At 43.2% G+C, this 72,089-nt stretch overlaps 3 protein-coding genes and 2 long non-coding RNA genes across 5 annotated transcripts; all 5 read left to right on the top strand.

Moving 5' to 3' along the window:
* Positions 1-2,296: 2,296 nt before the first annotated feature.
* On the top strand, positions 2,297-2,694 carry LOC103654399 (uncharacterized). The gene is made up of 3 exons (XR_002268859.1): positions 2,297-2,371; positions 2,465-2,595; positions 2,665-2,694. It is a non-coding gene; the product is annotated as an uncharacterized lncRNA (long non-coding RNA).
* A 21,234-nt stretch (positions 2,695-23,928) lies between these two features.
* LOC100282604 (uncharacterized) lies at positions 23,929-25,928 on the top strand. The gene is made up of 3 exons (NM_001155512.2): positions 23,929-24,338; positions 24,451-24,644; positions 25,192-25,928. Exons 1-3 carry the CDS (start codon positions 24,045-24,047, stop codon positions 25,595-25,597), a joined length of 894 nt encoding a protein of 297 aa, NP_001148984.2. The 5' UTR covers positions 23,929-24,044; the 3' UTR covers positions 25,598-25,928.
* A 6,452-nt stretch (positions 25,929-32,380) lies between these two features.
* Positions 32,381-33,013, top strand: LOC109946036 (uncharacterized). Its single transcript, XM_020552598.1, has 2 exons — positions 32,381-32,581; positions 32,786-33,013. Exons 1-2 carry the CDS (start codon positions 32,381-32,383, stop codon positions 33,011-33,013), a joined length of 429 nt encoding a protein of 142 aa, XP_020408187.1.
* A 10,534-nt stretch (positions 33,014-43,547) lies between these two features.
* On the top strand, positions 43,548-44,886 carry LOC103655818 (26S proteasome non-ATPase regulatory subunit 14 homolog). The gene is made up of 3 exons (XM_008682509.3): positions 43,548-44,211; positions 44,390-44,557; positions 44,686-44,886. The coding sequence occupies exons 1-3, from the start codon at positions 44,143-44,145 to the stop codon at positions 44,884-44,886; spliced, it is 438 nt and encodes a 145-aa protein (XP_008680731.3). The 5' UTR covers positions 43,548-44,142.
* A 1,702-nt stretch (positions 44,887-46,588) lies between these two features.
* LOC109945609 (uncharacterized) lies at positions 46,589-47,117 on the top strand. The gene is made up of 3 exons (XR_002268858.1): positions 46,589-46,717; positions 46,812-46,871; positions 47,029-47,117. It is a non-coding gene; the product is annotated as an uncharacterized lncRNA (long non-coding RNA).
* The last annotated feature ends 24,972 nt before the right edge of the window (positions 47,118-72,089 follow it).

Below are 72,089 nucleotides of genomic sequence, written 5' to 3'. Positions count from 1 at the left end.
GCATATCAGTGACCGGACCCTAACCTGGATGACAGGAGCAGGACGGCTTATGGCTGCGGTCTGGGCGCCTCCGCGCCTGGCTGCCTAGCTCAGCCTGGAGATGTCGCGGCGCCGCTGGAGATGTTGCGGCGTGGACGTTGGAGGCTTGGGCGCTTGGCTCGGCGGCTGGAGATGTCGGCGTCGACGGCGTGGACGTTGGAGGCTGGATCCTTGGAGGCTTGGGCGCTTGGCTGCCGCCTGGAGCCCTGGAGTCGCTGGAGAGTGGAGATGTCGCGCGGCGCCGCCTGGAGGCTGGAGTCTGGAGATGGAGCGTGACCGCGTGTGCGGCGTGAGCGTGACCGCGTGACCGTGACGTCCGTGAGTCCGTGACTGCCGCCTGGACTCTAGAGATGGAGCCGCCTGGAGATGGACCGTGGCCCGTGGCGTGGGTGGGCCTGGCCGCCTGGGCCAGCCAGCTGCCAGCATGTGATTATTTGTGAACAGTGGGCCGCGGCAGCCGTCGTAATATTCGGGTACGGGTTGTTCGGGTACCGGTTGGTGCTACCCGAATTACCCAGAATAATTTCGGGTTTCACAATTTACTACCCGAATTTCCCAAACAAATTTCGGGTACCCGACATTACGGGTTCGGGTTCGGGTATTTCGGGTTCGGGTAACGGGTTTTTTGCCCAGTCCTATATTGACTGGTGTCAACTAGTTTACACGGATTTGTGTGATGTTGCCGCACGTTGGCATAAAAGGAACAAAACAAACATCACAGCAACAATATATGGATGCTCACTCATTGTTCTGGTAAGTTTTTTTTGTTTAATGTGCCTATATATGATATGCAAATAGTTGTTATGTACTAATTTTATATACTTGTGCATTCCTTTTTTCAGATTTACTACCTTGATCACCTACATCACCCTGCATCTCCTATTAACAAATATGGTACTCCACGCATTAAGTTTTTTGACAATGAGACCATAAAAGAGTTGACTCGTGGTGACAGGCGCCCCCCCCCCCCCCGTAAAACTGGTGAACCATTCGGATATGCAGAGGTTAGACATAAACAACTTTTTGTCCTGTTATGCAGATGTTAAAATATTATTACTGCTAACTGTTCTATATTACTTTATACAGTTTCGTAGCTGTTCAGAAATGTGTTACGTCATTGCTCCAGAACGGCCTGCTTCTGCCGTTTTCAACATATATGTGCCACGTATCAAGAATTTGATTGGCAACAAGTTGCAATGTTTGCCCTCCCAGCAGCGTCCAATGTTTCAATCATTGTTTGATGCTCATGACAAAGAGGTGGATAAATACTGTGATTCCATTCAGCTGAGCCATCAGATGATTGTTTCGAAGCAGATTGAACTCTCTGAAACATTTGGTGAAATGATCGATGAAGTTCTGAGAGCTGCAACGCAGCGCGATTCACAGCCAGAAGGTTTTAGTATTTATGTTTATTTTTTTAAACTAATCAAGTTCACGAATTATTTCCTGGAAAATAATATATACTTATACGATCTCAACTAATTTATTATATGAAGTTTTGTATATACAAATTATATATTAATTTATACTCATACAAGCAGCAACATATTTTTTCAGTGTATTTCATTTTTTGAAAACTGTATTTTATTTATGCATCCTGATAGTATACTGATGTAGTTTGCAAATGTGTATGTTTAACCATTTTTTTATAACGATACATTTATATTGCAGTTATATTTCAGTAACAACTACTATATTATTATATGTTCCAAATGTAGATAACCCCCCACTACCTCAATGCCTCCAACAAATGATCCAGTATCCACACTAACTGTTCCAACACTTGATAAACAGCAACATGATCAGGAAAGCCATGTTCCTACTGATCATATCAAAGTATCAGATGATGTAAGTTTTCTCATACAAACTATATATACAATGCATATATTCTATTCTGCATACAAGTTACTGTTTACTCAAATGTCAGTTGTTTCCATTATAGATTGTCAGTGGGAACGTCTGCAAAAAAGATGAAGTTATGGATGCCCCTATTTTTGACAAGACTCCAAAATCTAATGTTTGACTTCCTTATATCACAATTATTATTATTTTATTTACAATGTATGCAAGTAACATTAATATATATGCATGCTTTATTTTTTTTAAATCCCCAGGCTCCCACAACAGACAAGCCTGCTGCTCCTAAGTTAACACTAGATATAAATAGTGTAAGTATTTACACCTTCATCATATTATGCTAATATTAATTATACCATATGTTTCATTACGTTTATATTAATAAATTTATTGGTTACAGGAAGGACAAAAATCTGTTACACATGATACTCCTGTATCTGGTGCACCTCTGTTCGATAAAACCCCACTGACAGATGTAAGACATGTTGTCATTTTCATATTTTTCTTATTTATACACTAAGACATACATATTTATGCAACTGTCTACTAACATTTATTCATATATTAGGCAACTACTGACCTGGTTGCAAAGGATAGTTCCTGTAAAGCTGCAGTCGCTGAACATCCCCACGTGTCACGTGAAGACTGTGCTCGCAACCTGCTTAAGTTCATTTTGTCAGGAAAACTAGATCCGAGCATGTATGTATTAGTTATTCAAATTCCAATTAAGTATAATTAGAAGAATTGTAATCAAAGTTTTTCCCCCAGGTCTATCATTAATTTTGGAGGATTTGGAGGGTATGTCCTTGATGTTATCCAGTCGTTTGGTCCCAATAAATGTCTTGAGAATACTTTCATGCAGGGATTTATCGACTGTATTCGTCAGGATGATGTATTATACAATCCAGATTCTGTAATCAACACTCTAATACTGAATGTCAATGTTGGGGTAATTTTTTCTCCACAACTTTGTATCTTATTGCAACACTTACTGTATAAATATATAATACTAATCAATTTATTTTCTTTGTCCAGACCGTTTTGAATATCGAGGAGTTTGAACAACACAGTTCAAATCCACAGCCCTTCACAACATCACTTCTTAAAGAACATCTTGAACCGACCCTTCCTTCAGATGATGTTCTGAACCAGATTAAATTGGTGAGTTCTAATCAGTTTCATTTGTACAAATGTTAGAATGTTCTTTTGGTCACTAGTTTTATGTTGTATTAGTTTTAATTTTTCATATGCATAGTATAAATCATTCATAAATTTACATATATATTTAACAGATCCTGGTTCCTATGCTTCGCCGAAGCCACTGGACCCTTTATGCAATCAATTTTGAACGTCGTCGAATAGACATCTTAGATTCAAATCCTTATATATGGTACATTGCTTGGAGGCACTACATGGAAACAAATCCATAATGATCAAATGATGATAAATGGAACGAAGATACCTTGGTCCAGATTAATAATGAGAAGACTTAGCATTGCCTTACATGAAGCTCGACCTGAGTCAACTGTACCAAAGTTTGGCAACTACAAGATTGGGCTCCTTCCCAATTGTCCAACCATGACATCAGGGTCAAATGATTGTGGTTTTTTTGTCGCAAACTTCCTCCGCTACTACGATTTTGATGATGACGACTTATCAGAATTTTATACTCCGGTATGTCACTAAATTAGTCTTCTAATCTTGCATATATTACTCCTTCATATTTTATTCTACCATTAATTTGATATTATGGCTATTTCAGGATGAACCATTGGACCAACGTGCCTTTGTTCTGCATTACCTTACCTTTCATCGCAACAACATGGTTGCCCCCCTTCCTGCAGAACTGCTGCCTTTCAAGTATTCTTCAAGGAGACGCCGCTGTTTGAAAGCCAAGACTTAGATAGCATAGCTGAACATGATTCCCTGTGGGATCCACAAAACTGGTTATGTTACTTGTTAAGTCACTTATGTCAGGCCTCTGATCATGTGTTTCATACTCCGTTTGCCACTTATGTTCAATGTGTCTAATGTCTATGCTACTTCGCATCAGTTTTTATCTGAAGTGTGTCAAACATAATTGTTACCAGAATGACTATTTATGTTATCTGTTAACAAATTCTATGTTGTTTTCATCTCCAGTTTGTGAGTTGGTTAATCGTTTTGCTTCCAATGTTTGGCTTATTTGTATTATCATATTGTTTCAATATTCAAGTTTTATGCATAATATATACTTCCTTGTTTTATATACACTAGGTTCATCTTTTATACATTTTTCACGCTAATAATGCTAATTGTAACAAGTGTTTACGCTAATTACGCTAATTTTGTTGTATTTGAAGTGTGAAACCGACGTATGCACTCCCATTTGATTAGTATTGTTAAGTGTATACAGTTTTATATACCATTAATGTCCAGACCTTCCGATTGCTAAACGTTCAATGCCAATTTGTTGTACATATTCAGTTACATAATTTGTGTAATTGTCTATATTTACGCAACATGTTATAGTTTTATATCTACGCATTATATAACCCTTTCATGCAAACTATTGAATTTCCAACAAAATAAAGCATAAGTCATTGTGATATTACAAGTTTCTACTAAATCGACCACTCTTTAGTCACACTTCAAATTATTCGCCCAAATCCATATGCTCATCGGCTTCTTCATTTTCCACTTCTTCATCAATACGATGTTTTTTTGCAGTCGATGTTTCATTCCACTGTGGAGCAGTTGTTTTATTGTTTAGTCTTGAACCGGCTGGCCGTCCTCTCTTTCGATTAGACAGTTTTGCTAGCCTTGCTCTGTTCTCTTCCACAGACAGACATGTTCTGCTGTTATGCCCATCTGCTATTCCACACAAATGGCATCTCCTATTCTTCTTTTTCTCTCCTTTCGCACCTAGTCTCATAATCCTATCTTCTGAATTTTTGATTGTCCGGCCATTTGGTCTTGCACGATCCGGCATATTCAGATTTATAACATCCACATTAAAATTCAACCTCTGCATAATAATAGACGTTACTATTTAGTATACGCATATTTACATATATTTATACCAATCAGTAAAATCATTTATCAATGCTCACCTTTTTAGCTTCTGAGGATGCAGCAATATGTTCCATTTGTTCATGTGCTACGTGACACGGAGAACTTGTATCACCAACCTCATGTGAAATTCTCATGTTGTCCTCCATTAGAGCCCAACACAAATACATCAACATTTACATGCAGCATAAATATATATTTTCATTTTAGACAAATAAACAAAATTATTTTAATATGTACCTGGTTACCAGTTGTTATTATTGTTAACGCATGTTCACATCCAGACCTGGTGTTATGCGAATCCTACAAAATATTATTTGCTTATTACATTGATATTATATATTTATTATGTACAATACTTCATGCAAGCTTATATATATATCTTTTACATACCTTATTATGACATGTAATTGTATTGTCATCTTCCATCCCATTGCCAGCATTATTTTTATTCAACTCTTCTTCCTGGTACAAAATAACATGTTACTATGCATAATTTATGTTACAAATAGTATAACACTAAAACATCTGCAATATTATTACCTTGTCTTCCTCATTATCACTAACATCTGTTGACTCATTACATCCAATATCTGGCTCCAATCGGCTTAGAACGACATCGAGCTCATCCAACACATCCATCGCCTTATCGTACCCTGCTTTTGACATACACGCCTGGCGAACTACTTTCATTGTTTTCGTTAACAACATTTTCTGTCTGTATGATTTAGTAACTCCAATCTTCCCCCTGAAGCTCTTATCAATTCTTTCAAACGGAACATCTTTTCTTGATGAGACAGTGTACCTTTGCAATATATACTTTGAAGGTATCTTTTCAACTTGAAGATGCATGAAGGCTCTTAAAAGATGAACACACAATAGACCTGAAACCATGAAAACAAACCATTATTTCATAAATATACATTGATTTGTACTACAATCATCAAATTATCTAGTATGCAAATTTTTTATGCTAACCAACATAATACGTACAAACCTGTATGTTCCCACTGTTTGCACTCGCATGTATACTCCCCAGCTTCTATGTCTACTGTTATCTTGAATTGATGTTGTCCCCACACAATTTTATTAGACCGTTTTGTATGCTGTACGATCCATTCATTATCACATCCGTCTGGGTCCTTTAATATTTTGTATGCAGTGGCGTATTTCATTGATTCCTCAAATCTATTCATAACAGCTCTGGTGTATGCTCTAGAGACTCTCACTTCGAACCTATATAATGTTTCTGTTGTCCTTGGTGCCTATAACACATTATTATCATAATTAAACAAATTATTTACATAAATGTATGCAAACCGTTATTGCTAACAAGCACGACATACCTTGCTCACCAATGCCTCCTTTGATTCTTTCATTTTCCTGCTGTGCAACATTTTCATCATTTGTTTAGCGAACTCATGCAGTGGGGTGTTCGCATCTACATGTGATTGCTTCACTAATCTGTTCATGCTCTCACTTCGTTGTGTAGATACCATTACCCCACAGAAGTCATTTTTAAAAAATGCAGGTATCCATTCTTTTCTTATTTCATATAATTTGTGTAGAGTCATATCTTCATGAAGATTGAACTCCTCTAGCATCATTTCCCAGGCACATTCAAACTCATGAGGAATTAATAGATGATGTATAATAGACTGGAGTGTTGTTTTAAAATCCTTAACAGCAAACCTGGCATATATCTCATTTAGGAATGGCATAAATCTGTTCTGTACATGCCATAAGCACAGTCTGTGAACTGTTTTTGGAAATATAGTTCTCAGAGCAATTGGCATTGCAGGATCTTGATCTGCAATTGCTCACAGATTATTCAGTTATTTTCACAATAAATTAATTCACTGTTTTGCATAACAAATTTATATATCACATACCTGTAAGCATAACTCTTGGACCCTCGCATCCCATACATGTTTTGAATGAATTGAAAGCCCATTCAAAAGTATGTACAGTTTCGTCTCCCAACAAAACAAATCCAAACACTGTACACTGCAGATGGCTGTTAGCTCCAACAAACATGCCCAGTGGTTTATCATATATATTTGTCTTGTGTGTTGTATCAAATGTAACAGCATCACCATAATCTGCGTATTCCCCCTGCATACTTGCATGTGACCAAAAAATACTAACTATTTTCCCATCATCGTCTAGCTGGAAATCACAAAAAAATTGTGGATTCTGTTTCTTGCATTCTCTAAAGAAAGCCAAAAGTTTGGCTACATCATTTGAGCAATTTTCTCTTCTCCTGGCTGCCCTCCTACATTTGTTTGCACAAAAAATTATTACACACACATTTACTATAGTAATATTCAAGGCTATTGATATATACACATGTAACAAAAAAGTATTGCTTACATGTTTTTCAGATCTTGAGCAGTTACCGGTACGTTCTCCGTCCCATCATGCATTTCTGATATAAAATCAACTATGCAATGCTGCGGCACTCGGCTATCATGCATTGCATCCACAAAATTTATGAACTCAGCATCCCTAATTTTGTTGCAACGTAAATGTTGTTTCTCTGCTTCGTCAGTTATGAACTCATGGTTATGCTCCAAGTTTACCAGTTCAATTTTTGTAGCTACAACCATTTTGTTTTCATCATCATATATATTTTTTAATTTTATTCCAGCTTTGCATTGTGTACGCCCCGATGATCTATTCCTCATCCTAGGTGTATCATTTGATTTTGCTGCACTTTTACCTTCACGTGAACAATTTATCCACTTACTGAATGTCTTCTCTCTGTATTTCTTCAGTGTAAATCCAACTTCATATGCATACCTTTTATAGAATTTATATGCATCATCAACATCCTTGAAAGTCATCCCTACCGTTGGCACTATAGTTGGATCAATGTTTTTTGCCTGCTATTTCATTGTCATTGTTGTTTGTACCATGCAATATGTTCACAACAATATAATCAATCAATAATCAAATACAGCGATTGGACTTACATGTGAACGCAGTATCTGTGGTGTATCCATCTCCCTGGAGCTAATATTGGACATAGGAGGTCGAACCCTTTGTTCTCCTTCTTCCCCTATGCTCATCTCGGCGATCTCAGGACCCATTAGAGCAGGCGGTGGTGTCACCAGTGAGTTACCACCAACTCCTCCCTCTGTCTCTGGATCAAGACGAACGTCATCTCCTTCCATCGCCGGCGACCCTCCAGAGCCGGCCATCTCCAACACCGATTAGTTATGCAGGCTTAGTGGTCTTTTTTTCCGAATGAAAGTAAATCTCGGATACTATAAAAGTAACCGCATCCACGTTTACAGGGTCTCCCCATTATTTCCGAAACCGTCCCGATATTATGGCGACGTCTTTGTCAAACTAAAATTCATAATATAAAATTTACGCACAATGACACAATGTTTTACGCCAATCGGTATATACTGTTTATGCATCTATTATGCCGTTTCGGTTTTATGCCATATCTTTCATCATCTTATGCTTCATTTTTTTACCTTCCGCACATTACTTACCATGCAAGATCCATAATTTACGCGCCCACGTATCCCAGTAATCACGTTTGCATGTGGCATCTATTCCCTTTAATTCCGCGCAATTCCCTTACCATCAAAACAACCGCGTCACGGCGCCGTCTGTCCTGCATGCCGCCTCTCAGCCCCACGTTAAAACACAGGCGCGCCTGTTCCATCGACCAGACCTCGGGAACCGACCTAGGCTTCCTTTAATATCCGAAGCCCAGGGCTCCCGTTATACCTGCCCTATATATATATATCGTATTGTTATCTAGATTAAATTAAAACTGAAAATACTAACACCTTCACATATTATTAGACGAGATTAATCTATATCATCGATTCTTTACAAAGTAAAGAAAAAAATTGGTACACGGCCTCTTGAATTATGCCAACCCTTTGAAAATCTATACGCACATGCATGGCCACATCATGGGCGCGCCATATCCAGCGCTCCATGCTAACTGATTGGCCCATTCATTCGTAGTACACGGCTTGTAGCTGGAATGCTGGATGTCTCCGCCGTTTGTTTAATTTGGGGCCGGGATCCCTTCCAGATTTGGATACGGCGTTACGTACGCAGATCGATACGTTGTGGTCGGCTGGTGCTGTTTGAAGTAACCCAACGGTCTCAGCCTTTTACGCTACTCGGTCAGTCAGGTCCATGTCCAAGCGAGGTGCACGTGTAGTTACCCTGTGCGGGCTAGTTCGTTTGGGCACCGTCGTCGTCGCCAGCGGTCACGACTCGAAACCACAGGCACAGGAAGGGGTGCGAGTCACGCGATGGCACATGCGCGGATCGGAGGACCCGGCCGCCGACAAGCATGTGCAGTGCCGCAGGTAGCCGTCACAGGCCGGCCCCCTTGACCCGACCCCCAGCGGTGACCTGAGGAGACCTCGCAGCTCGCACCACACCGGAGTATCGGACGGTCTTTTTTTTTCTTTCTTTTTTTATCCTTTTCGGCTTTCATTTTCATATATATATCATTTCCAGTTTTAATTCAAGTTCTTTAGTTCGGCGCTGTTACTATTGGCGCAGACCTATCACATATCGGCACCAAAAGCTTTGGTTGTGGCACCTCGTGCCCCGTTGCATTTTGACGTGGCGTGTGGGGTCGGCGCCATAGATTTTGGCGCCAATCCCTTAATACCTGTTAGCGCAAAATCTACGCGTTTCACCATTTTTCTTCCTCTTCATTCCCGTCTTCACGCTCCACCGTCTCCATCTGCTCGCTCCGTCGTGCCGCCTCCACCACCCCCAGGCCCACGTCGGCGAACACCGTCCCAGGACCGAACGCCCTAGCGCCGTCGGTCCCGGCGCCCATGGCAGGCGGCCCACAATCTCGCCGGCGCGCCACTCCTGTGCGCCGCCGCCGAGGCCCACGCCGACGTCCCCGGCGCCCCTCACCACCGTCGCCCCCCCCCCCCCCCCCCCCCCCCCCCCCCCCCTCGTGCACCGCTGACGCCCACGTCACTGCAAGCTCATCGCCGCCCCTCTTCGGGGCCGCGTGCTGCCATCGCCGTCGACCACCGCCGACCTTCGTCGCCAGCGTCAGGTGATGTTGCATTCCTCTTTCAATTTTTGAAGTTGTGAACAGTGAATCATTGCTTGATAGAAATACATTGGGGCTCCTCTTCGCTCGATTTAGTTGTTGATTTTGGTAAATCGCTGGAGTTGGTCTCATCAGTCTTGCTGTGCCTCAGACTCAGCCCTCAGGACCGGGCCAGGCGCCCACGTCCATTCATGGACCGCTAGCTGCATGCACTGCCTTGCTGCCGCAGCGCGCATGCATGCATCTGCATGCTTGGATTGCGTGCTTCCGGCGGCCGGCCGCCCCGGCACATCTCCGCCGCACATGGGACCATATGGTTTCTACTTTCTTTCTAATCCGCTTGGTCCAGTACGTGTGCGCTGGGCACTAGCAGCTGGGTACTGGCCTACTAGGTAGGCGACTAGCAAACGGCCCCCTTATTCTTTTTAATTTTGTTTGCTTAACGTAGAATCGATTCCTTTGTAAACACTTTTATTTTTCATTTCCCGCGTCTAATAAAATCTATATATATCTTTTGCCGCCATCGTAAGGAAACACAGAATCGGTAGCACGGCAGTATCGCCCGTCAACTGGGGCATTCCGGGCATGTTTGGAAACAATGAGATTGAGGTGGGGGTGTTGTTAAAATCATTTTAGGGCAATGATCTTAGATAGGATTAGAGGGGCTAAAATCACTTGCTACTCAAATTTTAATAACCCTTATGATTCGTCTAATAAATTGGTAGTTGATTTTAGCTAGGTTGGAGCAGCTAATAATTAATGATTATATAAGGGTATAGCTAAAAATTAACTGCTATATTAGTTGATCCATTCTTAACCACCTAGCTAATTTTAGCTACCAACAATTAGTTTTAGAGGTTTGTAACATGACTTTATTAGGTGGCTAGCAGTTAGCTTTAGAGGTTTGGAACATGACAGAAAACAACCATGTCATAAGCCTCCTCGTCGAATCAGGCCTAACCCTTGCCACTCACGTCCTTCTCCTCGGCGGCCTAGTCCCCGCTTCTGTCCATTTGACTCTATTCTTCCCCACGCCACCTAAACTAGTCTACCTTGATGCCCTGTTTCTGCCGCCGAGTCCTAGCTAGCTCTCCACTCGAGACATTGCCTGACCCAGCTTCTTTTCTGGTGCTCTTGTCCTCTAAGGATATCGATATTTGACAAGGTACACGTGGCTTTCTTTTGATTATATAGTTTTCTTCTGTCAACTTATGCCTTGTATTGATATGAGTTTTTTACGGTTTTGCTTGATTTTGCCATGTAATTTTCTTGCCCCCCATGAATTTCGGTGATGTATCTGCCACTGATTTGGATAGCATGCAAATAGAGAATTACGGGCCGTTATCGCTAGACGCGCAACGCAGCGGAAGAAGAACGTGTCGATATAGTGGAAGTAGTCGAACGTTCACTCGTCCTCCTCAAATTTGTTGCTGATGAACACCGCGACAACAATAACAGCGTATTCACGATATCCACTCGTGTGGAACCGAAAGAAAGGCTGTCGTTACGTGGTGTGCTAGCACCGTGTGCGTGCATCGACAGAAACATCATTTGTGTTTTATAATGAGACTGTATTTAATACTTATAATTATTGTTGGGACTATGCTTCGTCGCCGAAGGTCTGGTAGGAAGAAACAGCTTCGGCTGACGCTGTCCGCATGTGATGACCGAAGGTTCCTCTTCATGAAGCTTCGGAATTACAAACCGACATAAAAGTAGAATGACCTTTTAGTCCATAAATGTTTGAGTCGTTGTTGTAATCCCTTATGAGGGGCGTAATTGTAATTCCTCACAGGCTGTGTCCCGTGTCTATAAATAGTGAACAATATTCCTTTACTGGGGACGGATTCCTGTAATAGTGATCACCATTTGGGAACCAACCTTTTGCCAAGGCAGAGGTATTACTGTATTCAATGTTTAAATATATTAAATAGATATAATAGAAAAGTAATGTTGTTCGTTTATAATTTATTCACCCTTGACGCTTCATATTTTATATTACTTTATTCAATCTGTTAGAATTCAATTACGAAAATTTAACCTTCGTAATCATATTGTCTTTAACCTTCGTCCAAAGTTCATTAATCCTTAAGGGAATAATGCTTCGTTGGACGAAGGGCATTAACATTTAACATTTTATGTTGCCTTGTTCTTGATTCATAGCATTTGAGAACAAGTCCCCAACATTGGCGCCCACCTCCGGTCAACTCACTTCCACTTTTTGAGCTGATGGTTTCGATTAACGATCAAGTTGGAGCTGCTTCGGCCCCGAAGCTGGTGCTCCCGATAACAGGTGGTTCGTGTTCAGAACCAGCCAACAAAAAGCAGAAGAAGGAGGCACAGAGAAGAGTACAGCATGTTGGAGTGCAGGGACCCTTCATCAAGTCAAGATGGTCCCACATTCCAATCACCTTCTCCCAAGAGGATCTTCAGCTCAAGGATTTTCCTCATAACGATGCTATGGTTATTTCTTGCGTTATCAAAGGGTTTCTGGTCCACAATGTCTTGGTTGATACAGGCAGTGCAGCTGATATTATATTTGCTAAAGCCTTCAGACAAATGCAAGAGCCAGAAGATAAGATTCATGATGCTACGCACCCTCTCTGTGGCTTCGGAGGAAGACAGATTGTAGCACTGGGCAAAATCACCATGCCAGTGACCTTCGGATTCATCAACAACACTAGAACTGAACAAGTTGTGTTTGACATTGTTGACATGGAATACCCTTACAATGCAATTATTGGTCGTGGCACCCTCAATGCTTTCGAAGCAATTCTTCATCCTGCTTACCTTTGCATGAAGATACCTTCGGATCAAGGATCCATTGCTATTCATGGAAGTCAGGAAGCTGCCAGAAGGGCCGAGGGAAACTGGACTGACTCAAAAGCAATCCATAATATAGATGGAGCTGAAGTTTGTGAACAATACAAATTCAGAAGGGAGAAAGCAGCTTCGGCAGATCAGCCGAAGCCCATGCTCTTATGTGAGGACATAGCAGAGCAGAAGGTGTTGTTGGGCTCCCATTTATCCGAAGAACAGGAGAAAACCTTGATAAGGTTTTTATTCAACAACAAAGATGTTTTTGCATGGTTAGCCAATGATCTTTGCGGAGTTAACAGGGATGTTATTGAACACTCGCTCAATGTTGACCCATCCTTTAGACCCAGAAAGCAGAGGCTTCGGAAAATGTCTGAAGACAAGGCCGAAGGAGCTCGGAACGAAGTCAAAAGACTCCTCAGTGCAGGAGTTATCAGAGAAGTAAAGTACCCAGAATGGCTAGCTAACGCTGTTATGGTAAAAAAGGCCAATGGCAAATGGCGAATGTGTATCGACTTTACGGATCTCAACAAGGCCTGTCCGAAGGACGAATCCCCATTGCCAAGGATAGACTCCTTAGTTGATGCAGCAGCTTCGTCAGAGCTTATGAGTCTTCTAGATTGTTATTCAGGCTATCATCAAATTTGGATGAAGAAGGAGGATGAGCCGAAGACCAGTTTCATAACCCCCAGTGGAACATATTGTTACCTTCGGATGCCCGAGGGGCTCAAGAACGCTGGAGGAAGTTTCAGCCGAATGACTGCGAAGGTTCTTCAGTCTCAGATAGGTAGAAATGTGCTAACTTATGTTGATGATATCATTGTAAAAAGCACGAAACAAGAAAATCACATTGCTGATTTGCAGGAGACCTTCGCCAGTTTTAGACAAGCCGGTCTAAAGTTGAATCCAGAGAAATGTGTCTTCAGAGTAAAGAAGGGGAAATTTCTTGGATGCTTGGTTTCAACAAAGGGAATTGAAGCTAATCCAAGTAAAATTGAAGCTATACTTCGAATGGAGCCACCAAGTACAAAAAAGGGGGCCCAAAGACTGACGGGGAGGCTGGCATCTCTCAATAGATTCATATCCAGATCAGCAGAGAGAAATTTACCATTCTTCGAAGTGCTGAAATCAGCCGAAGTCTTTCAATGGGGACCAAGCCAACAAAAAGCCTTCGAGGAACTGAAGCAATATTTGATAGATTTAACAACATTAACTCCACCAACACCAGGGGCTCCTTTGTTATTATATGTGGCAGCTTCGCACTCAGCGGTAAGTGCAGCACTTGTCCAGGAGAAGCTTGATGGCCAAGTCAAGAAGCAGGTCCCAGTATATTTTGTATCTGAGGTTCTTAGTTTATCGAAGAAAAACTATACAAAATTGGAGAAGGTGTTATATGCTGTTTTGATGGCATCCAGGAAGCTTCGGCATTACTTTCAAGCATACAATATTGTTGTTCCTTCTTCGCAAACCGTTGAAGGATATTATGAGAAATAGAGAAGCTACTGGACGGATTGGAAAATGGGCTGCAGAGCTCAATGAATTTTGCATTGATTATGTGCATAGATCTTCGATCCAGTCTCAAGCGTTGGCAGATTTCATTGCTGACTGGACGCCAGGGGCTCAGGATGAAGAAACAAATAAAGATGCCGAAGTATGGACAGTGTTTTGCGATGGGTCTTGGGGAACCTTCGGAGCAGGAGCAGCCGCTGTGTTGGTCTCACCATCCAAAGTTAAAACTTGTTATGCGACAAGACTCGATTTTAGTTGTACAAACAATATTACTGAGTACGAAGCCCTGCTTTTGGGTCTTCAGAAGTTAAAAGCAATGGGAATCAGAAGGGCCATTCTTAAAACTGATTCCCAGGTTGTTTCGGGTCATATCGACAAGAGTTGTAAGGCTAAAGATCCGAAGCTTGAAAAATATCTAGACACGGTCCGAAGGATTGAAGCTTCCTTCGAAGGATTTTCTGTCAAAAATATCCCTCGAGGACAAAATGAGCATGCTGATTTGCTAGCTAAGTCAGCAGCACAGGGGCTGCCCTTACCTTCGGATGTGTTCTTCGAAACAATAAAAGCACCTTCAGTAGAACTTCTTGAAAGAGCAGTCCTCAATATATCTCCTGTTTATAGTGAAGACTGGAGAACTGAGATCATCTCTTATCTTCAGGGTAACTTCCTTTCAGATGACGAAACTTATAACAAGAGGATAGAGGCAAGAGCTCGTCCATATGTCATGATAGAAGGGGAGTTGTACAAGCATGGAGTTTGTGCTCCATTACTCAAGTGTTTATCTAGAGCCGAAGGCATAGAATTGATGAAAGAAATACATGCAGGCTTGTGTGGATCTCATATTGGATCTAGGCCGTTACTTGGAAAAGTTTTCCGTCAAGGGTTTTATTGGCCGAAGGCAGCTTCGGATGCAACGGAATTAGTTCAAAAGTGCGAAGGTTGTCAGAAATGTGCAAGAGATCAAAAACAACCTTCGTCTCTAACTCAGCTGATACAACCCATCTGGCCATTGCAAAGGTGGGGCCTCGACTTGTTAGGCCCGTTACCACCGGCCCAAGGAAACTTAAGATATGTTGTAGTGGCTGTGGAATATTTTTCTAAATGGATTGAGGCAAAGCCTTTAGCCACAATAACTTCGGCCATCATTCAAAAGTTTTTCTGGCAGAATATTGTTTGTCGTTTCGGAGTACCAAAGGCCATCACTGTAGATAATGGAACACAGTTCGACTCCGAAGCTTTCAGAAAATTCTGTGATCAAATTGGCACGAAGATCCATTTTGCATCAGTCAGGCATCCGGAGTCAAATGGACTTGTTGAAAGAGCCAATGGCATCATAATGACAGGAATAATGAAGTTAATCTTCAATCAACCCAGGGGAAAGTGGCCAGATCAATTAATCAAAGTGGTATGGAGCCACAACACAACAACATCAAGGTCAACAGGCTTTACTCCATTCAAATTATTGTTTGGTGATGAAGCAATAACTCCGGAGGAAGCTAAAACTGGATCAATAAGAGTAGTAGCTTCGGCAGAATCAGATTCTGAAGCTGATCATTCTGTGGAAAAAGATGCTATAGAAGTGATTAGGCTTCAAGCTGTGGAGAACATCAATAAATATCAAGCCGAAACAATCAAATGGCGTGATAGAAAGGTTCGGCTAAAGAATATTGAGCCAGGACATTTGGTACTTCGGAGAGTGGCTAACCCAGATACAGTGGGCAAGTTGCAGTTGAAATGGGAGGGACCTTTTTTGGTAGTATCTTCGTCAAGACCCGGTTCATACAGATTGAAGGATATGGACGACAACGACATTCCTAGATCTTGGAATGCGGATGAGCTTCGGCGATATTATGTATAACTCGATGTAATTTTTTATATTTTTTATTTTTCTTTCATGGCACCCTTTTCCTTTCTGAAGGGGGAGAAAGGTTTTTAATGGGGCCATCACATGTAATTTCCTTTTTTAGCTCTATAAGAGCAAAATCCCTCAAAGATGTAAATGTAAAAACTGAGAACGCACCATCGAGTGCCGAAAAGAAACAGGGAAGAAGCTCGAAAGCCGTCCCTAAGGGGATGCGGAGCACGACGAAGCTACTAAAGAAGTCGCTCCAAAGGGAGCACAGTGTAAGTTTTCTGCTCAGAAGTCGTTCCAAAGGGAATGCAGAGCTTACAGCGAAAAGTCAACGCTGATTCCGCCGAAAGTAAAAGGCGAAGAAGCTCCTAAGGGAGGCTTACAGCGAAAAGTCAACGCTGATTCCGCTGAAGTAAAAGGCGAAGAAGCTCCTAAGGGAGGCTTACAGCGAAAAGTCAGCGTTGATATGTGATTGTTTCTAAGGAAATAACTGTTGTGATTATGGCTTCGGATATGTGTTTGGACATTCATTTGCACACCACATTACATCATAACATTTGCATTCATAAACATTCATCCAGGCATATGTAGGATAACCATCGTCATAGCATAAGTGGTTGCTTCGGCAAAAAGGAAAAAACTGTCTTTTGTACTTCGTTGTGTATGAAAAGAAGAGCTTCGACAAAAAGAAAAAGCTGTTTTTTATGCTTTGCTGTGTACGAAAAGAAGGGAAGGTGTTTTTTCGCCTTCGTCTCAAAAAGATAATTTCGTCCACATCAAAGCACCTCATACATTAATGGAAGGGTAAGAGCATATTACAAGGTATGAACAAAATTCATTAAGAACTGTTTAGCCATATTTACAACAGTTATTTCAAAAGTTTCTTGAGTTTTTCTACAGTCTACTTCCACTGATCTTCATGGGGCCTCAGCTTTGGCCTCGTACTCTAAGCATCGGTCTCGGCTTCGTCATCCTACATGAATTAAGTTGTTGAGAGTCAAAACCAAGTTTGAAGGAAAAGGTAAGCACAAGGTATGATTTCTTACTGGCTCAAGATGACTCCGAGCTTCGTCTCCAACCTTTTCTCGCCCGCCTTTTGTCCATATCATCTTTACAAACCTATTAGAAATGCTTCGGGCGAGGTCAGGAATATCATCTAAAATTGATGGTGATAGAGTGAAATTGGGCCTATTAACAATTTTTCCATGGTCGCAGCCAGCTTTCAGAAAAGCTGCAGCAGTGCCCCGAGAAGCTACCCAGGCATAGAAGTCACCGTGCCCGGCTATAACTTCGTCAAGCTCATCAATTTCACCCTCAATATGTTCGAAGGTTTTTGGTAAATCTTCAGTTGACGGGGTGAACTTCCCACTGCTAGCCCCGACTGAGTGGAAGATTTTTCTCAGTCGTTGGATACATTTATTGCTAAACTCCAAATATTTGTCTTGAAGGCTTGCCAATAATTTTTTCAAATCTGAATTTTCTTGGACTTCGGATTCAAGTTTCGCATTAAGTTCTTGCTTTTCTTGTTCAAACTGTTCAGATTGGCAGAGAAGCTTCGTATTCAATTCTGCTATTTTAGCTTCGGCTTCTACCAATAAGCCTTCAGTTGTCTGAAGCTCGAAGTTTTTCTTTTCAATAGTAGCTTATTGCTCTTTTAATTTGCTCTCTAAATTTTCAATTATAACCTCGTGTTTTTTGTCTTCCAAATCCTGCTGCAGTTTCAAAGCTTTACTCAACAGCATACTCTGCACATAAACAACCTTCGTTAGAAATGTCTTCGTTATTAAAAACAATAAAAGTCAAGGGAAAAGTAGTTCACCTTGAAATTGGAATAAAATAAACTACCAACGATATGTTGTCGTCGGTAGCGGCTAATATCTGTTTCTAGCTTCGGAAAACCGATACTATTTGATAGAGTACCGATAATCTTAGCTCCAGTTTGATCCCGGATACAGTCTAATTTTTCATCGTCAATACCCCCGAAGAGGAGTGCTCCTGGTCTATTTCAGTTTTTGACAGTTCTTGTCCAATTAAATTTTGAAACATGAAGGCTTCGTCCTCTGAAGTTTCGTCAGAGATTTCCTTTTCTTTCCCAGACACTGCGGCCATGGTCTCTTCGGCGGCAGTCACAGCTTCTTCTGTGGCCATGTTTAGCAGTATTTTGTCGATATGTTCGATTGTTGTTTCCAAGTTCAAATCTTCGGTTGAGGTAGCTTCGGTAGCCGCGATCTCCGAAGGTGCGACTTCAATATTTGTTATTTCCTCAGCCGCTGGTATCTTCCGAGCTGAGGCTCTCGGTGGTGTCTTGTCAATAACTTCTGTCACTGTGATGATTCTTTGTCTCTTTGTTTTAGTTGTTTCCTTCGTTTTTTCGGGCTCCTTTTCCTTCTGAAAAAACTTTGTCAGTTGAGGCCCTAATGGACTTAGCTTCACAGGCAGGGATTTAGTCATTACCTTCAAAATCTCTTCCACGTCAGTGGCAGAGCGTGATGCGAGAGTCTCTTCTTCGTCAGATACTTTTCGCTTCGGAGATGATACTTTTCTCTTCTTCGGAAATTTCTTCTCTTTTGGTGGTTCTTTCTCATCTTCATTTAAAGCTTCGGCTACCCTTTTCCTTTTCCGGCCTTCGACACCTTTATTCAGTTGTTCGTAGTCAGGGTATTCAAAACCCAAGGCGTCCAGCACTCGATTCAGTCTTCGCTTCGGACGGGTACCGAAGGCCGCAGTCATCAACTGATCTTCTTTTTTGGAGTAATTACCGAGTATTTCATTGCACATTATCTCAATTGTGTCTAGCCACTCTTGGCAAGGTGTTTTAAAGTATTTCTTAAACTTGTAATAGTAAGGTAACCGTACAAGTTCCCCTTTTTTCTTCTCCTCCTTTAGCTTCGGCATTTCCCATTCTTTTAAAGTAGGAAAAACCCTGAAAGCCAAGAACTCTTGAACCAGGTCTCTTGTGCCGATATGCTCTGAAATAATTTTAAACTCAGCCAGTGCAGCCCAAGTGGGACCTTCTAATGACATTTGGCATCGCGGTCTTGTTTCTCCGAAGATCAATTCAAGAGGGCTTTGTACCAGCTTCTCTTTGTCTTCGTCAACTTTCACATAAAACCATTCCGACTTCCAGCCTGCCGGCCATTTGCTTCGGTAGCTGATTACAGGAAACTTTGTGGTTTTCCGATAAGCAAAATTATAGCAACCAAAGTTATCATGCAATCCATCTTTTCTAGCCTTCGTCTGGTAGTGCAGCTCATGAACTCGACAAAAGCTGTCGGCAAACGGCTCCACCGCCTGGCTTCGGAGGGCCCAGATATAAACACTAAGCCTAACGATAGCGTTAGGAGTCAGCTGATGAAAGTAGATCCCAAACTTGTTCAATACATCTGCAATAATCCCATGGAGGGGGAATCTCAACCCAGCCTTTAGAAAGCTCTTGAAAATGACTATTTCATCTTTCTCCGGCTTCGGGGTAGTTTCTTCCCCCCCGAAGCGAAGTAGCTTCTTCTGACTCTCACTGAAATAGCCCGACTTCACCATCTTGGAGAGATCAGCCTTAGAGACAGACGACTTTCCGAAGTCCAAGTGGCTGGGCTTACTTGGCATGGCAATATGATAATCATCTTCGGAATCAGTTTCCTCAATGTCTCCTTCTTCCGCTTCGGCAGGTGCCTGCTCTGTTTCAGCAGTGGGGATTTCTTCCGAGATTACCAGTCCCGATCGTTGCATCGCTTCGGAGATGGGAACAGTCTCCGATCCTTCAGCTTCGCCTCCTTCACGCTCAACCCTAGCGGTAGAACGCACTCTAGCCATTTAATTCTGGATTTTTTGGGAATTAAATACTTTTCTTCCGAAGTTTTTCTTCTTCTGACGAAGTAGGCTTCAAGCTGGAGCTTCGTTTGGTTTCGAAAGTCAAGCTTCAGCTATGGTTAAAAATTTTGGCAGCAAAACAGTGCAAATAGCAATGAATGCTGTGGTAACTTCACACATACCCGTCTGTTTATATAGTGATGCAGGTAAGAAGGTGAATCGGCAGGATTTTTACACCAGGCGAACAACTGCTTGCACCCGCTGCGCGGTGGACCGCAGAGACCAAATAGTAACTCTGCAAGGTGGGACCGCTACGCGCTCGGAAACTGAATCGTTTCTCGACAACGAGCTCAGGGAAGGTGTTTTTTGGACCTTCGGCTTCCCGAAGCCTAAGATACTTTTTTCACAGATCAAGCTCGTTACGAAAAACGATCTAGCACCGCGAAGGGGCTACTGTTGGGACTATGCTTCGTCGTCGAAGGTCTGGTAGGAAGAAACAGCTTCGGCTGAAGCTGTCCGCATGTGATGACCGAAGGTTTCTCTTCATGAAGCTTTGGAATTACAAACCGACATAAAAGTAGAATGACCTTTTAGTCCATAAATGTTTGAGTCGTTGTTGTAATCCCTTATGAGGGGCGTAATTGTAATTCCTCACAGGCTGTGTCCCGTGTCTATAAATAGTGAACAATATTCCTTTACTGGGGACGGATTCCTGTAATAGTGATCGCACCATTTGGGAACCAACCTTTTGCCAAGGCAGAGGTATTACTGTATTCAATGTTTAAATATATTAAATAGATATAATAGAAAAGTAATGTTGTTCGTTTATAATTTATTCACCCTTGACGCTTCATATTTTATATTACTTTATTCAATCTGTTAGAATTTAATTACGAAAATTTAACCTTCGTAATCATATTGTCTTTAACCTTCGTCCAAAGTTCATTAATCCTTAAGGGAATAATGCTTCGTTGGACGAAGGGTATTAACATTTAACATTTTATGTTGCCTTGTTCTTGATTCATAGCATTTGAGAACAAGTCCCCAACAATTATAATTTAAACATTTGGTATGAGGGACTAATAAACTTTACTTGGGTGAAACCAAGCATGTGTTTTTTTATCGTTGCTAATGTGGATCCTTGCTAACGTGTTTTTATCTAAAGACTCGTTATTCTCTTATATATATATCATGATTGCCTTATGGACGCATATTTAACATCTGATGGTGATCAGATCCAGCTGGTACGTGTCGGCCAGCCTGATCCAGCCAATCAAATAGTGTCCTATAATCTCCCTCTTGGGTCGGCGGAACATTGGGCCCGTGATTTCTTTAATTCTAGCTAGGTCGATCAGTCGATCCTAAATTTCCTATGGACACAGCCACAATGCTATCAACTCGACCACAAGCCCGGCAATGCGTGCTCGTGTGTGTCGGTAGCATGCAATGCGTGCATGGCGCCGGGCTCGCAGATTCGGATTCGGGGCCCGATCGAGCGAGAGACTGATGACCCGGACGGCTCCTGATTGCGATGGTGCTTGCTGTACCTGCGCACACCCATGTGACCGCCATTGACGCCTGACAGCTATCTGATGCATGTCTGATGCCAGCCATGCACAGTGCCCATGTCTCTTGGCGATTGCCAATCAATCAAGAACCAGTAGCCTGCCAGGGATCACACGGCGCTGGAACGGAGAGCCTTGACAGTCTCGAGACCGTCTGATCGACCCCGTGATGATTAAGATGAAAAACTGGTAGTACTTCCCATTGCCGATCTTTTTTACTTGAGTTTCAGTAATTGGCTATTACTTTTTATTGCGGTAATCTACTTCATTCGTTTTAAAATATAATTATTTCTAGCCATCTTTTTATGTCCAAATTCAAATGAATATAGACGTGCATACAAAATACATTCAAGTTAATTAATGAATGTATATTTAGCCTAAAATAAATCATATTTTTGGAAGGAAGTGAGTAGTTTATATAATTTTTAAATGCCTAATATTTAAGATTGTAGCTAAATTATATTTATGTCTATGACTAGCCTATTCGTTTTTTATTTTTTTCTTATGCAGTGATCGATGACACTTGTTATAGCTTGTTGTTGTCGTCGTCATCGTCGTCGTTGTTGTTCATGCTGCTGTTGTTACGACTTCAAGAAATCTCCTCAATTGCTAGAGATATAACCACAACCGAAAAAGAGCAGCCGAGCAAAGAGAACTCTGATCAAATCATCAGCTACTCCCTCCGTCTCAAAATATAATTTGTTTTAGGCTAAAGATATGCATTCATTAACCAACATACAAACGTAGCTTGTATGTATGTCTACATTCATTATCAGTTATTTGAATGTGGACAAAAAAAGAGAGGTAGAAAGAACTATATTCTTTACGAAGGGAGTATTTGTAGCCGATGGGAGTACCTCGACTATTCGGCTCTAGTACTCACATTGAGGGCTTGTTTGGAAGCAATATGATCGGAGGGGATTGAGTGACCTAAAATAGTCGAGGTATTTGTTTGTATCTAACATGAGTCCCGAAGATTGTGCACGGGTGGTTTGTATGTGGTATCAACATATTTGGTATCAAATCCTCCTCGGGTTCTATGTAATTTCTACTTTGGACAAGTGCTCCTTCCTCGATAGTTGCAACTCTATTTTTTTGCATTTGAAGTTCTTCCTTATTTACATGTATATGATTTTAAGTGAATAATCAATATAATGATCTAAGCGAAGGCGAGCGCTTATATTTGGACTTCTAAGCTTATCCATATGAATTTTTGAAAGGAGGATTAAGAAGCTGGATTTCTAAGCGAAGGAGAGCACTTATATTTAGACTTAATTTGAAAAAGGGGGAAAATCTCTTCATCAAAGATAACATCACGAGATATATCAACATGTCTAGTATGACACTCGTAACCTTTATGAAGACCACCATAACATAAGAAAACACATTGCTTTGATCTAAATTTAAGTTCCTGAGCATTATAAGGGCGAAGATTGGGCCAACATGTACACCTAAATTAAGGTGCACAATGAGGAGTAATCTAGTTTTCGCCTATATAGATGCTTTAAGGGAGTAGAATTTTAGATTAGTTTATTAGAAATGATATTAATCGAATATGGAGCAGCAAGAAAGGCTTCATCGTCCTAATTGCCTAGACTCAAGCGGCACGGATATATGCATGAGAGGGAAGGGCCAAACCAACTTCAACTATGAAACAATGTATGTGACCGACAACACCGATTATTGATGTGCATGAGAACAATGACATAGATGCCAAACTTAGTAAGGAATGAGTTAAGCTTTTGACATCCGCTTCCGCCTCATTATACGACAAGTCTTATAATTAAACTGTCACTACATGACAGAGTTCAAAACTCATAAAGTTTCTATAAAAAGTTATAATTTAAACTTAATAAGCTACATCCAAGTGAATTTACTATAATCAGCGATAAACTTTACATAATAATATTTTTTGACCTGGATTGCTCCATGATGGGACGGCATGGCGTCGCAAGTTGTGATTCGTCCAGCAATCAGGCCGTCCTCCCCTGCACTTGATTTCGCTTCCACTGGGCCAACCTGACCTGACGCGGGCAAAAGACAAGATCGCGCCTCGCGGGCTCGTCGGCATCCATGTGACGGTGCACGATGCACCGCAGCTAATAATCTAGCTGTGCCATCGATCGATCACACTCACCAGCTCTGCAACACCATCAGCACGCACTGTAGCTAGTTAGTGCCCTTCAATACACTGTAACTAACCCCTATGCTTAAATTAATAGCTTTAGCTAGTTAGTCTATTTATTTGGCTTTAATTCGTACCGGTTTCTATTAGTTCTACCGTGTTTTTATCTCTATAAATTATAATTACAGTAATCCGGACAGTTCCAGTTATCCACGCTCTAGCCTGCCAGCTCTCCTTCGTCCTTCCCTATAAATAAAGTACTCAAGCAATCCTCGAGCCTCAGGCCCAAGCAAAGCATCCAGCGGAGCCACACCACACCACCCTTGGTCCGGCACTAGCACTAGCTATCCAGTGGAGACGAAGATGGCGACGGCGCGGTGGCTGCAGGTTGCCGCCATGGCGGTGGCGCTGCTGGCGGAGTGGGCGACGGCGGCGGCGCCTCGGAAGCCCGTGGACGTGCCGTTCCAGAAGAACTACGTGCCGACGTGGGCGCAGGACCACATCCACTACATCGACGGCGGGCGGGAGGTGCAGCTGTACCTGGACAAGTCCACCGGCACGGGCTTCCAGACGCGGGGCTCCTACCTCTTCGGCCACTTCAGCATGCACATGAAGCTCGTCGGCGGCGACTCCGCGGGCACCGTCACGGCCTTCTACGTACGTTACATACGAGCTCCTCTCCTGCCTCCTATCTCTACCACCTCGCTCTTGCCGGCTTGTATGTAACAACGTATCTGACTGGTGGCCGGCCGGCTCGCTCTATCTGCAGCTGTCGTCGCAGAACTCGGAGCACGACGAGATCGACTTCGAGTTCCTGGGCAACCGGACGGGGCAGCCCTACATCCTGCAGACCAACGTGTTCACCGGCGGCAAGGGCGACCGCGAGCAGCGGATCTACCTCTGGTTCGACCCCACCAAGGAGTACCACTCCTACTCCGTCCTCTGGAACCTCTACATGATCGCGTAAGCACCCGCATCATATATCCATCGCATTGCTTTTGCGTCCGTCACACACACATCATCACTCTGCATCTGCAATGCAATGCAATCCCCCCGCTGCTCCGTCCTCTGGAACCTCACATGAACCAGGTAGGATTCCCTAAAATTTACCGCGGTAAAAGCTCACTGCTCTGCTCACCGGCGCCGGGGAGGGTACAACGGCAGCGGCACTACAGTCCAGTACTGAAAAAGTGGGACGATGGTTTGAATGAATCCATGCATGCAGTCGTAAAGGCAGACAGCGCGTGCCTCCATGTCCATGTGCAGCAGAGCCAGCCTATGCCCTGCCGCCTGCCCCTGCACAGTACACTACGTACACGCTTGTCTGAACCCTGCACACCACCACCATGGCCGGCCACGGGAGGGCCCGCCCAATAATCTCTTCCTCCTCGTACACCGTGCAGCACCATCGCGCGCGTATCCTACACTACACTTTAATTCCGGCCTCCACTCCAGCCCACGGCAACGGCACTAACTAATCTGAGGATCTATCTCCCCGCCGCTCCGCCAGGTTCTTCGTGGACGACGTGCCGATCCGGGTGTTCAAGAACACGAGCGCCGACCTGGGCGTGCGGTACCCGTTCAGCCAGCCGATGAAGCTCTACTCCAGCCTGTGGAACGCCGACGACTGGGCGACCCGCGGCGGGCGCGAGAAGACGGACTGGTCCAACGCGCCCTTCGTCGCCTCCTACCGCGGCTTCCACGTCGACGGCTGCGAGGCCTCCGCGGAGGCGCGCTTCTGCGCCACCCAGGGCGCGCGCTGGTGGGACCAGCCGGAGTTCAGGGACCTCGACGCCGCGCAGTACCGCCGCCTGGCCGAGGTCAGGCGCCGCTACACCATCTACAACTACTGCACCGATCGCGACCGCTACGGCGCCGCCGTGCCGCCCGAGTGCGCCCGCGACCGCGACGTCTGATGATGATGCGTTGGGCCGGCAAGCTGCTTGATCGAGAGCAGCCTGTAATGTATGTATGGTATGGTATTGTTGTGTGTCAGGTTCGTCGTCGTGGGTCTGCAGAGACACAGAGAGAGTCCGATCCGGCGCGTACGTGTGCCCGCGTGGGCACATGCATACGTACATGCTTGTGTTGTACTGTACGCTCGTATCTCCTCACACCGAAATGAATTGCGATTAAGTATCGAAATTTCGGCAGCTTATCCATCATGTAATGAGTTCCTCTGCAGTACTTAAAACTCTCATCGTCTCTTGTCTGTATATCTATACAACTTCTTGCTCGAAGTAGTCCAATATTTCCGTGTGCATTAGATTAGCATCTAGTGGTATGAGAGTTTTACGTTCATAGAAGGTTACTGCAGACGCGAACTGCTTGTCTACTTCCACCCATCCTATCTCTCGTGTCATCTCTTTTACTTTTTAAACAGTGTACTCCACAATCTTATTATGCTATATAAATATTAAAAAAAGAAATCTAGGTACAATTTGATGCACATATAAAACTAATCAAAACTGAACCGATAGTGATGTTTCATAGAAAATTACCACCAACGGCAGCGCTTGCCTACTCTATAGTAGGGGTCATAACTGTAGGAGATAGATAGATATCCCATGGGTAATCGTCACATGGACATGTTCCATAGGCCGCTTAATTAAACATACCCTCGATAAGTTGTTCACCAAGTTGTGTTATTGGGCCGAAGTTCAGGAGAAGCAGGTACTATCGGGAGGATGACACGCTCCGCCAGAAGTAACACGCCCCGCATGCAACCGGATAGCGGATCATTCAACGTCAAACTCGAAGGGAAGCAACCATGCACCGGAAAAGAGTCGGCACGCAAGAATAGCGAAAGTAGATAGGCCCAGATAAATTTTCACGATATGTAAATAGATATCTCCCCTGCCGGCTATATAAGGCCGCGGAGGTACCCTACAAAAATATCCCCCTCTCTCTCACCATCGCGCCCACTAGTAGACCAATAGGAGTTTTCATCCACCACCATCCACGACTCGCCTGTAATCTGTGAACTCCAAGCAAACTCAATACTCAGCACCACATATGATGTATGGTATTACGCATTCAGCCGACCTGAACCTATATAATTCCCTTGTATTTCGACGTGCTCCTGCACGTACCATCAAGTTGCGATTATCATCGCCGTCCTACCAAAAACATTGCGTGGGTTACCCTGTAGCGTGCAGTCTGGACTAAAAATCAATAATAGCGAACTCTAAATTTTACACTATGAAATTTAATGATTAGATCAAATTAGGATCGAGCTCATTTCTATTCACTTTTGAACTAAAGTTAGTTAGAGGCTCAAACGAATTGTGAATAAATATTTGGATCGTGATCCATACCACCTCTACTCTATATAGTAACCTAGACTCCGGAACAGAGCTGCTCCACCCTGAAGTTTTAGAGCAGAGCTGCTCTAGAATGGAACATAGCCATGACAAACACCCCCTTAAAAACTTAAATAAAGTTACTTAACTGTTGTTGCATCTCTTCTTGTGACAATATAAATGTCAGTGTTTAGGAAACCGGGGGTCCTAACCAACTAGTAAATTTGTGTTGCATGCCCCTGCCCAGATGGGTGATGCAAGAAGACACACAAGATTTATCCTGGTTCGGGCAAGAGAAGACCCTACTTCTAGCGGGGGAGGAAAACTTGTATTATCTTGCACCTAAGTGCTCATAGTAGGGGTACAAGCGAGTCAAGAGGGAATGAGTCCTAAATCTCTGAGTATGATTGAGGTGAGTGCCAATATTGGGGTCATGTGAGTTGTGAGTCATGAAGTCGTGAGCCCCCCTCCCCCCATAGAAGGCCCCAGGCTCCTCCTTTTATAGTCGCAAGGAGGAGACCTAGGGGTACAAGGGTGTTTGCGTTGTTGTTGTGATCAGAGGAGACGTGCCCGAGACCTGTAGCAGCGTGGCCTGCGGGATGGATCTCGTCCTTGTGTCCGAGCCCTGTAGCGGCATGGCCGGTGAGATGGCCCTCGTCCTTGTGTCGTCTTTTGGTCATGAGAAGGATGCCCAATCCCTGTAGCTTGTTCTCTTGACGGGGTAGAGAGCCGAGGCCGGGCTCGGGAGCATGGGCATGTGCCTGAGCCCTAGCTCGTATAAGCGCGCAGAAGTATCGAGTTGGAGTAGTTGAAATAGTGCTTGGCATGGTCTTCTGCGAGATTCGTGGGAGAGTAGGTGGCATTTAATGCGTGTGTGCTGGGACAGTTGGCCGAGGCAGAGATTTCTCTCGAGGTCGAGGCCTTGATCGGACGTTACTGTCGGGGGCCTTCGTCTTCCGATGGTTCTCAAAAACATGGACTAGCCATTGACCATAAGTGGTGGGCATGTAGCCGATAGCTACATGCCCACCACCTATCATCCTATCCGGTTGTCTGTGCCAGCCGCTTGTCGCCTCTGTAGCACTGTATATTGTCGAAATGACTCCATATATCACTTGATTGCCCTACTGCAGTGGCGGTGTCATCGGCAAGTTGTTTTTTATTTAGTCTACAAGCTAATTGAGTTAGTATTGCTATTACCTAATAAATGTTTTTTTTTCTAATTACAGACTGGATTTTCTATTGGTGATTTGGTATTATTAAAAAGTTTTTTCAATATGCACGTTATTTTGTAATAGTCATGATATTACAACTTAACTTTCACGATATTACCAAAAAACTACTTTTATTTTAATATTTTTTGTTGGTGATTTCTCCATTGAAGATGGCCCCACCTAGATTTTGGTCATTTGTTCGCCACTGTGTGCAGTACTGTAGTTCTATCTTTTTTCTTCACTACTCCGAACAATTCGTCACATTTGCGATTAATTGCTACTACGTACTATTTCAGTTCTTAAATATTTATCGTTAACTAGTTTATTTTTAAAATAAACCGCGATAAATAAAAAAAGAGGTGGTATACAATCTGTACTACTCTATATGAACCTATTGTAGGCGTCCACACACCACGGTTCTGCCATCCCACCCTCGTCCCCCTTGTGTTGCCCACCTCCGCGACGCAATCCCCGCCGCCGCCCTCGCTCACCCTTGTGTTGCTCACCCCCGCGAGGCCGTGACGCGACGCAATCCCTGTCGCTTGCCCACCGCCGTGACGTAATCCCCGCCGCCGCCCTCGCTCACCCTTGTGTTGCCCACCCCCGCGAGGCCGCGACGCGACGCAATCCCCGCCGCTTGCCCAAAGCCGCGACGCAATCCCCGCCGCTTGCCCAAAGGAGGCATCAGCGTCCCCCTCACTCGCGCCCTCGTCATCAGCGTCGGGCGTACATTCTAGGGATCTCACCATCATCATCGGCCTCCGCCCCCCGTGATTTGCGTCCCCGCCCCGCTCTCCTAAGCTCCGACGGGCGCCATTCTAGGGATCTCGCGATCCTCGCCCTTCCATCGACGCCATTTCCAGGGATGGATGTCCCCACCCCCACGATCCACACCCTTGCCCGCATCTCCCCTTCCATCCGCCACGCCCGCATTTGGCTCCGCATCTCCCCTTCCATTGGCCTCCAGCGCGAACCCCTTGGTGGCCGCCTCCAGCTGCGCGAATGTGAACTCTCCAGGGGGTCCTTCAACGATGACAGTCCGCTCGGCTTCCGCGTCATCACACGCGACAGCTGCCACCGGAATAGGATGCGCGCCCGCGACCCGTACGGGCTCCCGCCCACCACAGCACCCCCGACGACGATGTTGTGGTTGTTCTAAGCAGCGCCAGTGCTCGCCGCGACAGCGCTGATGTTGGGCTGCATCGAGGCAGTACACGAGGGAGCAGAGCACCACGAAGCCGCCCATTGCTGTGGCTGCCTGAACCAGGTGAGTCTCCTCTAAATTATTTTATGCTTTTTGAATGGATTGATCGGAGGTAGGCATGTGGAGGTTGCGACGGAGACCGAGCTGGTGGTGGGAAAAAAATGGACTGACCAATCCTCAGTGCTTCATCCTCGACGACAACGACGGCGTGCACAACCTCCGAACAGAGCTCGGTCACCTGACTGATCACCCCACCAGAAGATTCAGCGCACCATTCTACAGTCCTCGGTGCGGCGGCGCGGCCCCTGCCCGCCCCGGCCCCCGCGCGGCCCCTCCCCCCTCCCTCCCCGCGGCGGCGCCCCCGCTCGGCCCCCGCTCGGCCCCTCGGCGTGGCGGCTCGGCCCCCTGCCCGCTCGCCCGCGGCGGCGCTCGGCCCGCCCGCTCGGCCCCTCCCCGCGGCGGCGCTCGGCGCCCGCCCTCGGCCCCGTCCCCGGCCTCCCTCCCCGGCGGCGCTCGGCCCCTTCCCCCTCCCTCCCCGGCGGCCTCGCCCGCCCGGCCTCCCTCGGCGCGGTGGCGCTCGGCCCCCGCTCGGCCCTCTCCGTGGCGGCGCTCGGCTCCCCGCCCCCGGCTCGCCCGCCCGGCCCCCGGCGGCGCTCGGCCTCGCCCCCTGCCCGTCCCCGGCCCCTGCGCGCGGCCCCGCCCCTCGGCTCGGCCGACCGTGGTGGCCCGGCGCCCTCCCGCGGCGCGGCGAGCCCCGCTCGCCCGCGCGCCCCCGTCCCTGGCCGGTTCAACCGCCCTGGCCCCAGCTCGGCCGCCCGTTCCCGTCCCGGCCTCGCCCGACCGTATCTTCGCTCGCCCGCGCTCGCGGTGATTATTCGTTAATTAGCGTGTTGCGTCGCGCGCTTCGCCGCGCGACGGATTTGTCTAAATTCAGATTCTATCTTGTGTGCGTCGTGCGCTTCGTCGCGCGACGATCCATTTTTTGTTTCAGGTTGTTTAAGGTGTAACGCCGTGTGTGTATTCACGCGACGTTCCACTTTGGACTCAGTTTAGTCGACGTATGCCGTCGTGCGCTTCGTCGCGCGACGTTTAACGTCTCCTCGTATCTAAGGCGAAGTGTCTCGTTGCGTGCTCGGTCGCGCGACGAGTCGTTAACTTTTTAATTTGTTTTAGAGAGCTTTGTCGTGCGTCTCGCCACGCGACCATTCTTTTTATTTATCTCCACCTGCTTATAATAATTAGACATGAAACATGACTTTACTTTACGCTAAACATAGTGTCTACATTAAATTTCCTTCCATTAAGCGAGTGGTTAATTTATAATCATGTAACGTGATCGTTTCTCGACTGTCTTTTCCTCTTTCTCTCTTAACCGTACTCGCGAACCCGCGTAGAACGTCTGTTTACTTATTGCATTCTATTGTATGGTGTACTGTTCTTTTGTATTAAATGTGTGGATGTATGTATGTTTGCAATCGCATAGAGAACGATCCGGCTGAAGAGCCCGAGGAACTCGCAGGAGAAGCCCCTGAGCAGCAGTCGGTTGGTGGAGGCAAGTGTCCCTTGACCTATCTCTGTCCTATTCATTCTTTAATTCACCTCCCGCTTTACATATTTATACCTAAGGTTTGACTAGCTTTTGTTATCCCTATCCTTGCTTACCTATTTGGGTTGGATTATTACTGTTTAGCTTTATGCTATTGCTCAACTCTAATCAATGAACATGATGAGATTATCTATGATACGCTGTTTTCCCTTCTCTTATGATGATGTTGTACTTGTGACCTTCAAGGGGGCTCGAGCGGTTTCTCGAGTGCCTTTCCGTAAGGACCTGTTCTATGGATGACCGCCCGGGAAAACAGTGCAACCATGAGGGTGGAATGGGATGCCCTTAGCTGAATAATTAGAGGATCCGGGGTGTAGTTCACTTAGCCGTCGTGCCGTCAATGGGGCTCGGTGTATGCGGCTCGCTCTGCCAAGGTTGATTTGTCCCTTGGGGAGGAGTGCGGTACATTTAGGAAACCTAACGGGTGCCTACAGCCCCGGGGAATCTTTGTAAAGGCTACGTAGTGATGCCCTGCTAGGCCACCTAGGTTGTGGTCAATGGGGAGTAGCTCTCTCCGGGCAGAATGGGAATCACGACTTGTGGGTAAAGTGCACAACCTCTGCAGAGTGTTTGAAAACTGATATATCAGCCGTGCTCGCGGTTATGAGCGGCCAAGGGAGCTCCAGTGATTAGTGGTACTTGATCAGAGATACTTTGGTACAGGTGGCAATGAGATTGATGGTTTTAGTTATGACTATGGTGCTGGTAAGTGGTATTCTTTCCGTTTGGAAAGGGTACGTCGGGTTAATAACTTGAGTTAATGCTAAAACTTGGCTTTCTACTAGTAAGTAATAATCTGACCAACTAAAAGCAACTGCTTGACTTATCCCCACATAAAGCTAGTCCACTACAGCCAAACAGGATACTTGCTGAGTATGTTGATGTGTACTCACCCTTGCTCTACACACCAAACCCCCCCATCCCCAGGTTGTCAGCATTGCAACCACTGCTCAGGCGAAGATGAAGCTGTGGAAGGAGACTTCCAGGAGTTCCAAGACTACGACGAGTTCTAGGCGTGGGTTAGCGGCAACCCCCAGTCGGCTGCCTGTGAAGGCCGCGTTTATCTACGTTTCTTTTCCGCACTTTGATTTATTGTAAGAACTATATGGACGTCTCAGACGTATGATGTAATCAACTATTTTTCCCTTTTAATACTATTTTGAGCACTGTGTGATGATGTCCATATTATGTAACTGCTGTGTACGTGAATAACTGATCCTGGCACGTACATGGTTCGCATTCGGTTTGCCTTTTAAAACCGGGTGTGACAAGGAGCGTGCGCATGGATCCCCAGCATGTCGAGCGATACCCGCCCCTAGCCCACGCTCCCAGCCAGCTCCCTAGACACACGCACGCAGGCGGCGGTGGTGCCCATGGCTTCGTGGCTGTTGCTCCCCTTCTCCTCCTTCCCGTGGCCTACCCCGCCCCCACCCGACTCCTCCTCTTGTCGCGGCAGCGACAACGATGGTGGTGGAGACAGCGGCTATTGGAGGCTGACCGTCGTCGTAGCCTTCGCAGGCGCGCAAGTCGGCTGCGCTCTTCGTCGCCGCTTCGCCGACCTCCTCCGCTCACCGGTACCGTGCCTTGCCTCGCCTCACCTTCCATTTGGTTGTAACTTGGGATGCATACCATGATAGTGTTTACTTAGTCTGTTCCCAACCAAACAGGCTTCGATCTGTTGTTGACTGAGCTCTCAAGCTCATTGTTGATTGGATGGAGATTTTTGTGTGTGTGTGCTCGATCAAATACTTAATGTCAAGTGAACCTTGCTACTCTAGGAGGTGCGACATCTTGATGCCTTGACGAAAATGGGTAGCTTTTGGTTTGAAGGATCAGAATTGTTTACAACATTCCACATTCTTGCCGCGATAGGGCATGTGTTCTCTGCACCTTATGTTTGCAGCTCTGCTCTGTTCAGTGGGAATGGGTCAGGGGGTAGATACATTAGTAACGAGAAGTTGTTGTCCAGACAACCTCGTGGAATCAATTCCAAGAAGAGGCTCTAGACTAATGTCCTTCTTGCTCTTAATGTCCTGTAAGTCAGTGGACAATTTGAGTTTATGTGATAGTAGCCCCAATCCTTTGGTACATTTGTTGCTTAACACCCTTCCTTTTGCTCTCAACGAAGGGCTTATGTCGCTCAGGTAGCATCACAAGGAAAGCTATCATCATCCGTGTCGGTACATTGCCTGAGCCACCGTTTGATCATTTGGGAGGAAGTTATCTTGCCATTCTTGCTCAATTCCGGTCTCTGGTCTGGATTCAATTCGATGGTTAGTCGCTGCGTGATCCGTGGATTCATTCCTCGAGAGGGTCGTCTTCGCTTTCACGCCCCCGCCTCCATCAGAACCCTACGCCGCCTCCTCAAAATGAACAAACCCTACCTTCCTAGCCAGCCTAGCCACACACCCTCATGTCCCCTCCCTTGGCCTGACGCCACCACCATCCTATTCACACTCGCCCACCGCTCGTCTCGCTAGGTAACTCTTTGTGCCTCCACATCCGTGTCTCGCTCATCGATCTACTGGTGCTGGTACTATAGAATATCTGTACACTTTCTGGTTTTGTGAACGACCTCTTGACACTTGAGGGCTATAAGCTGCAAATTCATGAGAACTTAGATGTAAGTACTCCTTTGGATAATTTTTCTCTGATTTCTGAACAGGTTTTTGTAACAGTGAAAATTTATTGCTGCCTACAGCGTGGAGTGTATGTGTCCTGTTTGAGTTTCGCCAGCTTGTAGAAGGCACATTTCTGTCCCTACGTTTTATTTTTCACCAATGGCGAAACTTGTGTAGCCGTTTGTAAATATTTACTTGTTTTTTAGCGAACATGCATTTTAGAGAGACCAACTTGAATGTGCGGAGCAGTCGATCACATAGTATTTTCATAATGGTATAGAATTCTAAATTCCTAAGCAATTTTGTAATTGCAGCTATTCTAAGACCATTTTTGTAGTTGAATGGAAGCGATAACTGAATCAAGAATGTTCTATTTATATCGGTCTCAGGTAATTGTGAGCAGCAGTAGAGACTAAGCAGTTCTGTAATTGCATTTGTTCTAAGACCATTTTCTGTAGTTGCATGGAAGCGATAACTGAATCAAGAATGCTCTATTTATATCGATCTCAGGTAATTCTGAATTCCTAAGCAGTTCTGTAATTGCAGTTGTTCTTAGACCATTTTATGTAGTTGAATGGAAGCGATATCTGAATCAAAAATGTTCTAAGACCATTTTCTGTAATTGCAGCTATTCTAAGACCACTGCTATTTTGTAGTAAAGTAAACAAACAACACTATAGTATTGTGGCAGTTGTTGTCTGTTTGGGACTAGGAGTTGTCGGGTTATGCAAGGCATTGTATAGTGGTTTGTCCATACCATGGGTTTCTCCAAGGAATTTTTTTTCAGGGTCTGGGAGAGTATACTAAGTAGGAGATCTGCGAAATTTTGGCAACAATTGCTTTCTTAATGTCATCCTCCAGGTAAATATTGACTCTGTAATTGTACTAACATCCAGCTAGATGAATGCTAAATAAGACAACCTTTCCTTGGCACGCACTTGCCAGTTGTGATGGTTTTATTTCCTTTATAGAAAATTTGTTTGCAACCGATGGCTTGCTACATAAAGAAAAGCTTGTAAAAATGCCTCTTCTTCTTGCTCCAAGCCCTCTCTTGGAATGTAATATTTTTACTATGGACTATTGAACTTCTTTTCATTTTCAAGATCCCCACTATGAACTTCTTATGACAACAGTAGATTCAGTGTCCAATGCAAGTATTGTCCTTTTACTACAAACAATTTCAGGGGGGTCTATTGATAATTTTAGAGCTGTATGTGAACCCCTAGACAGTACATGGGCTTATAAGTTCAAATATCATGTGGGGTCCTCAGCTGTATATGCAACATAATGCATCCACCGGTGGTGGAAGCCTATAATTTTTTTGACAGTGTTTTCTCCTATGCTTCGATTTTCTTAGGAATTGATGGGTCGTTGTTATTTGCGTTGCTTCGATTCTTTGCTCCACATATTAAGTTCTTGCTTCTATATAAAACCACTGAATGTGACTTATTTTATCTTTTTCGCTTTATTCTTGTGACATTAGTCATTTCATGCAAAATATATTTGTATGGCACTCTATTCTTGATGTCCGTCATTTGGTTATAAATGTTTTTTGTTACATGCTCACAAATTGTTATTATTGTACTTCAGCTTTGCATGTTGCAGACTTGAGCATAGTTCGAGATGAAAGAAATGTGTTGAATCCACATGGAGTAATGCATGCTTTGAGTTTGTATGTTAGTCACTTCAATTTGACCCGACAATAGGTATAATATTTATTTCGATATCTTGTTTTCATATTTAGTACCTTATAGGTATATACCATTGCTGGCAGCCCGACATATCTGGCACCTGAGGTTCTACTACAAAAGGTAGATGTATGGGCTGCCGGGGTGCTTCTGCATGTTATGTTGATGGGCACTCTTCCGTTCCAAGGAAAATCTGTCGAAGCTATCTTTGATGCTATAAAGACCGCTGAACTTGACTTTCACAATAGTCAGTGGGCATCCATGTCACTGCTTGCTTGTGATCTCATTGGCCTAATGCCGAAGATGTTCTTCGTAAGTTCAAGCACCCTTGTAACTTGGGGAAAATATCCTATGCAATCACTTATCCTGGTGCAAGCATGCAATCAAGCGATCTGGTGCATCCGATCTAGATCTAATGGTAACTGTTATTTTACATTTAACCCCTTCCACCTAAAATCTAGTGTCTATTTTATATTTAACCACTTCCATATGAAACCGTTGGATCTAGACTGGATGCTCTGGATAGTTTGATTGCATGCTTGCACCAAAATGAGTGATTGATTGCACAGGATATGTCCTCTGTAACTTGCTTTATATATATATATATATATATATATATATATATATATATATATATATATATATATATATATATATATATATATATATAACGGGAGCCCTGGGCTTCCAATAGTTAAAGGAAGCCCAGACCGACCAACCTTACAAACTGGTTCAACCCAGCGCGCCCAACCAGCCTATCGGGTGCGCCACCTGCCCCAACGTCTGTTAGCGCAAAAAAGGAATGCATGCATGAGTCAAACACGATCCAATGCATGCACGTAAATTTAAGAAAAATATGTGTGGTGATTTCTATTTTTAAATGCTTTATTTTTTCCATAAATTTAGGATCGCTGCAACAGCCATGCAGCTAAACATGTAAGGACCATTTTATGATATATACTGAGACTAAATATGCTACACTGTGTAGATAATTATGCAATTCGGTATACTGCGTACAAATCTGTTACCAGCTGCATGCGCATGAATTTATGATGAAAATAATGTGCAATGAAAGAAAATGAATTGAATGCATAGAAACAAAAAATCGTATTTAATGTTTAATTTGCTTCATAAATATAGTATCCCTCCAACAACCATGTAGCTAAACACATTACAACTAGTTTATGATTTATACTTATACTAATTATACTACACGGTGTATGTATTTATGCAATTCGGTACACTGCGTAAAAAATCTACCATGTTGTTCACTGGTGGACGCATCTCCATGTTGGAGCGTAAAAACTTTAAGTTTTAAGTATAAAATCTCTCAATTATAAGCGTAAATACCTGGCCAATGTGAGAGGTTGGTAGCTCTGAATGGTTGTTATTATGATCTTATTTTTATGGCAGATTCGAAAAATATGGCAGCCGCATGCATGCAGTTTTTATTTTTATACAGATCCAAAAATTATGGCAAAATGCATGCATGAGTCAAACACGTTCCCTTGCATGCGCGTAAATTTAGGAAAGATATATGTGACGGTTTCTATTTTAAATGCTTTATTTACTTCATAAATTTAGGATCGTTGCAACAGACATACAACTAAACTCGTAATGACAATTTTATGATATATACTGATACTAATTATGCTACACTGTGTAGATAATTATGCAATTCGGTATACTGCGTAAAAATCTGCTACTAGCTGCATGCACACGAATTTATGATGGAAAGAATATGCAATGAAAGGAAATAAATTGCAAGCATAGAAACAAAAAATCGCATTTAATGTTTTATTTCCTTCATAAATATCGGATCCCTCCAACAGCCATGCAGCTAAACGCATTAGAACTAGTTTATGATGTATACTGAAAAAAATTATACTACACGGTGTAGGTATTTATGCAATTCCTTACACTGCGTAAAAAATCTGGCATGTTGTTCACTGGTGGACGCATCTCCGGGTGGAGCGTAAAAACCTTAAGTTTTGAGCATAAAATCTCTCAATTATAAGCGTAAATACCGAGTCAATGAGAGGTTGATAGATTTAGTAAGTTGTTATTACGATCCTATTTTTATGATAGATCTGAAAAACATGGCAGCCGCATGCATGCGGTTTCTATTTTTATACAGATCCAAAAATTATGACAAAAATCGTGGGAGTTTCCATTGCATGCGCGTAAATTACGAACAACATAAATCAAAGAATTGCCTTTCCAATGTGCATGCAGTAAACTGATATACGAACTCTGTTCAAGCATAAAATCATACAGTTTTTAGCGTAAATAATACATGTGGTAGGCATAAAACACAATAATCGAAAAGAAAACTGCGCCGGATCGGAGGATGTCACGCGCGATCATCGCTGCGCGCATCTCGCGCCTTCCGTGACGCCGCTCGCTCGAACATCGCGCCTCATGCGTCGCCGTCGCTACTCGCACGTCGACGGGTGTCGCTTGTTCGCCGGCCTTGGAAGTGCCGCCTCCTCGGGGCTTCGGGGACGCCGCTTGCCCGCACAAGGGCCCCGCTGTCGCTCGCCCTCTGGATCGGGGAACCGCCGCCACTACTCCGAATCGAGGAACCTCCGCCACCGCGCGTCGAGGTAATGGAGTTGCGGCCACCGGCCTGGGAACCGCCGCCACCGCACAAGGGCACTGTCGTCGCTCGCCCTCTGGATCGGGGGCCGCCGCCGCCGGCCTGGGAACCGCCGCCACCGCATGTTGAGGTCGGGGAGCCGCGGCCACCGCAGCCACCGGCCGGGGGTCCACCGCCGCGCGCGCTATCGGGCAACCGCCGTTGCTAATGAATCGAGATGGGGCGTGAAAAACTGATCCCTAGCACTACGACTTTTCTTTTATAGACGTCTAGATATGGTCTGGCTCGACCGGATTGCACTGTCTGGCCTGGGCTTCCTTTAGTTATTGGAAGCCCAGAGCTCCTAATATACAATATATATATATATATATATATATATATACACACACTAGCTGAGTGCCCGTGCGTTGCAACGGGAACATATACTACTACGGTAACTTATGTACAAATATGTCTTATACTGTTAAGAGAAAATATTACAACGGTGATCCTAGTGATAAGATGAAGAGGTAGAAAATTCAAGCTATGGCTTTCAATGTAGGGCACCCCTAGGTCTTATTCTACACTGATTGCCCGCAGAAAGCTGAATTCTCTAACCTATGGGATACTAACAAAACTGCAGCTCCCATGATTCATCGGGAGATAGTCAGGTTTGGTTACTGCGAGTCTTCATCTTCAAAATCCTCAAGTGACAACTCTGAAGAGCGAGATGAATATGGTATAGTTGAGCATTGGCGACAACAATAACACAGGTGAGGATCTATCTCAGAGCCCAAGAGGAGTCGGCTGTTCAGCCTACCCAACGGGTTGTTGACGCCAAGCAGGAACAGTCTCCGTACATGAAGAGGATGAATCCGTGTGTGGCTTTCTAACTTGACCTACCTAGCTCCCATCCCCATGCATGTATAAACGAGATAAACGAGCTCTGTGATTTTATAGATGGAAAATTTTCACCGTGGTTGATGTTTGGCGATTGCTAGCTCGCTGAGGCTGCAATCCTCTGTAAATATATCACTGTTGTCATTGTTTCTGTACATCGATGACACCGTAATTGATTTGATTTAGTTTTTTTTCCTATGGCCGTGGGTAGTGCTGGTTAAGAAATACTTATAATCGCTTTAGATTAAAGCCAGTTATTCAGACTACAAAATATAGAAAACAATAATACTTATGATCGCTTTAGATTAAAGTCAGTTATTTAGACTACAAAATGTAGAATACAATAGAAGCCGTTGTGGATTAAAGCCAAACAAAACGCTTAACTAACACATATTTATACATAAGTTATCATAGTATTATATGTTTCCGTTGCAACGTACAGACATTCATCTAGTGGTAAACTAATCTATACTACTCTATTAAGATAGTAGCGTCAGCGTCCACACCCTGTTGCCCCTGCCTGCCCCGCACCCTCCCACGCGCGCGCATGGAAGCAGCCCTCCAGCCCCTGCCGTGCCCCTCCCCCCACGACCGCACAGGCACCGTCCCCACGCCGCCCCCGCCCCAGATCTCGCCCCCGCCGCGGATCCCGCGCTGGCCACGACTGCCAATCTCGGCCAGCCCCCACCGTACCCTCGCCTATGTCTCGCCCCGTGATCCTCTCCCCCTCGCTAATCTCGCCGCGCCGCGAGATCCATGGCGCCGTCCTCGCCCGCCTGCCCCCGTCCTACACCTGCCTCGTTCCCCGCGATTCCAGCGCCATCGCCGCGCGTGATGCCCGCCCACGCACCCCACCCCAAATCCAAGCCCCCCGCCCCGACGATGCGACCCTACGGGGACGGGCCGAGCCGGCGCAGCGGCTGGTGCAGCAGCTCGGAGAGTGACAAGACCACGCGGCCTGACCGCGCCGCACCCTCGGCCATGGCCTCTGCGGAGGCCTGCGACACCAGGCGGCCTACCAGCTCCCGCAGGTTGGCGACATCGTCGTCGAGCTGGAGCACTAGCAGGTGGAACCGGCACGGTAGGCCCCATACTTGTTGGCGGCGCTGGGCCCCGTGCCTCCCATTGGCGGCGTCGGGGACCTGGGCGTGGGGAACGAGATCGTGCGACGGAACCCGGCCACCATCCTAGACCTCCTCACACCAGCCCGACCGATGACATGCGTCGAGCGCGCGGCGGCCGTGGCTCCGAGCGACAGAGGAAGCCATCGCCAGGAAGCCGTCACTACATTAGTTTGCCTGTGGTGCCCGCGACGGAGAGGAGGGCGAGCTCTCCTTCCCGCTGATGAAGCCAGTGGAGATCGTGGAGGCACTGCACAGCTACGGCGTCGCACCCGTCTCCAGTCTCTGCGCCGAGTACATTGTCAACCTGCTACCCCGCTTCGTCGCCAAGGTCCTCGCCCTCTTCCTCTCTAACGTCGTCAGGTATGCCCCCATCACTTCCCCTCTCACTATCTGCCCCGTCTCAATTGGATCCAGCATCATCCCTGGGTTTGCTTCGGGGCATTTTGCCCGTTGCATTGTAAAGAGACTTCTCAAAGGTACTTGGTTTCCAATTTGCTGGTCTGGTAGTATAATTTATTAGAAATTTGCTTTAGAATAAGTAATTGGTGGTTTTCAGTGCGATATAGTGAATCTAAACTGAATCAGGTACTATAATTGTAACTCTGATAAACCAAAATATTTTGTATTAGGCGCTATACTTAGGCACTACCTTCAAACTCTCTAGATTCAATCTGTCGCCGCCGCAGACGGCGCGTCGCGTGCTGACGCGACTGCATTCAGTTTGGGGTCTTTGCAGGATGGAGTACGACCGTGGGGTGAACACCTTCTCGTAGGAGAGGCGGTTGTTCCAAATCAAGTACACCATCGAGGCCATCAATGTGAGATCATTAATGTTTGTGTGAGCTGCTGGGGATTTTTGCAACAATGAGACTAGAATAGATTTGTGGGGTTGGCTGTTCTTGCGCGAGCTCAAATTTTAAAGGGGACACCTGCGTTTTTTATTAGCAAAACTACTAGGATTTGTGAGTAGATGATGATGAGAAACCTCAGCATATAGACACACTTCCTAGATTAATATTGAGTTTTATGGTTAGTTGTAGTAACCTTTTAAACCATAGTTCCTGGACTTATCTTGATCAATACTTGTGACTTTTAAAAGACACTGGATTGATTTTGGAATATGTAGCAACAATGAATAGAGGATAAGTAGTCACTTTTAGACACGGTGTATGAAAAGTAATATGTTTGTGCTCAGGTACCTAAATTTAAGGCACCTGAATTTTAACAACTTCAAGGGGCAGGGAATTCCAAAGGTCTTCCCAAGTCCTTCCAAGTAAGTATTTTTTTTTTCATTTTCAGTGTTTCCATTTTCTCTCGCTACTGCTTCAGCCACCTTTCCTACCCATCTCATACCAGCTTTACATTACTACAATTTTTTCTTCATCAAATCCTTTTTGGGAGGCTTGGAAAGGTAATTTAGTACATAAATGTTGTGCTTTTAAAATGATTGATGCATATTTCTGTTGTGGTTTTTTCTAGACTTCAGTTGATCATTTTATATGAGTCATTTAAAAGCATAGTAAAAGCTTCCATAGGTTTAATCATATGAAACAATCTATTTTAGACTAGCATCTTACTTCCTTTGATAATTAAAGAAGGGACAAAAAAATCCTGCTCATCTCATCCTTAAGTTTGATGTTTGCTATTAGTGTTGAACATAGTTCTACTATGCAAGTACTTCACCTACATTGCACTCCTTTAGGCCCATTTTTGGGAACATTAGGATGGTTATTGAGAATAGTCTAGAACCAAGGACACTTCAATTTTGAATGTATGTGTCAATTTTGAATCTCCGTTTGCAGGGAAGGGTGCTCCCAGCCCCCGTCGTGCCCCACGGCCCCTCCCAACCCTCGTCGTCGTAACAGAGGTATATTCTGCCCTAAATAAAATGATTTCTGCTGTATTGTACTTACACGTGTTTTTATAAGGATGTAAGGAGGGCCCAAAACCTCGCCCCAAATCGACGTAGACCTACCATCGACGCGCATTTAGGTGTTCGCTTAATCGTCCTATTTAAATCAGCAGGGTGCTGCGACAAGCCAGCGGATGGGCGTGGCGATCCCGCTGGAGCAGTCCATCACGCCGGTGCTTCAGGACTTTATGAATCTCAACTTATTCTATCTACCAGTGTATTACTGTGGAGGTGAGGAGCTTATGGTGATCAGGTCGTTGTTAGTAAGGGTATTTCATCCCTCTGTTGCTTTGGTCTTTCTTGTTGCGTCTGATGATAACGAAGTTTGTATTATTTGTTGCTCTAAGAGTTCTATGATTTGCGCTACAGCCTCATCGTCGACTCCCACGTCCATGAGACCACCTAGGAGTTGCTCATGTACAGCTAGCTCTACCAATTCGAGGGCCTCTCGAACTACACCTCTGGCATCATCGACCATGTCCGCCTCCAAGGGATGACGATGATGAGGAAGATACATAAGTGGGAGGTATTGATATACAAATCTTTTTAGTTAATAGATGGCTAACAACTATAGTGATATAATTGTTTGTTTTAATATGTCGTGAATTGCAATGGTTACAAGTGCCTTTGTTTTTTGTTTTGCGAGAAACATACCACTTGTCTGGTGTCAAGGTTCTTCATGGCCTTGATAAGGTTTTGGAAGGTGGTGCAGTTGTCATGACTCTTAGAGATCATAGTATTCCTTCTAATGGGGATATCAATGAAAGTAAAGTTTCCTATCTCTTTCCCCATTATCTTTTCTCCATCTGCCCATCTCCAACCATATGTTTTTGATGATTTTGTTCCTGTATAGATAACTTTCTATTGTATCATGCATGTGAACCTATTTGCTTTCATCTCTCGTGACTTATTGGCTTGAAGCCATTTGCTGTCATCCCTTGGTCATACATATGAAATCTTTTCATCTTCTCATGCTTTTCAAATCTTTTCATCTTCTCGAGCTCTTAAATTCATTTGGTCTTCATGAAACTGAAAGACTGAAACTGTCTGTTAATTTTATTTCATGGCCTTGGTGATTCGAAGTCATTTGCTTCTACCTCCTCTCACGCATATGAACTATTTATTTGTTTCTTATCATGGTTGTGCTTTGGTGTCCTGAATCATGACTGTCAATGTTCGCAGCATATGTTCTTGTAGGTTGAATAGAAGAGAAGAGTAGAAGCACCAAGCTGTACCAATGGGGCGTGGAAAAGTAGAGTTGAAGAAGATTGAGAATCCAACAAACCGCCAAGTTACCTTCTCCAAGAGGTGGATGGGGTTGTTCAAGAAGGCAAACGAGGTAGCCATTCTTTGTGATGCGCAAATCAGAGTCATCATATTCTCTGGCAGTGGCAGGATGTACGAGTACTCCAGCCCTCCATGGAGGTGCGTGAAGCATTATTTATTTATTTATTTATTTCTGAAGCTTGTTTAGTACAGTAACATATAAGGTCCAGCTTTATTCTGCTATAAGGTTTTAGACTTTAGTAATGAGTTCAAAAAATTCATGAGAGCTTCAGAACTGATTTGCAATTATTCCTGCCAACTACAATCTTATAGCTTGGCATGCATCATGGAACCTTTTAACTTACGATATACAGTTTGAAGCCTTCAGTAAAAAAAGAAGAGATGATGATTAGGTGTGTGGTATAAGACCGGTATCATATATTCTTATTGCCAGCAGGTCTATGCAAATCCACTTGTTCTCTAAAAGGGATCTTTTGGAATGGTCTATCAAAACAGGATAGCTGCTGTCATTGCACTGTACTATATGTCATGTCAACGTCATTATAAACACTAATGTGTTTTTTAATAAAGCATGGATATGATATTATGATATGTTGTACTATAATTGATCAACTGTGGGCACCAGGCAGCTTCTCCCCTTCTATCCCCCTATTGCCTGTTTTCAATTTCACAACCTTCATTATGTAGGTTCCATCACCCTGAAAGTTGTGGATGAACTCATCTTGTTGGTAGTTCAGTTAACCCGCGTGTTTTTTCTTAAAAGAAAAATGGGTGACATTAGCTAATTATTGATCCCAACTCACTGGAGTTGTTCTTCTCTTATCTACCTTTTGTGCTTCTATTCTATATCTTATATTCTATATAGTGCCAAACACTGCACTCGTAGGCCTAAATTTGTTCAATATATAAATGTGCAGAGTTTTGAAGCTTTGAACCCCAGAGCCATTGCTGTTGTGATAGACCCCATCCAGAGTGTGAAGGGGAAGGTGGTTATTGATGCATTCCGCCTCATTAATCCTCAGACCATGATGCTTGGCCAGGAGCCACGTCAGACAACATCAAATGTTGGGCACCTAAATAAGCCATCTATTCAGGTAAGTACTAAGTAATATTGTATCATATCTTGGCATGCATGACAGGTTTTTTTCTATCGCACAATGCATGGGGGCTGTCTTACCCCCGCAAGTCAAGTTTTTTTAAAATATTGTATCATATGAACTTGTTTTGTCCCTTTATTAAAAAATGATTTTGACCATATCTGTTCTTTATCAGGCTCTTATCCATGGGCTGAATAGACACTACTACTCAATTGCAATCAATTACCGGAAAAATGAGCTTGAGGAGAAAATGCTGTTGAACTTGCACAAAAAGAAATGGACCGATGGTCTAATTTTGAAGAGGTTTGACACTCACTCGAAAACCAACGAGCAGACTGTCCAGGTGCCTATGCCACTGAGCTCACTTTATCTGTCTGCTGAGATGATTGTTTTTTGTGTTGATCCTTTAATTCTTGAGAGTAATATGTGTTTCTTTTGTCCGTTATTGACAATATGTCTATTCTTGTCCAGGAAATGCTAAACCTAGCCATCAAGTACAACAAGGCAGTGCAGGAGGAGGACGAACTGCCACCTGAGAAACTTGCAATAGCAAATGTGGGTCGGCAAGATGCAAAAAAGCATTTGGAAGAGCATGTGTCGAATTTGATGTCATCAAACAATGTTGATACAACCATTGGTTGGAATGCATTAATCAATAGTTTTTCCCACTAAGCTACTGGTATTTACAGGCTATACATCCATGTTTACTCATCCTTTTCCCTCCCAATTAAGGATCATATGTTTACAGGTTACACATCCATGTTTACTCATCATTCTCTAATGTTTTTTCTTATTGACTTTATTAATTTAATTTCCAAAGTTTTTTCCGTTTCAGATGTATTTCACTGCCTAAACTAATGAATAAGCTCATCGGAAATTCTAAGCGCTATCAGTACAAGAAACTACTCCTGAAGCATTGTTCTATCAATTCCATGGTACATATGAACATATTTAACTGTTTTCATTGTTTACAGCACCTAACACAGAAGTTTTTTTATTTTTAGTGTAGTGTGAGTGCATGATTCATTTCATTGAGTTTCATAAAATAGGAAACTTTCAAGTTTTTGTAAGTGGCTTTTGGCATTAAGGACGTATACGTCATCATAAAAGAGGTTTGGAATGCAAAAAAAATTAGAAATATACAAATATGCAGGCTGCACGTTGTGGCTATGAGGGTTCTGTGAACGAGGCCATCAAGATGTTTAATCCCATGGATCATGCTGGGTTCATCCAGAACATGTGGCACGTGCCTGCAATATGCTTTGTTGCAGTTTACAATGAACTATGTTTCTTACAGTGTTTATATCTTCCTGCGCAATTGCACCTAGCAGTTGAGGAGTGCCTCTTTGGCTCTTTGTTGTAGTTTTTAGATCTGGTTTAGCAAATCATGTTTGGAACACTGGTTTTACTTCCTGAAGTTTCAGAAATTTAGAACTACAGGACTGTAAACTGGCTTGTTAAACTGGCTACAGTAATTTAGAACTACACCATGACCCTTCCACATGTGCTTATACCATTTAGGTTATTCTTAGCCTGCCCATACCAGTTTGATTTCATTTTTCGTCCATGTTCTTCTTGTCACTGAATGAGATCTTAGCCCGCCTATACCATTTAGGTTATTCTTTAGTTGGCTCAATTGTCTCACTGCTTTAAACTTTTTGTCCCATTTGACTTGGTTTGGAATACCCTGTGCCCTTGTTTTATTTGGCTTAATACAATACAACTTGGAAGCAAAGAACTAAAGGCATCCAACTAAAGTTCAGTTTCTTAAATATATCATCCCTAGGTTCTGGTGTTGAATATTTCATACCTAGCCCTGTTCTGGTCATTGTACTCCAAAGAAAACTAATTATGCATGTGTTATAATTTCTTGAATATTTCATACCTAGGTTCGGGTGCTGTTAGCTGAGTGTCGTTTGTGCTAGAAATTTTAGTATTTTACATTCTGTAATGCAGCTAATAGTTCTGTTAACCAATTATGTCGATTTGGTCCATGTTTATTTTTGTCAAATAGGCAAGGAAGATTGAAGAAAGCATTGAGTTGACTAGAAGAGACATGGTTCATCGTACAGAGGTGGAAATTGAGCTCAAGAAGAGGCTTGATCAACTAACTGATCGGTTGATTCAGAAACAAATGCAGGTTCATTCCTTTTGTGGACTCTTTCATCATGTTTGTTTTCTGTTTTGCAGCATCTCTTGCGATTTTGTTGCCAGTTTTTTTTGGATCAGTATGGGTTTTACAGTAAAAAACATTGTATTGAGAACCCTTCCCTATTTTCATTGGTACTATAAACGGAGTTAGGGAAGTTGAAACCATCAAGATCTGGAAAGAAAAGCACCATATGCAGCAATATATGCACCATATGCAGTAACTCTGAAGATAATCAGTCATCTAACATTTGATTATTCAACTAGATAGATGATGCCTCCTTATGGGACACCACCACCATATGCAGCAATGTATGCACAAGGTACACCATAACAGCAGGCACCAATGCCACCGGTAATGTACCTCATTTTACATGAGATCATGTTTTTATTGTGCTAATGCATGGTTGATATAGTAATGAACTAAAATGTCCTTGTTTTTTTGTCAGGGTTCACACCCATACAGTTCTTATCCTATGCAGTCACCAAACGGGACAGTTCAAACTCCAGTAAGTTAATGGGCGCCTTTTATTTGATCTATTGATTGTTGCAGAATGGATGCATAATTTCACTGTTTCCTTTCTAAAGCTTTTCATCTCAACTGTTATCTGTCATTTATATTTATTTGTTTGAGTCCTGTTTATGCCATCTGTCTCCTCAAAGCAGATAAGAATCTCTTGGCTGCTCACCTGTTGAGTTTTCCCCGTTTCAAAATCGTCCTGCTCGCATCTTCCCCGATTCAAAATGGCCCAGTTGAGTTTTCACCATTACTTTTCTGCCTTCTGAGAATTGGAGTAGAGTCCTTTATGAATTGTTAGGTTGTTTCTGTTTGGCAATGCATTTAACTCTTGTGAGTCTTTCCTCAAAACTTAAGAACGAGGACCCTATAGCACTGTAACTGACAACTTTTAATAAGCACCAAAGACTGATCAAACATAAGGTTCCATTTTTATTTTGGCATTTTCTTATGATAATATTTTGTAGCTGTAATATAATATAATTTGGTTCCCTGCAATGTCAATACCTGTGTAAGATTATTGGTAGTACAATTCACAAAGCATGAACCATTCCGCTGGTCACTCAAAAGCATGCTATTCATGTCATATTTGAGCTTCGTTGCACTTTTAAAATTACAAAATAATTAAAAAAATCCAATTACCTCTTCTAACATCACCATACCACCGTACTTCATTTCAGAACTTCCTGTCATCTACCCATCCTCTTATTGGCCATTTGTGTGTCTCTCCGGAGAACTGAAGACCTCATTGGGAGGTTACCTTTGTCGGCTATTGCTGCATGTGATGTGAAGGTCAATACATTGTGTAAATTGATCGACCATAGGGCAGAATTTGATCGACCATAGGGCAGAATTCGACCATAGGGCAGAACTGATTTATCGTGTTGAATTTTTAGTTAAAATTATTCAGGCATTAGTAATATAAATTTTATTTATAAGGTAGTTCACTTTGGGTTTCATATGATATGTGAATTTATGTGATGCAGTATCTGGTACAAATAATTGTTGATGAATATAACATTTGTATATTTGTGTAAGGTACAATCAGGCCATGACTAATGTGCAATCAGGTCTTGTCTTATGTGTAAATGTAAAAACAAGTATCTTAGTATGTTGGATCATGATCCAACCTTTTCTTTTTATGCTTCTCTAGATGTACCATTGAACACAAAGATAAATAAACATAAGAGCACTAATATTATCAAATATTTTATATGCCGTTGCAACGCACGGGCACATAACTAGTCTATCTATACGTATAAACCGAGGATACCCGTACCGAGATTCTGCCAAGATCTCGTGCCGGCTGTTCGTTCGTGGATCCTCGAGCGCTGGGCAGCGGCCGGCCTGGTACACACGTCGGAGGCTGCAGCGGCACAACGTGCAGCCATGTTCGCATGTCTGCGGTCCCTGTCTCCGGTACACGCGTCGCACTTTCTTCGGTACATGACCAGCTGCTCGAACTTGTCAATCATATATAATATCATGTTTTTCGTTTAAAGTTATTTATAGAGCCCAAAGGGTCCGTTTAGTTATATATCTAACAAGGTATAAAAAAGTATCACATATTATTTTTAATCACACTTACATAAGGTTAAACGTTTAAACCCTTCACCACATCATCGTAGCATGCCTAAATAAATCTTGTCACACATTTATAATGACGAATGAGATAGATCTATTATTCATATATACAACGTGAGAGAAAGATCTTACCGTACTGTAGCTTATTTGTTTGAGATTATAATATGTACAATTTATATAATCAAAACTTATTTTAAACTAAGTGTTAATAAAAAATAAGTTGGGTTATATAATCTGTCCAGGTTATAACACCCTCTAAGCTAGTTAAATTTAACTAACTTTAGACATTACAAAATGTGGTAAGTGAGATACATGTCTAAATGTTCGTTCATGTAACGATGGCCATAGCTATCCTATAAAAGAGAACATTCGGTGTCTTCTAGTAACAACCAAAAGAATGCTTTGAATTCTTCTTAATGTATCATAACTTCTACAAATTAAAAAGAATTCCACTTATAATTTTAGGCAAAAAAAGGAGACGATTAATCTTGTAGAGGTGCAACATCTTAGAACACGTTTCGATATTTACTTGATTCAATCTCATAATTTCGTTAGCATCCAAACTAGATCTATATATAGTCATCTTAAACTTCTATTAATATACTATATCCGTTCTCGAATATGTGTAGTTTATTCTTAAACTAAATAGTGATAAAAAAGAGGAAGTATTTTTTAATACCGAAAACTCTAATATAATTGGGTTATAGGCCCCAAAAATTCGCTGGTGCGCAGCGACGAAAGAAGACGGCCACCCGGATTCTACGAACCCTATGAATCCTGTACCAACAAGAATGTGTTGAGACAATGAGATCTCGAGGTCGGCTGCCGGTACACGCGTCAGAGCCGCTGCTATGGTCGCGGGTCGCCGATGAATTAATAAACCGTTGTACTCTCGCGCAAACGTGCAGCCACGTTATTTGCTCCTGTTATTATTATTTAATTAATCAGCACCGGGGGTGAAGGCCGTTCGTGCATGCACCGGTGTAGCACAGTGAAGTGCCGCAGCCTAGACTCCACTCTGCACATGAGCGGCGGAACCAGGATTTAGCGACAGGAGTAGAGCTACCTTGCATTTCAACGTATATTCTAAAAAATACCCTGTATTTTCATAGACGACTATTAATATATACATAATATTTGACCTGATTAAATGAAAACATAGATAATAAATTAGTTTTTGGCCCACCATTGTCCGTAACCACCTAGCCTATTAAAGGTTAGTTTGACAATCTTATTTTTTCTAATAGATTTCTATTTTCACAAGGAAAATTTATTTATTTTTTTTTGGAAAAATAGAGTTAACAAACTAGCTCTAAACCTATTAATCGACCATGGCTCCTCCACGCCTCTACCTCGACTCGACGCCAGATGCCGCCATTCTTTTATCTTCAACCAAATCGGCAAATCTTCAACACCCTTCGGGCACTGGTCGCCGCAAGTGGCCACGGCCAACCGAACCCCTCACTTTTAAGTCCTAGCGGTAGCGTTAAACACGTAAGGCCCTGTTTGGGAACAAAGTTTTTGAAAACCACAGTTTTTGAAATACTACAGTATACTTTAGTCATGACAATACCGCAGTTTACAATACCGCAGTTTTGAAAACTGAGGTCCAGACCTAAGTTTAGAATACCTTAAAACAACTATAGTATTTGCAATACTTCAGTTTTGAAAACAGAGATTTTAGCCAGCTTGCCAAACACCATTCTGTATATAATACTGCAGTATTTGAGAATACTGCAGTATTCTTTCAAAACTGTGAAAAAACTTCACTCCCAAACACCCCCTAAGTGTATATGGTAGAATTGCTCAGTGATCATAAGCGCTTTACGAAATGTTTAGGTTAGTCAGATTGCTTCATTATGCTTGCTCTAGGTTATATCTTGTTGATTAGAGTGAGATTAGACACCCTCAACACTCTCGGCACTTACATAAGTCATTGTAATTGTATCGAGCCTGGTGAGAGTCTTGCGAGATCGTCACACCAACCACGTTTGTGTGGCCGCTACCATATACCGGAGGGAACAAGGCTCGCAATGTTTCAGCCGGAAGCTCGATAGTGAAGACGGCGAGGAGATTCCGAGAGAGGCCGAAAGCGGAGCACCACTTGCACGTGGCGAAGGTCTACGACTATCTACAGAGTGACCTGTCCGAGGTGCTTGGCACTCGCGTGGGCTTTCTTTTGTGTACATGCATTAATAAGGATTAGTAAGAACCTTACGTGATTCTTGATAACTCAGTAAGAATATCGACGCGTCAACAGAAGGGCAACGACTGTTATGCAAGCAATCATTCTGTGCAAGCGTGCAAGCAAACCATCTGATCCATTAGATTACGATCCAATCACATATACAACCATGGTTTGTTAGGGTTTTTTTATAAAGATTATTGAGCTGGTGGTGGAAGGGTTTAAGTGTTAAATGTGACATACGGTTGGATCACGATCTAATGGATCTGATGGATTGCTTTCACGCTTGCACAGACGGACTGCTTGCCTAGCAGTCGTTGCCCAACAGAAGATTGTATCTCTATCTCATTTAAGATTTTATATTTATATTGCTTCCTTTAGTGTGCTTTACCATCCTTAGATTAGTTACAGGCTAGCTGGTAGGACTGAAACTTAGGTTGCAAAATTTATTTTATGCTAGAGATAGTAACATTTAGACAAAATCTTAGTTGCACTAGCTTGTTTGATTATTAGTATAGGTTTGTTTAAGAGGTAAATTAGAGGCCTAGTTTAGAGCGAGAAAATAGAAGTCCTAATTTCACTACGTTTGTACACAAGGGTGTGATATAATCATCCCCTTTTATGTCACATCATCCTCTCTCTTTATTACCTTGTCCTATATGTTTGGCGTAAGGAACAATAAGAGACTGATCTAGTTGATGCAACTCATCATATGGATTATAGATAAGAGCTCGATGAACATTTACATTTGATTCCATGGTTTACCTCGAGATCTTAATACTCCCACCAAGTTGATGCAAAATGTCTCCAAACATAGATTGCATTCTTAATAGTTCTCCTTTCACACATAAAACATTGTGCAAAAATATTATCTGTTTTCTTTTTCCACTCAATATACTCAAGTACCAAGACCATCGTCGTAAGTAGGTCGGGAAGAAAGAAAGAATAGAATGACCTACAAGCTAGTGGTGTAGCAGCAATAATGTGTGTCTCATGCATCTTTTTGAATTATCATATCAGTGAGTGTTGTACCTGTCATTGTTAGCCTGAAACAAGAAAACACACAAGTATGTAATTTTCTATCATCTACTACGATGTGGTTAAGGTGTAAAGTCATATATTATTACCACAGTCTTACAAGTGTTCTTACCAATATAGCAGGCACACTCGAAGGTTGGCTGTGATACTATTGTAGCATGAGTGTAACAGTTGCAAGCAGGCAAACTTGTAACTGGCCAGAAGAAACCATAGCTTGGACAGTAGCAATGGATTATCAATAATCGAAATTTGATTAGCAAAGCTAAATGAATATCCAAAGTACTAGTTACAGTTGCTAGCCTAAGATATGTCTATAGATGTAGAACGATAAGCTAAAATAAAGGAGCAAGAAAGGGTTCAAAGATTTCCCCAAAGAATGTTTATTGTACCCCTCTCTATGTGTTTTCAATTATTTTTCCTTTATTTATTTACTTTTAGGGGTCTAATTAATAATCACTCACAAATGATTAGAAACAAAAAAATAGATAAAAAGAATTAAGAAAAAAATGGAGAGAGAAAACAAGAAAAAAACTAGAAACTTAGATTTCAACTTTAGGGATGGATTTGAGCCCCAAAATAATAGATTTTCAAGGTCGAAGATGGCAACGGGATAAAGCGTGTTGACTTTTCAGCTGGCCTCAAAAGTAAAATTTTCACGACGATACACACCTTGTTTTGATTTTCTGGTCAGATAAATAATCTTTCCTATTAGACAACATAAACCATGGCTCGGTAAAGCTTCTCAACAAATAAAATTGAACCTAGGATAGTGCTTCCTAGGCCCGAAACTGCATAGAATACAATAGCTTGCAACCTATCTAGGGTTTGTGCAATGAGAGTTAATACCAAGGTGGCTAGCCAAGGCAATTCAAGTGACGTAGGGTCTTGACTTGTTGTTTGGAAAAGTGTATAGGACATGGTTCAAACAAAAATAGCACATGCGATTAACTACACCTGGTTTTAAGAACAAAATTGAATGCTCGCCATACATATGCCAGCTTTGTAACCACATGCATATATCTTTATCATATAGTGGAAATGTCAAGAAAGCGCATTGCTTTGTTAATATCGGATAATAACGTTACACAATCATGTCAACAAAATGAGTAAATTAAATGACACTAGTAGACGACTCTTGTAGACGACTGGACGACTGCAACAGAAGACGATCATAAGCTCCACAGAAACACCGGCTGGTTGACCACACACCTAGAATTCGTCAAAGTCATGAAACTCATGAGTTCAATCTCTAGCTTCTCTCACTTCTAAGCAGTGGTTTGCAATGATTCGACTTAGTTGTTATTGAATAGCAAGGGTGAGTATTTTTTGCACTTAGCAATTGTTGAATAATTAGATAAATTCCAGATTAAATTCCGAATATAAATCATGACCAAATCAGAAGAACTGAAATAAAAAACCAAATCAGATGATGCGTATTGATTAGATATACTGATAGATGGCGCGCGCCGGAATCAGCAGGGTCGACGACGTCGAAGCAGCGAAGTCAGCAGAGTCGACGAGGTCAGAAGATCACGAGCAGTCGCGTGAAGACGCTTCCCAAAAACCTTATTCGCCCTCTCCCGGTGCAGGATCTAGAAGACGAAGGGTTCCAGAGACCTGCTCTCCTGATCGCAGATGCACGTCTGCGGTCGGGACGAAGGGAACTAAAAGGCGGCTCAGCTACGAAGGGAACTAAAAGTACTCGGCAAAGCCTCCGGCACTCGGCAAAGCCTGCGATTCCGGTAGTGAAAGCGAAACTGGAATGATTTGGAGGCTGGCTGCCGGGCTCCTTTTATAGGGCCGAGTCCGCGACCCCGATCTTATTCGCCCACAAAAATCTCGCGATCAGTTGAGATTTTATAGCGATCGGTTAGGATAAACGTAACAGCCAAGAAACCAAAAAAATCAAACGGCAAAAGGTAGCCGCGCCCCCGCAAGGCGAGGGGCCGGATTTCGGCGGACCATTCACGTGCATGTCGTGCGCCCGCGCCCTTCGCCCCGCCCCGGCCCGGCCCGGCCCGGCCAGGCGAGGCGAGCGCGCGCGTGTGGCTCTCCACACTCTCTCCTCTCATCCATGACTTGGTGAGTGAGTGTGGCTTCCATATTTAAGCTAGCTCTACTCCACTAGAACTAGCAATATGGTGCTATTGGTTCCACCTATTCCCTAGCCATCCACTTATATGGGCTTTTGTGATTTTCCTGGGATTTATTTGAATTTCTCAATTGGGTTTAGCCCATAAATCCTAACAATCCCCCACCAGATCTCAAATGCCCATCTGCAATTTTCGCCACTGTTCACTACTGTTTAATATACTAGTTTTTCAGCAGAGACTGTTAAGTTGAACTTCCGCCTAGAACTCCAAGCTACACCAACCCACAACTTGGACAATGGACTATGCCTTGAATTGCAAGTTTTGCGTGAATGGTTTTCACTTGAAGTCATGACCAATACTTGGCTACCAGTAGTCCTCTTCTCGGGTGGAGCATATACGTCGTACTCAAAGGTCTCTTCATGAGTTTACTAGAGATCACCCAAATCTCATAGACTGCGACGTTAGACAGTCTAACTCATATAGGTGTGTTCTTTCAAGAATGTTCTGCAGGACAACATCTTCGCTAATACAAGCCAACAGAACACATTAAGGCACAGAGCCAACCTGCCTTACAGCATTTGAGAGTATTGCATCTTTACTTAGAGAGGGTCAAAAGTTACTCTCCTCAGTTCACCAATGGCTTGTTCTTCCCAGGACCTAATTCACGGGATCTCCGATCACATAGACTGGGTTTCCACCATGGCAACTTTATTCGGGTCTCATACCCATCTCTCTCGATGCGATTTCTATCACATTACATGGTAGTCCCTTGTTAAAAGGATCTACCAGATTTTTATCTGTTGAAATATAAGTCACACTTATAACTCCGGAGTTTCTCAATTTTCTGACATACTTCAATTGTCTTTTGACATGTCTTGATGACTTTCCATTATCCTTAGAACTCGTCACTTTAGCAATCACTGTCTGATTGTCACAGTTCATAAGGATAGCTGGTATTGGTTTCTCAACCACCGGCAAGTCCATCAAGAGTTCACGCAACCATTCTGCCTCAACGGTTGCTGTGTCAAGTGCAGCTAGCTCAGCTTCCATGGTTGACCTCATCAAGATGGTCTGCTTGCATGACCTCCATACCGCACCTCCACCAATAGTATAGACATAACCACTGGTGGCATAAAGCTCGTCTACATCAGATATCCAGTTCGAATCACTATATCCTTCAAGTACTGCATGCTGACCAGAATAGTGAATTCCATAACTCATTGTACCTTGCAGGTAGCGCATAACCCGCTCAAGTGCATGCCAATGATCAGTCCCGGGGTTTGACATGAACCTACTCAATTTGCTCACAGCAAACGAGATATCGGGCCTTGTTGCACCAGCAAGATACCTGAGTGAACCAACAATCTGAGAGTATCTCAATTGGTCTAAACCAATTCTCTTGTTCTTTCGCAGTGTCACACTGGGATCATAAGGTGTTGGAGAATGTTTGCACTCAGAGAAGCCAAATCGCTTCAAAACCTTTTCAACATAGTGAGATTGCGAGAGAGTAATCCCACCATCTGCCTTAATCAGCTTGATGTTTAGAATCACATTAGCTTCTCCCAGATCTTTCATATCAAAACTCTTTGATAGAAAAGACTTGACTTCATTGATCACATCAATGTTTGTGCCAAATATCAATATATCATCAACATATAAGCACAATATAACTCCTTCGCCCCACCACAACGATAATATACACACATGTCTGCCTCATTAATGGCAAAGCCTGCAGACGTTAGAGTCGTGTCAAACTTCTCATGCCACGGCTTTGGTGCTTGCTTTAGACCATACAAAGATTTCAATAACTTGCACACCTTGCTTTCTTGACCCTTTACTACAAATCCATCAGGCTGTTCCATATAGATTTCCTCGTCCAGATCTCCATTAAGAAAAGTTGTCTTTACATCCATCTGATGAACAAGGAGACCATACGAGGCAGCCAAAGAAAGTAGTACTCGAATAGTGGTCATTCTAGCAACAGGTGAGTAAGTATCAAAGAAGTCTTCTCCTTCTTTCTGAGTATAGCCTTTAGCCACAAGCCTAGCCTTGTACTTTTCAATTGTACCATCAGGCTTGAGCTTATTTTTAAACACCCACTTACAACCCACAGGTTTGCATCCATAGGGTCGATCAGTGACTTCCCACGTACCATTTGAAAGAATGGAGTCCATCTCATTATGAACTGCTTCTTTCCAATCATCTGCATCTAGAGATGCAAATGCTTCTGCAATGGTAGTAGGAGTATCGTCCACAAGGTACACAATGAAATCATCACCAAAGGATTTTTCAACCCTTTGTCTCTTGCTCCTTTTAGGAGCATCATTGTCATCCTCCTCTAGGACAATTTCATGTGGCTGTTCAAAACTCTCAATAGGTGTACTATGTTCAGGAGTTATCTCAGAAGAGTATCTAGAATTGCTATGAATGTCTTTCATTGGAAATATATGTTCAAAGAAAGTAGCATCACGTGATTCCATAATAGTATCAACATACACATCAGGAACTTCAGATTTAACTACTAAAAATCTATATGCTATGCTACACGAAGCATATCCAAGAAAGACACAATCCACTATCCTTGGACCAAGCTTGCGCTTTTTATTAATTGGTACATTGACTTTCGCCATGCACCCCCAAGTGCGCAAGTATGAAAGTGATGGTTTTCTTCCAACCCACTTCTCATAAGGGGTTTTCTCTTCTTTGCCCATAGGAATTCTATTCAGAACATGACATGAAGTCAGGACTGCCTCCCCCCACCATGCCTTAGATAAACCATAAGTGTCTAACATGGCATTCACCAGGTCAGTCAACGTACGGTTTTTCCTTTCAGCAATCCCATTTGACTCGGGTGAATAGGGAGGAGTCCTCTCATGAATAATGCCATGTTCTGCACAGAAATCATCAAAGACTTTGGGAAAGAACTCGCCACCACGATCTGATCTAAGACGTTTGATCTTTCTCTCTAGTTGGTTTTCAACTTCAGCCTTATAGATTTTAAAGTAGTCTAAAGCCTCATCTTTAGTTTTTAGCAAGTATACATAGCAAAATCTAGACGCATCATCAATCAATGTCATGAAGTATCTCTTACCACCCTTTGTCAACACACCATTCATCTCACAAAGATCAGAATGTATGAGTTCTAGAGGTGCCAGGTGTCTCTCCTCAGCAGCCTTGTGAGGCTTTCGAGGTTGCTTCGACTGCACACAACTATGACACTTAGAACCTTTGACTATGGTGATATTCGTAATTAAACTCATGGTTGCAAGCCGAGACATAGAGCCAAAATTAATATGACACAAACGAGAATGCCAAATACTCGTAAGATCATCAACACTAGCGCAAATATGGTTCACAGACTTATTATTGAAATCTAACAGAGAAAAGCGGAACAAGCCTCCGCAATCATAGCCTTTACTAATAAATTGTCCAGACTTGGATACAACTAATTTATTGGACTCCAAAACTACCTTGAACCCATCTCTACATAGAAGGGTTCCGCTAACAAGATTCTTGTGTATAGAAGGGACATGATGCACGTTCTTCAGCTGCACGATCTTTCCCGAAGTAAACTTCAGATCCACCGTGCCAGTGCCATGAACAGAAGCATGTGACCCATTCCCCATTATCACGAAAGAATCCCGGGTGCCCTGATAAGAAGAGAACAAGTTAATGTCAGAACACACATGAACATTAGCACCAGTATCAAGCCACCAGCTAGGTGATTGAAATACTGAGAAGATGAAAGGTAAATTACCATACCCTTTGTCTTCCTCATTGCTAGCGACCACTGTGTTGACATTGCCCTTTTTGCCACGGCGATCCGCTCGATCAGGACAATCCTTGGCAAAATGACCCGCCTCGCCACATGCGAAACATGTCAATTCAGCCTTGTTCTTCTTCTTGAAGTTGGTAGTTTTGTTGGGCTTGTTAGATTTTGGCTTTCCTTTGCCCTTGTTGTGGTTCCTTTGAACCATGTTGGCGCTGGAGTGGCCCTCGCCTCCTTTAGATCCCGTGTCCTTAGCCCGAGCTTTCTCCTCAACATCCAGAGACGCTATCAGATTTTCAACTGATATCTCCTATCTCTTATGTTTCAGAGATGTGGCGAAGTTCCTCCATGTAGAAGGCAACTTTGCAATAATGCACCCAGCCACAAATCGGTCAGGAAGGACTATCTTAAGGTGATCGAGCTCCTTGGCTATACACTGTATTTCATGAGCTTGCTCTACAATAGAGCGATTACCAACCATCTTATAATCATGAAAGCTCTCCATGATATACAGGTCACTGCTAGCATCTGATGCACCATACTTAGTAGTAAGTGCATCCCACAACTCTTTCCCGTCTGTGTACTGAATATTCGCATCAACCAGACGGTCAACAAGGGCGCTAAGAACGGCTCCCGTAAAGATAGTATTGGCATGGTCGTACTCTTTCTCCTATTCAGGAGTCAGTGGACCCTCAGGTCTGCCTTTACTAACATGGAAGACATTCATAGCAGTAAGCCAGAGCGTGGCCTTGACTTGCCATCTCTTAAAGTGCATACCATTGAACTTTTCTGGCTTGAGCGCATCGGCAAAAGCAGCCATAGAAAAACTAGGAAATTGTCTACAATAAGGTTTTTGGATTGTTGAATAATTAGACAAATTCCAGATTAAATTCTGAATATAAATCATGACCAAATCAGAAGAACTGAAATAAAAAAACCAAATCAGATGATGCGTACTGATTAGACATACTGATAGATGGCGCGCGCCGGAATCAGCAGGGTCGACGACGTCGAAGCAGCGAAGTCAGCAGAGTCGACGAGGTCAGAAGATCACGAGCAGTCGCGTGAAGACGCTTCCCAAAAACCTTATTCGCCCTCTCCTGGTGCAGGATCTAGAAGATGAAGGGTTCCAGAGACCTGCTCTCATGATCGCAGATGCACGTCTGCGGTCGGGACAAAGGGAACTAAAAGGCGGCTCAGCTATGAAGAGAGGCGAAAGCGAAACTGGGATGATTTGGAGGTGAAAGGGAATTAGGCTTGAAAGGGAAATAGGCTTTAAACCTTTTCCTAAATGATTTTGGTGGTTGAATGTCCAACACAAACAATTGGACTAATTAGTTTGCTCTAGATTACATGTTCTACAGGTGCCAAAGATTCAACTCAAAACCAATAAAAAGAACAAGACAAGGTTCAAAAGAAAGGAGCAAAGAGAAACCGAAGTGCTCCCTGGTATGGCGCACCGGACTGTCCGGTGTGCCACCGGACAGTGTCCGGTGCACCACCGGACCGTGTCCGGTGCACCAGGGAGGATTGCCTTCAAACTCTTCACCTTCGGGTTTCTCAGGCGCAGCCCACTATAATTCATCGGACTGTCCGGTGCACCACCGGACAGTGTCCGGTGCTCCAGAGTGAAGCGGCTCTGAACTGGCCAGCTTCGGGAAAGTGGGAGGTCGCTCCGCTAAAATTCACCGGACTGTCCGGTGTACACCAGACTGTCCGGTGTGCCAGCAGAGCAACGGTCATCTGCGCGCAACGGTCGACTCTGCAAAGTGTACAGTTGAATTCAGAGTGTCAGTGCAGAAGTCAGAGGGGCACCGGACTGTCCGGTGCTGCACCGGACTGTCCGGTGCCACATGAGGACAAAGCCTCCAATGGTCGACCAGCTCCAATCTCAACGGATAGGATGACGTGGCTGGCGCACCGGACATGTCCGGTGTGCACCGGACTGTCCGGTGCGCCCATCGCCAGCAGCTTCTCCAACGGCTACAAAATTGGATGGTGGCTATAAATACCACCCCAACCGGCCACTTCAAGGTGAGGGAGTCCAAGCAACATTCCAAGTCATCTAGTTGACATACTCAAGCCCTCCCAACCACCTATATTCATTGATACATCCTATACACAAGATCTAGCCCACTACAACCAACACAAGTGCCACAAAAGAGAGAGCAAGCAATTGAGAGCTACTCAATTGAGTTTAGTCCTAGTGCCTTGTGAGATACATTGAGAGATAGTGTGTGCTTCATCCTTGTGTTCATTTGTGCGTGGAGTTTTGACTCCCATTCAAACTTCCTCCAAAGTGTTGGAGGCTTGTAAAAGCTAGCAAGAGACACCAAAGAGTGTGGTGGTCCTTGCGGGATTGAGAGCGATCCTTGAGAAGAAGAAGATCTCACCGATCCTTGTGTGATCGGGGGAGAGAGGGAAAGGGTTGAAAAAGACCCGTCCTTAAGTGGACTCCTCAACAGGGACTAGGCCTTCGAGGGCCGAACCTCGGTAAAACAAATCACCCGTGTCCATTGTTTTTATTGCTTGTGATTTGTTTGTTTTTCCCTTGCTCTAAGTTTTCTTGCACCTTTATTTGCTAATATCATTTGGTTTTGCTTCAAGTTAAATTCCCATTTAGTGAAGCAACACGTTGCAAGAAAGAACTTGTCCTAGTGCTCTTCTCATCTAAGGCTTCTTGCTTTGTTATTCTATAACTTACTAGTTGTATTGATTTATCACTTCCGCATTATTTAGCAATACTCTTTTCAAGCAAGAACTTAGTTTCTATTCTCCGATATTTGTATATCTTGTTCTAACCACTAATCAAGGGATCTAGTTGGGGGATAAAGTTTTAATTTTCAGGTTCCGCCTATTCACCCCCCCCCCCTCTAGGCGACTTTCAATTGGTATCGGAGCTAGGCACTTCATCTTGAGTCTAACAACTCGAAGTGATGGCTCGTAAAAGATCCCAAAAGAACAAGAAGACCCAAGAGAACAAGGAGGTAACTCTTGAGATATTACTTTCCAATTGTTCTAATTATGATTCATGGTCTACTAGAGTAATAAACGCTTTTAGAACGGTAGATCCACAATTAGAACAAATTTTAGACAAGAGTATCTTCGCTCCTAGTTATAACAGAAAAATTGTCTCCGAGGAAGATCAAAGATGTTTTCGCTTAAACTACCTAGCTTTTGACATCTTAAGCAATTCTCTTAGCAAAGAAGATTATCGTGCCTTCATATCGAATTATGACGAATCAATCCATGATGCGCATGATATTTGGACTAGAATTAAAAGCAAATTTAATGAGTCCAAACATGATAGTTCATTTTGTGTTTCTACTTCCTTTGGTATTTGTGATACTAACCCTTGCAAGGAAGAAGAAGAAAATGAACGGAGGAGACCAAACGATGAATCCACCTCTCCAAGAGGTTTGTCTTCCCATTTCGATTCCCACATATGTTGTGTGGCTAATGAAAATGATAGCAGAAGCACAAATAAGGATGCGGAGGAAGAAAGAAGCTTTGTGCAACTCTATGCTCGCCTAAGCCAAGAAGATAAGGCGGTCATGCTCAAACTTCTAGAAAGAGCGAGAGAGCAAGGCGAAGCTCGTCAAAGGCTAGAAAGTATTCTCTCCATGAAGATGCAATGCTTTGACGAGTTGACTAAAGAACATGAGGAGCTAAAGTGCTCTCATGTTGATTTGGTCCAAAGGTATGAAACTATTTCAATTGAGCAAGATAACGCTTTACATTGTATCGCTCAATTAGTAAATAAGAATACCTTGCTTAAGGACCAAGTAGAAAAGCTAAAAATTGAAAATCTAGCTTTTCAAGAAAAATATGATATGCTCCTATGCTCTCATGAAAATCTTAGAGATGATCATATCATATTAAACATTACTCATGAGGTTGTGATAGAAAATTTAAAATCCCAACAACCTCACTCGTGCACATGTATTCAAATTGATACTATATTACCATGTGCTAATGCTTGTTGTCCGTCGACAAGCAAACCTTCTTTTGAGCTAGAACTTGCAGGAACAAATGATGATACATATCAAAAGCTCAAGGAAGAAAATGAGAGGCTAAAAATGAGCTTGACACAACTGAAAGGGAAGTGCATTGCTCAACCTTCTCAAGATAACCGTGATCACATGGTGAAGAAGCTTGAGACGGGAACAACCGTGGCATGCACTACATCCCTTGAAGAAAATGTCAAGGATTTGAGGATTGCCAAGAGGAAGAAACAAAAGAAGAAATTCAACACCTCCTCCAAAAGCCTCAACCACGCCTCCACAAAAGGTAACATCCAAGGTAATGATCAAGCCACACTTCACATTAAGAGGTGTAGTGAATGCTTTGAAGAGGGGCACTTGATTAGGTCATGTCCCTACATTAAAAATGGCTTGATTATTAACAAGGATGATAGACTTTGTTTTAAATGCTCCAAGAAGGGACACTTGCTTAGATCTTGTCCCCATTTAAAACAAAAAGGCATAGGGTTAGAAAAGAAAGTTTTTACTAACCATGTAGCAAGCAACAAACAAGGAAAGAAGAAAACTTCAAAACTTGAAAAACGCCTATGCTATACATGCCGAAAGAAGGGACATCAATGCAAGGATTGTCCCATTGGTAACAATTCCACTCCTAACTTGTCAATTGATTTTCTTATAACTAGGCAACCCAAAATTGCAACTTGTGCTAGAAAGGTAGTGAGCTTACCTAGTGCTAACACAAAGGACTTTTGGGTTCCTAGATCTTTGTTGACTAACCGTGATGGACCCATCAAGCGGTGGGTACCAAAATATGCTTGACAAGCTTTACAGGAAAAGGAGATGATATGATGCCTAGGGGTGCTTGAAAGAGTCCATTCAATTCTTATAAACTCAAGCTATCAATCTTCAATGATCTATATCCGTGATTGACCCAAGGTTATTTTTCAAATTACTATGTCTTAAACTCATATCATCTCGAGGAAGATATTATATGTTGTAGGAAGTGAAGAGATATCCTGTGCAAAAATCAAGGCCTACAACATGGAGGAAAGCCAAAAGATGGTAACACTTATCTTTTAAGTGCAAGTATTTTAGAATATCATTTCTTATGTGTCTTGTGTAGTCACATAGAAAAATTGAAGCACTTCAAATGCCTTTAAATTTATATTACCATTCTTTGAAGAATTTCCTATCATATGGTAGATTGCATACTCCTCATTTTCATCCTATGGCAATCTACATGCTTTAAATTATTGGAAGAACCATGGCATGTTTTTCGCTAAGTTATTCTATTATTGCCATGTTTCTAGATATAGAGAGATATTTCAAGTTCCTAAAAGAACAAGGTGTTATGCAAGAAATTCAAATCCTTAGGACACTTATAAAAGGAAAACTCTCTCTATAACTAGAATAGTGAGACTATTGATTTTATTTAAGTAACCCAAGTAGTCTCACTTGTAGAGAATAAGTTTCTCTTTGGAAGCGTGTAATCTAACATGAAAAGAAAAATCAATCCAATGTTTTATGATGTATTTCTACTTGCTCAAATTGGATATGATTCTTTCACATTTATCGCTTTTCAAATCATGAATTAGATTTATTCCTATAATCTCAAAGGATTATTTATGCTTGTTTTATGAGTTAAAATTGAGCTTAACATCATCTATGGATAATCTAGTTCATGCTATGAAGTTTCCATGTTCTAGTAATCTAGCTTCTCATTCCTTATCAAAAATGGTTACAAAATTGGAAACTAGTGCTTGTGTTACTAACAAAGTATCTCTTGAGCCTACTTATGAATATCAAAAAAAAGAAAGTGCACAAGCCTCATGGGTTGTTCTTCACCCAAAAGAAGAAAGGTAGAAGCAAAGGTATGGGAACTCATCTTCTTAATCAAATTTAATTCCCATCTCAATGGCCATTTAATCTAAATTATCATATTCTACCCATGTGAGGAATAGATTCTTTATTGAACTCAAATCAGCTAGATGTGCATTCAAATCTCATTTTTTTAATGCTCATATCCATTAGAATCTATTTAATGCCTTTGCGATATTTATATATGTTATCATATTGATTTGCTTCCAAGTAATGATTAACTAAATTCAATATGATAAAGTAAAATCTCCAATGAGTATTAAAATGCTTCAAAGGTGCTCACTCATATTTCTCAAATGAAATGCATTAATGTTAAGGATTTTACTTTATGTCTGTGTGACTTAAGAATGATGAACTGTCTATGTTTTCTATCTAAAGAGATCATCTTTCATCATATACTCTCTTGTGCTATTAACATCTTTCTTAAGTATTTTCAATAAGTTTGAAAGGAAAAGGAAACAACTACAAAGGGAGGACTCTCAAATGAAAGAGGAGGACATCAAGAACAACAACACCTACTTGGATAATAAGGTCTACAAAACAATCAATGGTGTGGTTGTGAGTATTCTAAATACTTTCATTATAAGAATACCAGGCTTAAGTTGATTATTGCAAATTTTATAAGCCTCGATCAAGGTGTGTAATGGGTCTCCCTTTGTGTCTTTAAAGGTGAATGCATCAAAATCAATTCTTTCAATTTCTTGATGCATATCTTTAGGGGGAGTTCATTCTTATATTTTGATTATGTTGAGACTATTGCTTTATCTTAGTAATTTCATATAGTCTCTTGCATGAGAATAGTGTTTCTCATGAAGTATGCTACTACACATCAATCCATCTTGTTAAAATAATGTTGCTTTTATCAAGGATTGTTGCTCTCATTACTAAAGTAGCATGCTTATTGGATTCTCCTATTTTAAGCTTAATTCCTATTCCAATATGTTACTCTCTTGATCGCATCCATTGTTTGTTTGATCATAGAATAACATCAAAAGACACTTAGTGCCTCATATTCTTTCCAATCGATACCTCTCTTGATATGCACTAAGTTAAAAGGAGAATTCATGATTCATTTATACAATTTGTGATCCACTTAATATATGTTAACCATGACTTAGAAAAGGATCACTAGTTGTAAGAACTCTCTCTTGTGGAAAATATTTTCACACATTGTCATTGAGCATAGGTCTTAAGCAAACAAGACTAAGGACAAAAGCACAATGAAGAGAGCGTCTACAAGAAAAGGTACAAAACGGGTAAAACTTATTCCTATCATTTACATATGTACCTAAAATCTTCCTCTTATATACACTCTTTGCATATCTTGTATAAAAGGAAGAGAAAGCATGTCCTTTGCATTTATCCCTGCTTCATACCTAGTTTAACCTCTTAAAATTTCACTCATGCATTATTGCATCTTTGCTAAAACTAGATGAAGTGGTTCTATTGTCAAAGAGCTTAAAGCTTAACCTTGTAACGAGGATAAGCTACCTTTGTTCCAAAGGTGTATGGTCCTTAAGTCTCTTTGAAATCTTTAAAGGAAAATGCTTAAAATGTTTGCAACATGCTTTCATAAGTGCATAAACTGTCTTGAGCATCACACATATACTATGACACAATGCACTTAACTTTCTCTATGATATAGACTAGTTCTCATTAACCTAATTATGTGCACTTGGCATTTAAGGCCAAAATATGTATTCCTCTCAAGGCACATATTTAGGGGGAGAAATCTATATTATATAGAACTATGATCATGCTTAATTGACATATCTCTTAATCATATCTCTTTCATTTTGGTACAAATGCATATATCCTATTATTCCCGTACCATGACTACGACTAATATGTTTCCAAGTATATTACTATGCTAAGTCGTAGATTGAAAGGGAAATGGAGTCTTCGGCGAAGACAAGGCTTCCACTCAACTCTATTGGTATTATCTACCCTTCGCCATCACTCCATACTATCTCTCCACATTGGTATAATCTTTCACTCATATATTATTTACCAAAGGGGGAGACAACTTATAGAATGGGCTCTGATGACTCCGTTTTTGGCGATTCATGCCAAAGGGGGAGAGAGTATTAGCCCAAAGCAAAAGGACCGCACCACCACCCTAATTTTAAAATGAGTTCAATTGAAAATTTCAATTGGAGTATTAGCCCAAAGCAAAAGGACCGCACCACCACCCTAATTTTAAAATGAGTTCAATTGAAAATTTCAAATTGGTATCTTATTGTGTTCAAAAAGGGGAGAAAGTAGTATTTCAAAAATCAATATCTTAAAACCCTCTTGAACTCTAAGAGGAGGATTTAATCTAGGGGGAGTTTTGTTTAGTCAAAGGAAAAGCATTTGAAACAGGGGGAGAAATTTCCAAATCTTATGATTCATTTACCTTTGACTATTTACAAAAGACTTTGAAAAAGAATTTCCAAAACATTTGCAAAAACAAAACTTGAGGTGCAAGCATGGTCCAAAATGTTAAAAACAAAGAAAAGCATCCATGCATATTTTATGAAATGAATATTGGTTTAATTCCAAGCAATCTTTGCACCTATCCTATGCAAACTAGTTCAATTATTCTCTTATATATTTGCTTTGGTTTGTGTTGGCATCAATCACCAAAAAGGGGGAGATTGAAAGGGAAATAGGCTTTAAACCTTTTCCTAAATGATTTTGGTGGTTGAATGTCCAACACAAACAATTGGACTAATTAGTTTGCTCTAGATTACATGTTCTACAGGTGCCAAAGATTCAACTCAAAACCAATAAAAAGAACAAGACAAGGTTCAAAAGAAAGGAGCAAAGAGAAACCGAAGTGCTCCCTGGTATGGCGCACCGGACTGTCCGGTGTGCCACCGGACAGTGTCCGGTGCACCACCGGACCGTGTCCGGTGCACCAGGGAGGATTGCCTTCAAACTCTTCACCTTCGGGTTTCTCAGGCGCAGCCCACTATAATTCACCGGACTGTCCGGTGCACCACCGGACAGTGTCCGGTGCTCCAGAGTGAAGCGGCTCTGAACTGGCCAGCTTCGGGAAAGTGGGAGGTCGCTCCGCTAAAATTCACCGGACTGTCCGGTGTACACCGGACTGTCCGGTGTGCCAGCAGAGCAACGGTCATCTGCGCGCAACGGTCGACTCTGCAAAGTGTACAGTTGAATTCAGAGTGTCAATGCAGAAGTCAGAGGGGCACCGGACTGTCCGGTGCTGCACCGGACTGTCCGGTGCCACATGAGGACAAAGCCTCCAACGGTCGACCAGCTCCAATCTCAACGGATAGGATGACGTGGCTGGCGCACCGGACATGTCCGGTGTGCACCGGACTGTCCGGTGCGCCCATCGCCAGCAGCTTCTCCAACGGCTACAAAATTGGATGGTGGCTATAAATACCACCCCAACCGGCCACTTCAAGGTGAGGGAGTCCAAGCAACATTCCAAGTCATCTAGTTGACATACTCAAGCCCTCCCAAATTGATACATCCTATACACAAGATCTAGCCCACTACAACCAACACAAGTGCCACAAAAGAGAGAGCAAGCAATTGAGAGCTACTCAATTGAGTTTAGTCCTAGTGCCTTGTGAGATACATTGAGAGATAGTGTGTGCTTCATCCTTGTGTTCATTTGTGCGTGGAGTTTTGACTCCCATTCAAACTTCCTCCAAAGTGTTGGAGGCTTGTAAAAGCTAGCAAGAGACACCAAAGAGTGTGGTGGTCCTTGCGGGATTGAGAGCGATCCTTGAGAAGAAGAAGATCTCACCGATCCTTGTGTGATCGGGGGAGAGAGGGAAAGGGTTGAAAAAGACCCGTCCTTAAGTGGACTCCTCAATGGGGACTAGGCCTTCGAGGGCCGAACCTCGGTAAAACAAATCACCCGTGTCCATTGTTTTTATTGCTTGTGATTTGTTTGTTTTTCCCTTGCTCTAAGTTTTCTTGCACCTTTATTTGCTAATATCATTTGGTTTTGCTTCAAGTTAAATTCCCATTTAGTGAAGCAACACGTTGCAAGAAAGAACTTGTCCTAGTGCTCTTCTCATCTAAGGCTTCTTGCTTTGTTATTCTATAACTTACTAGTTGTATTGATTTATCACTTCCGCATTATTTAGCAATACTCTTTTCAAGCAAGAACTTAGTTTATATTCTCCGATATTTGTATATCTTGTTCTAACCACTAATCAAGGAATCTAGTTGGAGGATAAAGTTTTAATTTTCAGGTTCCGCCTATTCACCCCCCTCTAGGCGACTTTCAAGGCTTACACTCATTTCCTAATTGATTTTGGTGGTTGAATTGCTCAACACAAATAATTGGACTAACTAGTTTGTTCTAGTCTATAAGTTCTATAGGTGCCAAAGGTTCACAATAAGCCAATAAAAAGACCAAGAAAAGGGTTCAAACAAGAGAGAAAAAGACAACCCGAAAGGCACCCTGGTCTGGCGCACCGGACTGTCCGGTGTGCCACCGGACAATGTCCGGTGCACCACCGGACAGTGTCCGATGCACCAGGGGACTCGAGGCTGAACTCTTCACCTTCGGGAATTTCCAAGGGCGCTCCGCTATAATTCACCGGACTGTCCGGTGTGACAGCGGAGCAATGGCTACTTCGCGCGCAACGGTCGACTGAAACGCATTAAATGCGCGCTTGCGCGCGCAGAGGAGCAGTGCACGCGCGGGTGGCACACCGGACAGCCTACAGGGTCTGTCCGGTGCACCACCGGCCAAGCGGGCCCACAAGTCAGAGCTACAACGGTCGGAACCCAACGACCAGGTGACGTGGCTGGCGCACCGGACTGTCCGGTGCGCCCGTCGACAGCAGCCTCCACCAACGGTCAAGTTTGGTGGTTGGGGCTATAAATACCCCAACCACCCCCACATTCAAGTCATCCAAGTTTTCCCACTTCTACATCTTACAAGAGCTAGCATTCAATATAAGACACACCAAAGTGATCAAATCTTCTCCCAATTCCACACAAAGCCTTAGTGATTAGTGAGAGAGATTTGTTGTGTTCATTTGAGCTCTTGCGCTTGGATTGCTTCTTTTTCTCATTCTTTCTTGCCATCATCTCAATTGTAATCAAGGCAAGAGACACCAATTGTGTGGTGGTCCTTGCGGGAAGTTTGGTTCCCAATTGATTTGAGAAGAGAAGCTCACTCGGTCCGAGGGACCGTTTGAGAGAGGGAAAGGGTTGAAAGAGACCCGGTCTTTGTGACCACCTCAACGGGGAGTAGGTTTGCAAGAACCGAACCTCGGTAAAACAAATCATCGTGTCTCACTCTTTATTCGCTCACGATTTGTTTTGCGCCCTTTTTCTCGGACTCGTTTCTATTTCTAACACTAACCCGGCTTGTAGGTTGTGATTAAGTTTGTAAATTTCAGATTCGCCCTATTCACCCCCCCTCTAGGCGACTTTCAGGAGGCTGGCTGCCGGGCTCCTTTTATAGGGTCGAGTCCGCGACCCCGATCTTATCCGCCCACAAAAATCTCGCGATCAGTTGAGATTTTATAGCGATCGGTTAGGATAAACGTAACAGCCAAGAAACCAAAAAATCAAACGACAAAAGGTAGCCACGCCCCCGCAAGGCGAGGGGCCGGATTTCGGCGGACCATTCACGCGCATGTCGTGCGCCCGCGCCCTTCGCCCCGCCCCGCCCAGGCGAGCGAGCGCGCGCGCGCGTGTGGCTCTCCACACTCTCTCCTCTCATCCATGACTTGGTGAGTGAGTGTGGCTTCCATATTTAAGCTAGCTCTACTCCACTAGAACTAGAAATATGGTGCTATTGGTTCCATCTATTCCCTAGCCATCCACTTATATGGGCTTTTGTGTTTTTCCTGGGATTTATTTGAATTTCTCAATTGGGCCTAGCCCATAAATCCTAACAATCCCCCACCAGATCTCAAATGCCCATCTGCAGTTTTCGCCACTGTTCACTACTGTTTAATATACTAGTTTTTCAGCAGAGACTGTTAAGTTGAACTTCCGCCTAGAACTCCAAGCTACACCAACCCACAACTTGGACAATGGACTATGCCTTGAATTGCAAGTTTTGCGTGAATGGGTTTCACTTGAAGTCATGACCAGTACTTGGCTACCAGTAGTCCTCTTCTCGGGTGGAGCATATACGTCGTACTCCAAGGTCTCTTCATGAGTTTACTAGAGATCACCCAAATCTCATAGACTGCGACGTTAGACAGTCTAACTCATATAGGTGTGTTCTTTCAAGAATGTTCTGCAGGACAACATCTTCGCTAATACAAGCCAACAGAACACATTAAGGCACAGAACCAACCTGCCTTACAACATTTGAGAGTATTGCTTCTTTACTTAGAGAGGGTCAAAAGTTACTCTCCTCAGTTCACCAATGGCTTGTTCTTCCCAGGACCTAATTCACGGGATCTCCGATCACATAGACTGGGTTTCCACCATGGCAACTTTATTCGGGTATCATACCGGGTGATTGCGACCGGGTGAGGTCTTGGTGGGCTGGGCTTAAGGTGTGCCACGGCACACCTAGACCCACATGTAGGTACACCCTTGCTAAGCCCTAGAAAGCACCCAGAGTGAATCGATGAGCCCATGCATTGACCCATGGCGTAGTGCAAAACTGCAAACACAACAGTAAAGCCAAATCGATGAGCCCATGCATCGTCCCATGGCGTAGTGCAAAACTACAAACACAACAGTAAAGCCAAAACTCTCGCAGTGAGATTTAGCCTCTAAGGCTATGTCCAACGGCGACCGGATTAGAGATGGCAATAAGGTCTTGATCCCTAATTTTTCGCAAGAAATTTATCTATTAGGGAATGGCGATGTAGAAGTTTCTTCCACACGGTGATATAAATGGGAAAAAAATCTTCTCTCACGGGTAAATAAGGACGGAGACGGGGACGGAGAAGCATTTCTCATTCTCATTCCCCGTGAGGATTCGTTAAACTTATACGTGACAAGGCTTTTGTGTAATAGTTAATGATAAAAATAAATACATACCTTGCATCACACATTATACAAATGTGTTTATTTTAAAAAACACATAATATTTTCTTTACATCTGACAATGTGTATAAGTACCAACGTTTTTACATTAATAATCAAGAAAGTATGTACTAATTATAATTTAAGCGGAGACGGTGATCATCGTCAATTATTTATCCCCACGAGGAATAAAGATCGGAAGAAATGTCCCCTACAAATTAAACGTTCTTGGGGATCCTCGCATGAATTTTCTTGTCACGAGAATGTGAATAGGGAGCTATTCTTCGACGAGAATTCTCCGTTGCCATCCGTAGTCAAGATGCACATCTCCGCCGTCGTGGAGCTCATTTGTGCAACAAAAAAGCGCTCACGTCCCTTAAATATGAGTACACATCCTTGAAAGGGAAATGTGCCTTTGGGCCATTTCTAAGTATTTTGGTGATTGAGTGCAAACACAAGTGCTTAAATGTGAAAATATGCCCATGGATGAACAAAGTGCAAATCACAAGTTAAGGTATGTTTCTAAGCCTTAGTACATTGGTTTTGTGTACTAATATTCTTGTCTAAGTGTTAGAAACAGAAAGAAGAAGAGAAGAGAAGACTTGGCTGTGTACAGCCAAGAGGCTGTTTCGGTCTGGGGCACCGGACTGTCCGGTGGTGCACCGGACAGTGTCCGGTGCGCCAGGCTGCCCCAGCCAAAGAGGCCGCTCTCGGGTTTTTCTCCGGCGACTTCGGCTAAAATTCACCGGACTGTCCGGTGTGCACCGGACTGTCCGGTGAGCCAACGGTCGGCCGGGCCAACGGTCGGCCGCGCGATCGGCGCGCGACACGTGGTCGAGCCAACGGTCGGAAAGATACACCGGACTGTCCGGTGTGCACCGGACATGTCCGGTGCGCCAACTGTGCGCAGATCTGCATCAGAAAGCAACGGTCGGATGAGCTTTTTATGGAAACAAATCGGGCACCGGACAGTGTCCGGTGTGCACCGGACTGTCCGGTGCGCCACGAGACAGAAGGCAAAGATGGCCTTCCAGATTTGTTCCCAACGGCTCCTAGCTACCTTGGGGCTATAAAAGGGACCCCTAGGCGCATGGAGGAGGACACCAAGCATTCCTACAACTCTTCTAAGCACCAAGACATCAATCTCACGCATTCGTTTCATTGTGATAGCATATAGAGCTCTTGTGGAGTTGTGAACTCTTTGTGTTGCGTTGCGAGCTCTTGTTGCGACTTGCGTGCGTGTTGTTGCTCTGATTTTCGAGTCTTGTGTGCGTTGCTCATTCCCACCTTACTCCGTATTTCTTTGTGAACTCAATTGTAAGGGCGAGAGACTCCAAGTTGTGGAGATTCCTCGCAAACGGGAAAAGATCAAAGGAAAGAAAAACACCGTGGTATTCAAGTTGATCATTGGATCACTTGAGAGGAGTTGAGTGCAACTCTCGTCCGTTGGGACGCCACAACGTGGAGTAGGCAAGTTTTGTACTTGGCCGAACCACGGGATAACCACTGTGTCATCTCTGTGATTGGATTCTTGTGGTCATTGTGTTTTGACTCCTCTCTAGCCACTTGGCATAAACTGTGCTAACCCTTAACAAGTTTTTGTGGCTTAAGTTTTGAAGTTTTACAGGATCACCTATTCACCCCCCTCTAGGTGCTCTCAATTGGTATCAGAGCCGTTCTCTTCAAGAAAGGGACTAACCGCCCGAAG

Source organism: Zea mays, chromosome 4 (assembly GCF_902167145.1).
Source record: "Zea mays cultivar B73 chromosome 4, Zm-B73-REFERENCE-NAM-5.0, whole genome shotgun sequence".
Taxonomy (NCBI): Eukaryota; Viridiplantae; Streptophyta; class Magnoliopsida; order Poales; family Poaceae; genus Zea; species Zea mays.
Note: the sequence above shows the minus strand (reverse complement) of the source record. Positions and strands in the feature narration are given on the sequence as shown.

Bases quoted from the DNA above. Each gene is read 5' to 3' on its own strand.
- LOC109946036 (XM_020552598.1), top strand. From the start codon at position 32,381: ATGGCTTCGTGGCTGTTGCTCCCCTTCTCCTCCTTCCCGTGGCCTACC. The intron at 32,582-32,785 runs GTACCGTGCCTT...TTGCTACTCTAG, and splicing joins CCGACCTCCTCCGCTCACCG to GAGGTGCGACATCTTGATGC.
- LOC103655818 (XM_008682509.3), top strand. From the start codon at position 44,143: ATGATGCTTGGCCAGGAGCCACGTCAGACAACATCAAATGTTGGGCAC. The intron at 44,212-44,389 runs GTAAGTACTAAG...GTTCTTTATCAG, and splicing joins TAAATAAGCCATCTATTCAG to GCTCTTATCCATGGGCTGAA. The intron at 44,558-44,685 runs GTGCCTATGCCA...ATTCTTGTCCAG, and splicing joins CCAACGAGCAGACTGTCCAG to GAAATGCTAAACCTAGCCAT.
- LOC100282604 (NM_001155512.2), top strand. From the start codon at position 24,045: ATGGCGACGGCGCGGTGGCTGCAGGTTGCCGCCATGGCGGTGGCGCTG. The intron at 24,339-24,450 runs GTACGTTACATA...CTCTATCTGCAG, and splicing joins GCACCGTCACGGCCTTCTAC to CTGTCGTCGCAGAACTCGGA. The intron at 24,645-25,191 runs GTAAGCACCCGC...CCGCTCCGCCAG, and splicing joins TGGAACCTCTACATGATCGC to GTTCTTCGTGGACGACGTGC.